Here is a 70,724-nt window from a genome sequence, read left to right as displayed (position 1 = left end):
AGGAGAGTAGGGAGGGACAGACACTAGGAATAGGTAGCTATGGGGAGGAAGTGGGAGGGGAGCTGTTGCATTGTGGTAAACTGTGGTCATTGACATGAGACAAAGTATATGTGAACTGCTGTATGGAAAGTGAATTCCTCTGTAAATCTTCACCCAAATAAAAAAAAAAAATCCTAAAATCTTAAAACCAAACAGTTATTCAACTGCTACAAAAATATCTACCTTGAGCATTATAGATTAAGAACTTTCTTTAAAAAAAAAAAAATGAATTTGAAAAGACAAGTCACAGATGAATAAAATAGTTGCAAAACATCTCTGGTAAAAGATTTGTATACAGACTGTATAAAGTACTTTACAGTTCAATGATAAGACCAATTTAGATAATTATACATTGGTTAAATCGTCTGGAAAAGACCTCTTTAAAGTATTAGAAAGCAAAGATATTGCTTTGAAGACTAAGATATAACTGACCCATGCAATGTTATTTTCTGTGAACAAGGAAGACCAAAGAAGAGCTGATGCCTTTGAATAGATGTGTTGGTGAAGAATACAGAAAATACCATGGACTGCCTGCCAGTAGAACAGACAAATCTGTCCTGAAAAAAGTACAACAAAAATACTCCTTCGAAGGGAAGATAGTGTGACTGTGTCTCACATACTGTGGACATGTTGTCAGGAGGAACTAGCTCCCTGGAGAGGGACCTCATGTTTGGTAAAGTGGAGGATCAGCAAAAAGGAGGAGGACCCTCACTGGGATGGATTGGCCATAGTGGCTACAACTGTGGACTCATAGATAGCAATAATTTTAAGAATGGTGCAGGTCTTGGCAGTGTTTTGTTCTGCTGTGCATGGGGTTGCTGTGATTCAGAACTGACTCAGTGGACCTAACAACAACAACAAAACATTCACCATCATAAGACAACTTAGTTTTTAAGAATGGACGAAAGATTTGAAAAGACATCCCCCAAATAATTATACCGCTGCCAAATTAGCATATGAAAAGATTCTCACCATCATTACTCATCAAAGAAATGCAGATTAAATATAATGAGATACAACTACATACCCTCTAGCCTATTTAAGACTTACTGTATTAAATGCTGGCAAGGGTATAGAACAACTGGAAATCTCATACATTAGTATGGTGAGCACAAATGGAACAGCAAGAACAGAGGTCATGAGAATGTTCACACATTAGGAAGATAGGAATCATTGTCAATAAATAATCTGTGTAGAAGATGTTGAATGGTAACCTAAACTGCTGTGTAAACCTTCCCCGAAAACACAGTTTAACTTAAAAAAAAAAAAAAAAAAAAAGCTACAGCCTCTTTGGAAAGCAAGTTTGACAGTTTATTAAGAAGTTAAGCATATACTTTCCATACAACAAAATAATCCTTCTGCTAAATATTTACCCAAGAGAAATGAAAAACGATCACACCAAGACTTAAATGTGGATGCTCATAGCAACATGGGCAGACAGCTTTATGGAGAACTGGAAGTGGTAGGGAAGGCTGTGAGGTGGCAGCAGGTAGCTTTTGGTGGGCTGGAGCTGGTGGGGAAGGCCAGGAAGCAGGAGTGGAGCAGTTTTGAACAGCTAAGGGAGATGAACTAGTCTGTCAGTTTTTCATCATGTGGTGGCTTGCGTGTTGCTGTGAGGCTGGAGGCTGTGCTACCAATGTTTCAAGTGCCAACAGGGTTAGCCATGGCAGACAGGTTTCACCAGAGCTTCCAGCCCAAGACAGACTTGGAAAAAAGAAGAGGCCATCCACTTCTCAAAGAATTGGCCAGTGAAAATCTTAGGAATAGTGGTGAAACACTGTCTGATATATTACTGAAAAATAGCCCTGAAACATTGTCTGATATAGTGCCAGAAGATGAGCCCTTCAGGTCAGAAGGCACTCAAAATAAGACTAGGAAAGAGCTGCCTCCTCAGAATAGAGCCAACCTTAAAGATGTGAGTGGAGTAAAGCTTTCAGGATCTCCTTTTACTGATGTGGCACAACTCAAGATAAAAAGAAACAGCTGCAAATATCCATTAATAATCTGAACATGGAATGCACGAAGTATGAATCTAGGAAAATTGGAAGTTGTCAAAAATGAAATGGAACACATAAAGATCGATATGCTAGGCATTAGTGAGCTGGGGTGGACCGGTTTTGGCCATTTTGAATCAGACAACCATAAGATCTATTATGCCGAGAATGACAGATTGAAGAGGAATGGTGTAGCATTCATCATCACAAAGAATGTTTCAAGATCTATCGTGAAGTACAATGCTGTCAGTGATAGGATAATATCCATACACCTACAAGGAAGACTAGTTAATATTACTATTATTCAAATTTACACATCAACTGCCAAAAGCAAAGATGAGGAAATGGGACATTTTTACCAACTTCTGCAGTGTGAAATCAACCGAACATGCACTCAAGATGTGTTAATTATCACTGGTGATTGGAATGCAAAAGTTGGAAACAAAGAAGAATCACCAGTAGTCAGAAAATACGGTCTTCGTGATAGAAATGTCACTGGAGATCACATGATAGAATTTTGCAAGACCAAAAATTTATTCATTGCAAATACCTTTTACCAACAACACAAACTGTGGCTGTACACGTGGACTTTGCCCGTCGGAGTACACAGGAATCAGATTTAGTACATCTGTGGCAAGAGGCAATGGAGAAGCTCGGTATCTTCAGCCAAAACAAGACCAGGAGCTGATTGTGGAACAGACCATCAACTGCTAATATGCAAGTTCAAGTTGAAACTGAAGACAAATAAAACAATTCCAGGAGAGCCAAAATAGGACCTTGATTTTTATCCCTCCTGAATTTTAGAGACCATCTAAAGAGTAGATTCGATGCATTGAACAACAGTGACCAAAAACCAGAAAAATTGTGGAATGACATCAAGAACATCATCCATGAAGAAAGCAAAAGGTCATTAAAAGACCAAAGTGGATGTCAGAAGAGACTCTCAAACTTGCCCTAGAATGGAGAATAGCTAAAGCAGATAGGAAAATTGACAGGGTGTAAAAGAGCTAAACAGAAGATTTCAAAGAGCAGCTTGAGAAGACAGAATCAGTTATTATGATGAAATGTGCAAAGAGTTGAAGTTAGAAAACCAAAAGGGAAGAACACACTTGGCATTTCTCAAGCTGAAAGAACTGAGGACAAAATTCAAGCCAGAACATTTAATTGTACTCATGAGGACCTATACGTAAACCATTTTGTCATTTGAACATAACAAGGGGATACTGCATGGTTTAAAATCAGGAAAGGAGTGCATCAGGGTTGTTTCCTTTCACCATACTTAATTCAACTTGTATGCTGAGCAAATAATCTGAGAAGCTGGACTATATGAAGAAGAATGTGGCATCAGGATAGGAGGATGCCTCATTAACAACCTGAGATACACAGATGACACAACTTTGCTTGCTGAAAGTGAGGATGACTTGGAGCACTTACTGATGAAGATTGAAGACTACACTCTGCGGTATGGATTACACTTCAATATAAAGAAAACAAAAATCCTCACAAGTAGACCAGTAAGCAGCATCACGATAAATGGAGAAAGATTGAAGTTTTCAAACACTTCATATTACTTGATTCTATAATCAACACCAATGGAAGCGGCAGTCAGTATATCAAAAGACATATTGCATTGGGAAAATCTGTTGCAGAAGACCTCTTTCAAGTGCTGAAGAGCAAAGATATCTCCTTGAAGACTAGGATGCGCCTAACCCAAGCCATGGTATTTTCAGTAGCCTCATACGCACGTGAGAGCTGGGCCATGAATAAAGAAGATCGAAGAAGAGTTGATGCTTTTGAGTTGTGGTGCTGGTGAAGAATGCTGAAAGTACCATGGACTGCTGGAAGGACTAACAAATCTGTCCTGGAAGAAGTGCAGCTGGAATGCTCCTTGGAAGCATTAATGGCCAGACTTCGTCTCACCTACTTTGGTCATGTTGTCAGAAGAGACCATTCTCTGGAGAAGGATGTCATGCTTGGTAAAGTGGAGAGTCAATAAAAGAAGGGAAGGCCTTCAGTGAGCTGGGTAGACACAGGACTGCATCGATGGGCTCAGGTATAGTAGGAATAGTGAGGCTGGCTCAGGACTGGGCAGTGTTTGTTCTGTTGTACATAAGGTTGCTATGAGTTGGAGGTGACTCGACAGCACATAACAACAACATAGCAACATTGTTCATTATAGAGATAATCTGGAAACAACCCAGAAAACCATCAACTGGTAAATGAATAAACAAATTGTGGTACATACATAGTAAAATACTGATCAGTGATTTTAAAAAAGAATGAAGTACAATGAGAATGAATTTCAAAAGTATTTTGTGCTATGTGAAAAAAGCCAGACACAAAAGGCTACATGGCATAGTTTCCATTGATATGATAATTGTAGAAAAGGCAATGCTATAGGACAGAAAACAGATCACTGATACTAGGGGTGGAGATGGGTGAGGAAGATACTGATTTCAAAGAAATAAAAGGAACTTTTTGATAATGGAAATGTTCTATATCTTAATTACCATTTTGATGGTTACATGACTATATACTTTGTCAAAACTTTTATGTAAATATACCCAAAAATTCTGATGTTTAAGAAAGTTTTAGGAAGATTCTGTAAGAAATGATTCATGAAGTCAGTTATTTAAATATTGTACAAATAACTTGGGGAGACGAAGGCCGCCCACTTCTGATGCCAGACTGTATGATGGATAACACCCCTTTGCACACCAACTGTGTCCTGTGGAAATTTCAGCATATGTTCCCTGTTCATTTCAGACTCCAGCTGTTCATGCAGCCCTTCTCTGATCCCAGTCTACCTGGGGCTAGGTCGGTGAGTAATAGCCACAAGCTCAGAACTCCCTCAACTTCAGACCAGCCAACTGCCACTACTCCTTTGAGTCCTATAATTCACTCAAATGACTCACAGAGCTCATAGGAAACACTATAACTATATTAACAGCTTTTTTTAGTATAACAAAAAAGGATACAAAGAAGTGCATAGGAAGAGATCTGGGAAGGGTCACAGTGTGAGGCTTCCGTGTCCCTCTCCTATGCATGGTCACCAACAAGGAAGCTACTTGAGCCTCCATTTTCCAGGCTTAGCATCAGCCCCCAGGTATGTATTCCCTCTTGGTATGGTCAGCCCCATTCATTAGCTTGAAGTGTTGGTATTGCTCAGAAAAAATTATAACAAAGACCAAATGGCTTCGTGCAAGGTGTATTTCCAGTGTGTGGAGCATGTTGTTGTTAGGTGCTGTAGAATCATTTCCAACTCGAGTTGTACACTCTGTGTACAACAGAATAAACACTGCCTAATCCTGTGCTATCCTCACGATCATTGCTGTTTGAGCCCATGTTGCAGCCACTTGTCAGTCCATCTTGTTGAAGGTCTTCCTCTTTTTCACCGACCCTCTACTTTACCCCAATCATAATATCCTTCTCCAGGGAGTAGTCCCTTCTGACAGCATGGCCAAAGTAGGTGAGTTGATGTCTGGCCATTCTGGCTTCTAAGGAACATTCCAGCTGCACTTCCTCCAGGACAGATTTGTTGTTCTGGTAGTGCATGGTATTTTCAGTATTCTTCGCCAACACTACAATTCAAAGGCATCAGTTCTTCTTCAGTCTTCCTTGTTCATTGTCCAGCTTTCACATTCACAGGAGATGATTGAAAATACCATGACTTGGGTCAGGTCCACCTTAGTCCTCCAAGTGACATCTTTGCTTTTTAATGCTTTAAAGAGATCTTTTGCTGCAGATTTACCCAAAGAGTATGTTGTTTGATTTTGGGAACAATAGTGGTCTTTTAAATTTAGAATGATATTAATGCTTCTAGAAATGAAAAGTTGTTAATGTACATCTTTTATTTATTCAACAAATATTTAATAAAGTACCTGTTGTACTTTAGGAACTGTCCTAAATAAATAATTATTCTGTGAGCAGCAGGAATAGAATTTTAATCAAATAGGTATGTAAGTACAATATTTTAATATTGATAAAAGCAACTGAGAACTGTGTGTGCTGATGAAAATGTTTAGCAGAGAGAAATAGCATTCTAAATGCAAAAAGACTGAGACAAGAATGAGCTTGATTTGCAAGCAGCCATTTAGATGCAATGATGGGTTTCTCCTCATCCAGAGCAAAGAATGAAGAAAACCAAAGACACATGGAAACAGTCAATCCAAGGGACTGGAAGACCATACTATCCTCAGCCTATTATATGATCATGAGATTAAAAGAACTAGTTGGTACAGGGGGAGCTCTGGTAGCGTAGTGCCTAAGGTACTTGACTGCTAATTAGAAGACTGGCGGTTCAAACCCACCAGCCACTCCTCGGAAGGAAGATGGGGTAGTCTACCTCCGTAGTGATACTGCCTCGGAAACCCAAGGAGGGGTTGCTATGAGTCAGGTGTGACTGTACAGCACATAACAACAACAACAACAGTTGGTGCAGATAGAGTAGGAGAACAATGTGGACTAAAACTCAAAATCATTTTTTAAAAAAAGAAAAAGACCAGGTTTGCTTGTCTGGTAGAGCCTGGTGAGACCCCTGAGACTATGGCCCCTAGCTACCTTTCAGGTCTGGAATTGAACCCTCACTTCTGTGGCTTCCAGCCATATAATAGACAAACATATGGGGTGAACATTTACATCAGGTAGATACACTACTTGGAGCAGTCAGTCATGGTATAACTGAAGGGCAGGGAGTACATGGGAGGGAAGGACACAGGGAAGAGATAACTATGGGGAGGAAGTGGGAAGAGAGCCATTACATTGTAGGGAATTGGAGTCAGTGTCATGAGACAAAATGTATATGAACTGCTGTATGGAAAATAAATTTGCTCTGTAAAGTTTCACTCGAATCACAATAAAAAAATTTTTTTAAAGACATCAACAAAACAGAGAGGGATTGGAATGGGTAGATTATACCAAATGATAAAGCTGGAAAGTTAGGCAGGGGCTTTGTCATGTACGGTCTTAACAGAATTGAGTTGGTTTTGTAATTGTCATTAGATTTTACTGTATAACACACCACCCCAAAACTTAGTGGCTTAAAGCAACAAACATTTATTATTTCTCATGATTCTTTGTGTCTGTTGGACAGTTTCTCTATGCTTGCTCAGCTGCAGCTTGGATGGTATATAGTTCATTCCTATGGCTTGATAGTTCACATGGTATTGTTCTTTGGTTGCAAGTTTCCCGAGAACAACAAGAGAGGACAAGTCCCAATGCACAAACACTTTACAAGTCTTTGCTTCCATCACATTTGCTATTGTTGTACTGGTAGACGTAAGTCATGTGGCCAAGCATAGAATGTGGGAGTATACTACCTACGGGCCTATGGGGGGTACTATAACATTAAAGTTGTTTAGTTGGTTGGAAGGCTGTCTGGTGGCATAGTGGCTAAGGCACTTGACTGCTAACCAGAAGGCTGGTGGTTCAAACCCACCAGCCACTCCTCAGAAGGAAGGTTGGGCAGTCTACCTCCATAGTGATACCACCTTGGAAACCCAAGGAGGGGTCGCTATGAGTCGGATCCAACTCGATGGCAGTGGGGTGTGTTAGTTGGTTGGATGTGCCATGGTTTTTCATGGAATTAATGATTACAACAGTTTCTCAGCCTTGATGGGTTCTTTTGGTCAGGAGTTAAAACCTTTGACTTCTTTTATGAAGGTTCAGCGAACTATTGCCAAACAGATTCAGATGGTTCGGCAAGTTGGTAAAGGCCGGTATGGAGAAGTGTGGATGGGTAAATGGCGTGGTGAAAAGGTGGCAGTCAAAGTGTTTTTTACCACTGAAGAAGCTAGCTGGTTTCGAGAAACTGAAATCTACCAAACTGTGCTTATGCGCCATGAGAATATCCTTGGTGAGTACACATCTGATTTTATTTGATTTCAACCAACTGTGTATTCTGACAAGGTTAAAGGGATGCTGGTGGAAACCTACCATATGGGCTTTGAAAAGTATGTTAATTCACTTACGTACATTTGAGTAAGGTATATTGCCTAAGCCATTTGACTGAGAACCAGAAGCGTCGGTTCAAACCCACCAACCACTCCTTGGAAGGAAGGTTGGGCAATCTATTTCCATAGAGATACTGCCTTGGAAACCCAAAGAGGGGTCACTATGAGTTGGGAAAACGACTCGATGGCAGTGAGTTTGGGTTTTGGTTTGTCTATTTAGTTAAAGGAAACCCAGCAGAATGCACGGTTAAAACACAACACAGTCTTAAATGCCAACCAACCAATTTATTTACCACTTAACTAAAGAAACAACAATGAGTTAAAACACTGAAAGAAATAACTACTTCATTGGAGTTTATTGTTTTTTTTAATATAGTAACAGAAATCAAGTATTTTGTAGGTACTTTATGTAAGTTTCTAAGCTAATTTTAACTAGATGTACCTTTTGCCTTTTGTAAGCTGAACACCTGTCTCCCATATAATACATTTCATTGTACTATGCGTAGCAGGTATTTCCCCCACATGTACACAGTAGCAAAATAATTTAGGTGTGATCTGACCCTAAACATGGGTACATAAACTGATCAAGCTCTCTGCCCTTTTTTTGCCACTACTATTTCCCTACCCTTTAATTTGAAGTTGTGTGTATCAGTAGTATGTGGGTCAATATGATAAGTATTCAGTAACCTTTTTTGGCAGGGAAAGAAGAGGAAGAGATAGGAAGAGAGGTAGCAGTATTGTAGACCTGCCAGTCAACAGGCCAGACTGAAAAGGCAAATATGATGGGCAAATGGGAGTTGGCTTAGTTAGAAACAATTCTTGATTGAACATTTTTGGCTTTATTATTCTAAAATGTCCATTTTCCAATTTGAAATTGAGAACGTTTCCACATTCTTTCTTTGTAAAGGTTTTACCTGCTTAGAGAATCATGTAGGTTGGTAACATTTCCAAGATAATTATTATATGATATCTGATCTTATAGTCCACTCAGCGGCACCTCAGAAGAAAGAACTGGTGATCAATGAAAAACTGAACAGCCCTATGGAGCAGAATTCTACTCTGATACACATGGGGTCACTATGAGTCAGAATTGACTCAATGGCAACTGATAGTGTGATCTTATACTTAGTCATATTATTGCCATTTGCATGATTATTGTTAAGAGTTTTTTTAATTTAATGCAGAAGTATAAAGTTCTGTGTGTTAATGGTAGACATAGAGTTTTTGGCAACAGATTTAGGAGATTTTGTCAGGCAAATTAAGTTTTCATTACCTACGTTGTTTTCAATATCTTCATCATTACTCTTCTTGGCCACCTCTGATGATAACTAACATTTTAAACTCATTAATTGGGCAGGTTTTATAGCAGCAGATATTAAAGGCACAGGTTCCTGGACTCAACTCTATTTGATTACTGATTACCATGAAAATGGATCTCTCTATGACTTCCTGAAATGTGCTACACTAGACACCAGAGCTCTACTTAAGCTGGCTTATTCAGCTGCCTGTGGCCTGTGCCATCTCCATACAGAAATATATGGCACCCAAGGAAAGCCTGCAATTGCTCATCGAGACCTAAAAAGCAAAAATATCCTCATCAAGAAAAATGGAAGTTGTTGTATTGCTGATCTGGGCCTTGCTGTTAAATTCAATAGGTGAGTAGCTCTTTGCCCCGCTGTTTTGAAATTACTTTAAGATATTTGCTTGTTTGTATTCAGGATGGTATAATTCTAAAAATTTGTGTGTTATATATTTATATAAATATATAGTTGTTATACAGTGTTTTTTTTTTTTTTAACAAAAATTGCATCCTATTCATAATGCTCAGTTTCTTGCTTTTTATTGTCTTAAGCCATCTTTCCACTTCAATTTGTATAGAACCATCACGTTCTTTTTAAGATGCAAAGTTGTCTATAATATGAATGTACTATAATTTATCCCAACTGTTACTCAATTGATAGACACTGAATTTATCTCTAGTTTATCTCTGTCATTACAAAAATGTTGTAAAGAACATTGGTGGTGTATTAAACCCTTAGATATATTACAACTTTGAGCACTTTTACAAGTGATTTAAGATGGATTCCTAGAGGTGTTAATCAGACAAAGGGTATGTACATGTTAATATATGGTATATTGTACATTATCCTTGCAGAGAGTGTGCATTAATTTATATTCTCACAAAAGGGTATGAGTATGTCATTTCTCCATTCCACTTGATATTGTCAATATTTTAAACAATTACAAAGTTTTACCAAACCATTGAAACCCTTTTATTAATGTTGTAACTATAGAAAACAACAGCCATTTAGCATGTCAGAATTTATTTCAGTCCATAAAATAAAAAGTACCTGTCTGTAAGATAAAAATAAGAGACATTTAAATCTTCTTTCCCCTGGCTGTTAACTATGTTCTAAACCTGGTCAGTTGTTTTTCATCATTGTAGTGGTTTTTTGGTGCAAATGTTCATCAAATGCTGTATAAGAAAATATAACATGTTACTAATCTCTGCTTCAGAGAATCTGCTAGAACTAGAGACCTAAACAACAAAGTATTCCTGTCTTCCAATTCTAATATATAGTCCAAAAATTAAAAAACCAGTAAATATCATTTATTACTAATTGTCGATATGATTATGTGAAAATTACTCACAACAGACCTGGTAGTCTGATTGGACCCATAGGACATGTAATCCTGTGTCATGAAGGCTGGGCTTATCACATGAAAATGGTAAAAGTAAATGATTCCTCTCATAATTTTTATTTTTCCATTTACTTTTCCTGGAGCTGCAACTGTTTCTTCTTTTCAGTGTTGTCTTTATTCTTAGATTTCTATTTCATTTTACTTCCTTACTCCTTGAAGTCATTTTTTTCCTGTGGGTGAATGACATTCTTTCTGGATTGCATTGCTTTCCCTTCTATTTGTTTCTCAACCCACTCCATTCTGGCTCCCCCCCCCCCCCCCATCATACCATGGCAGTAGCTCTTACTAAGGTCAGCAACAACCTACCTTCATGTTGATAAACCTAAATAGTATTTTTAGTTGTCAATTTATTTAACCTCAGCAGCATTCAACAATATTGATTCTCTCCTTCTTGAATAGTTGCTTCTCTTTGCTTCTGTGACATAACACTCTTGGTTTCTTTTTCCTTCTCCATATGTTCCTCCTCTGTCTCTTTGCAGGTTTATCAACCTAACAACCAATGTGGGAGTCCCTCAAAGCTCAGCCTAAGGCCCTGTTGTCTTCTCACTCAAAATTTCTCCTTAGTTGACACTACTGTGTCCATGGCTTTAATTCTTTCTCTATGTAGGCCGTTCAAAAACAAGAAGGAAAAGGTGCTAGCCAAATAAAACTATGTGTATCCATTATTCATAATTAATAGCAAAGCTCAGAATAGAATGCCATGTTTAAAAGGTTAGCTGTTACATACATGGTTGTCTTTTTTGCTAAATTATAAGTAGCATGAGGTCAAGTCTTTTTTTTGAATCCTCAATATCTAGTACAGAACTTGGCACATAGGAGAAACTCAGCAAATACTTACTGAATACTTGTTTTATATTTTTTTAAAAAAATGTTTTTTATTAAAAATTTTGAGCATACACAATTGGGGAAAGTGAATGCTTAAATTTGTTTTATTTCTAACCTTTCCTTGATACTGCAGAAGTAGACTCAGTCCTAAAACTCAGTATGGAAAATTAATAAAAATGTAACTGTGGACTGATCTTGATGAGAATTTTTGTGTGCCTAATGGGATTTTCAAATTATAAAATCTCAATTCCTACCTGCAATCTTGAAATCCCAGAAGAACTAAGAATGATAAAAGTAAATGATTACTCTCAATTTATTTTAATATTCTTTTTTTCTGGGATATACTCAGCTGTACTAGTGCTTATATTCAGTTTTGTTGTCTTTCTTAGACACCAAACTCATTTAGTGACAAAACCTGATCTGACCTGATGTGAGGGGTTTATTTGTCTTTATTTATCCAGCTTAGTATGAATATTCATACTTAGTGTTTTATTGCCAACATAGTAATGAGTTTGATTAAGAGTACTGTTCCAGACTCTCCTGGAGCTGTTACATAATGTTGTTGTTGTTGTTATGTGCCGTCGAGTCGGCCCCCCTCCTTGGGTTTCTGAGACAGTATCACTACGGAAGTAGGATTGCCCAACCTTCCTTCCGAGGAGTGGCTGGTAGATTTGAGCCGCCAGCCTTCTGGTTAGCAGTCAAGTGCCTTAGGCACTATGCTACCAGAGCTCCTATGTTACATAATATTTAACAGACCTATTTTCTAAAATCTGAAAGATTCTGAATTTCAAAACACATCTGGCCCCATGGATTTCTGATAAGGGATTATAGAGCTATAGAGAGAGACTTAACAGTTACAGAATCTTACAAAATGTAAGATTAACTATTGTATCAACATGGACCTCAGCATGTATGTTGTCTTTCTGCTATTTCAGTGATACAAATGAAGTTGATGTGCCCTTGAATACCAGGGTGGGTACGAAACGCTATATGGCTCCAGAAGTGTTAGATGAAAGCCTGAATAAAAACCATTTCCAGCCATACATAATGGCTGACATCTATAGCTTTGGCCTGATCATTTGGGAAATGGCTCGTCGTTGTATCACAGGAGGTAGGAATTTGGGGTAGTGTGATTCTGGTTATACTTAAATATCCATCATTTTTTAAAATAATGGCTCCAGTTATGTAATTTAAATGTTGTGTGATTCAGGGATCCTTGAGACCACCTCTGTGGTTGTTCATGTTAAGTGACATCAAGTTGGTTTCAACTCAGTTATCCTGTGTACAACAGAACAAAACACTGCCTGCTCCTGCACTGTCTTCACAATTGTGGCTATGTCTGAGCACATTATTGGAGCCAGCTGTGTCAGTCCATCTTGTTGAGGGTCTTTCTCTTTTTTGCTGACCTTCTACCAAGCATGATGTCCTTTTCCAGGGATTGGTCCTTCCTGATAACATGTCCAAAGTTTGTGAAACCACCTCTAATCTAAGTTCAGTGATTTTTCTAGGATTGATGGGATTCAACATATAGTTGTACTCATAGTTACGATTTATTACAGTGAAGGATACAAAACAAAGGAGCAAAGGTAAAAAGCACCTGGGGTGGAGTCCAGAGAAAACCAGGTATTCACTTCCAAAAATGAGTCTTGATGGCACAGTTGTTAAGCATTCAGATGGGAACCAAAAGGTCAGCAGTTTGAACCCACCAGCAACTCTCTGGAAAAAAACGATGTGACACTCTGCTTCTGTGAGGATCACAGCCTTGGAAACACTACGGGACAGTTCTCCTCTGCCCTGTAGGGTCACTATGAGTCAGAATTGACTCAGTGCTAAAGGATTTGTTTTCTCTTGGTGTTTTATGCTTCCAAAAGTCCTTGTTGTTGTTGTTGTTTGCCATCGAGTCGGCCCCGACTCATAGCGACCCCTCCTTGGGTTTCCGAGGCAGTATCACTACGGAAGTAGGAATGCCCAACCTTCCTTCCGAGGAGTGGCTGGTGGGTTTGAACTGCCAGCCTTCTGGTTAGCAGTCAAGTGCCTTAGCCACTATGCTACCAGAGCTCCTAACATGTGGTGTAAATATTATCATCCAAGAGAACTCATTAGAGACTCAGCACCCAAGCTATTTATCAGGAACTGGTCACATAGGCATCCTCTGCCTAGCATGTACATGGGATTTCAGAATCCCAGAAGTAAAGCTGGTGTTCTGTGTAAACCACATTGTTTATACAATTTAGACACAGAGAACTACTCTTAGCATTTTGAGAAAGTTTTACATTGCTTTGGGAAGCTGCTTACCAACCAAGTTCCTAGATAACTAGCCCATGGCCAATATTGCTAGCAGCCCTTTTTAAGGAGAGCATCTTCAGACCTGCCATATTTTTTTCTGCATATCACATGAAGTCTTTATACTGCAAAACAAAACTAGTAGAGCAGTCATGTAAGAAAATAATTAGATTAAAAATTTAGGGTAAGTGAGCAATTCATCTTGCTTTTTTCTAAGAGATATTGGTAATAAAACCTTTATGGATTGAATGTATCGCAGTTGTAATGGGAACCTTTATGGATGTAGAAGAAGTTATTGAACATAAACAACAGATGAAAGTGCAGTTACTATTGAAAGTGAATCATCCACTCTTAAAAGTCTTTATGTAGGAATATGGTTTAATTTCATAGTTCATTAAAGATGCTGAATAGATATGTTTTATTCAGTCATCATTTTTGTGCCCAGTGTATATTTTTTACTTCTAGGGATTGTAGAGGAGTACCAGTTGCCATACTATAACATGGTACCCAATGATCCTTCCTATGAAGATATGCGTGAGGTTGTGTGTGTCAAACGTTTGCGACCAATTGTGTCTAATCGCTGGAACAGTGATGAAGTAAGTGGAACTCCACTCCCTGAGAAAGTGATTAGTAAGTCTTGCCACAGATGTTTACCTGCTTACTACCTTCTCTTTTCTCTTCAGTGTCTACGAGCAGTTTTGAAGCTAATGTCAGAATGCTGGGCCCACAATCCAGCCTCTAGACTTACAGCATTGAGAATCAAGAAAACACTTGCCAAGATGGTTGAATCCCAAGATGTAAAGATTTGACACTTACACAGTCATGAGCAGAAAATCCAGACTAGAACTATTTCACCCAAGGAATGGGAGAATAAGGATGTTAACTTGGTTCTCAGACTCTTTCCTCACTACACCTTCATGGGCTGCTAATATTAAACCTTTCAGTACTCTGTAGAATATAGGCTGGGAACTTCTAAAAACTTAAATCTTTCTATATGGACAGCTTTATTTTAAATGTGGTTTTTGATGCTTTTTCTTTTTAATTGTTTTTTTATGAACTGCATCAAGACTTCAGTCCTATTAAGTCTCCAGTCAAAGTCTGGGTACTGAATTGCCTGTTCATGAAATGGTGCTTTCTGTGAAAGCCTTAAGAGATAAATGAATTTAGCAGAGATGGAGAAATAATAACTTCTGCCTCTACCTGAAAAAAATGTAATCTGTTTGTATTTACCTTTGTAAAACAGCCTATAGATTATGATCTGTTTGGGATACCACTTAGTTTATTATAGTTTGTCATTGCCTTTATAATGGAGTGTGTGTGTGTGGCCATGAACGTGCACACCAAGATTATGAATGCTGAGGAAGACATTGGTGGTTAGTAGTTTCGTGCTTGAAAAATGCAATATCTGATCAAGATTGGCCAATCACATAAAAACCTTACAAATGACATCAGTTTCCCCACCAACTGCATTTCTTACATAAAAGTTGATATAAAGGTCAAAAGAAATTAGAAATGTCTATAAATTTGGGCTTCGTTTTCCTGACCACCATTGTTTTGTTTGTTGTGTGTAATTATTTTTATGTCATGAAAACATCCTTTCCAAAATTGGAACTTAAGATGCCATGAACCTTCTAAGGAAAAAGTACTTCTTATTGAAGTGAATTACATATGATAGCAATGTAAGTGCCTATAACCATATCCTGTATTCCTTTAAATTCTCAGTAACTTTGAAAAGAAAGTTATTTATATTTTGTGTGTAATGTGCTTTATTTGTGAAACTCCTGCTCCATTACAACCATATTCATACATTCATACTGTAGAAACCAGCTTATGTACATCTCACATCCTGTCCTTAAGGGAAAAAGTAAAAGATCATCAGAAAAAAATGTTATAAAGTAGAGTGATGTCAATTTTCAGAATGAATGCATTCATTGTAATTTACCAAAACCAAGATTTTGTTTTGTTAAGATATACTCGAGGCAAAAATCTTTAATTAAGATAATATTTCGATTTTCCTTTATGAAAGGAACCACTAATTATAAATTTATATGTTGGAGCTTATATAACTTTATCAACAACTACTGTTAAATAAGTTTTAAACATCTAAATTATTTGAAATGTTGGTTTTATGATTTCTGTTCCATAACTTGTAAAGAAAATGAAAAGTCTGGCATAAAAATCAGTATCTATTCCATATCTATATCTATACTTTAGAGATGTTATTCAATAAAATGCTACATATTTTATAGATGCCTTGTTATCCCAAGAAATATTCCTTACTTACTTACAGTTATTATACATATGTCCTATTCTGAAAAAACAGCTCATGGGGGCGTCAAGTCAGTTTTCTTTGAGTGAAAAATAAATTAAATGTGATTGTATCACAACATACTCAAAAAGCTTTAAGTTAAAGGGAGAAAAAAAGAGCATTTGTCCCTTCCATTATAAAAACAAAAATTGTCTGGCATTAAGGTTGAAATTCATCTATTTGTCTACACATCAAATTTCATAAATTTAGACTTGCTTGGAAAGATTGAACAGTTTTGACTTTGTTTTACTGATAAAGTTTTCTTTAATTGAAATTTGAAGTATTCGTCATAAGTAAATTTGCTTGTTGATAATACCCAATACCTTGTACTTTAAAAATGTTTTTCCACATCTCTAAAATGAGAAATACAGATACTATAACCTATATTGTCTTGTGGTTTGAGAACGCTGAAGCGCTCTGATTTACTTGGTCTAACCAAAATCAAACTCACTGCCATCAAGTCAGGTCTGACTCATAGCAACCCCTCCTTGGGTTTCCGAGGCAGTATCACTACGGAAGTAGATTGCCCAACCTTCCTTCCAAGGAGTGGCTTAACTTTATTTTTTACTTGATTAATTATAAATCTTGAAAATCATTTATCATCTTAATAAACAAGAAAGTATATAAGGAAAGGCACACTTTCCTCTTGGAAATATTAAAATGGTAGATGTAAGTAGAAAATTATAGATAGTTTGGAGGTAACAGAGCAGTGTAAATATTTTTTTTTTTTGAAAGTTGCTTGGTGAATAAAAGTGATTAATCTTAGAAACTTGTTCAGTAGAAATAATTTTTAGCATAATATGTTCTTTAGAAAACAAATTTTGCCATATTTGTGATCCTAAAGTCTAAAAAAGTTAATTCTTGATTATTTCTTTTCTCCTTCTCTTAAGTTGTCAAGTTCATCCAGTAGGTGAAATATTTAAAGCATGTGGCAGACCAGTATTATTATGTAGCATCACAGTTAGTACTTTGTAAATACCTGGAAGCCATTTGCTCCACTTACATTTCAGCGCTTTAAAAATATCTGACTCTATCAATCATTCCTTTCAATAATTAAAACACCAAAACTACCGGAAGATAAACAGCAAAAACTAACCCTCAAAATTCTCTTGATAAATCCTCCTTTTGTTGTTGTTGTTATGTGCCGTCGAGTCGGCCCCGACTCATAGCGACCCCTCCTTGGGTTTCCGAGGCAGTATCACTACGGAAGTAGGATTGCCCAACCTTCCTTCCGAGGAGTGGCTGGTGGGTTTGAACCGCCAGCCGTCTGGTTAGCAGGCAAGTGTCTTAGCCACTATGCTATCCTCCTTATACTAGTAAATATCTCTAGAAGTAAAGATACGCTAGGATTGTCTCCTCTGGTTTGTTTATTCTAAGCTTTTATTTTATACTTTTTTTTTAATCAAGTTTCTGAAGTGTAAATTTTGACTCTGATTTACTTGGAAATTTTTTCAGAAAATATATTTTAAAATCCAACATTTTATGTTGCCTTTCCACTGTCCATAAGTTTTTCTAAACCTTGAAAGTGACCTATATTTTTTGAAAATTGTTTTCTTAGAATGTGCCAGATTTTTTATTTATTCACTCTAATAAATACTCAGTACCTTTTTTTTTTTAAGGTTTTGTTTCTGTTTATAACAAAAATACAATTCAGTCTTTCAAGACTCATGCATCTCTGAATTTGCCAGATATCAAATTTGAATTTGAATTTATTCCAGGGCAGATATTATAAATCAAATTACTTAAGTTTTTCTTTTTTTTCAAATATGGTGCTCTGAAATGTTTCTAAATATCGAAAATAATCTCAACCACAGGAATATCAGTTGATTTTTTAAAAAGATTGTTGTACCCCTTGTGTTGTTGAAAATTGGTTATATTATTAATGGGTCAGATACTAAAGTAACAGTGTAGTGGTTTATCTTCTTGTCTCATTTTATGAAAGTCACAATGGAAAGTCTGCAAAGAGTTGAAATGTTCATAAAACTAAATTAGATCTAGATCACCATAATGTGAAGCCTCATGATCATCCCAGAAGGAAAATATGGTGAATACTGCTTTTGCCAAAGATTAAATATATTGTCTCCATTTTAGCTTATGCTCTGTACTATGTTTAAATGGAATTATTTAAGCCCTTTTATCGTCTTTTGTCTTGCCCCTTTAAATAGTAAAATGTAAGTATACTATAAAATGGAAATACCATTATAATTTAATTAGAGAAACTATACATAGAAAGAAGGGTAAAACTAAGCAGTTTTTTACATGATTATAAAACATCAAAAATACAGATTCATCTTTGATATGTAACACACTAAATATATTTTGGTACAGCATCTGGCTTCAAAGGTGTCTTAATTAAGTTTACCATTAATTGCTTTGTTCTATATACAGATTATGTCTGATATATCAGTTTTAAGTAAATAACCTTATTTAGTATACCTTAGTGATGTGTTTTGTGATACTATACTGGGACAGTATTATGTATCAGAAGTCACAATATCTTGTGAAATTTTAGAACAAACACATAAGTGTGTTTCTGAGATACACACTTCAGCTACAGGAATCCAAGATAGCACGGGGACAGGTAAATGACTATGCACTCCTTTGTGTAGCTAAAGAAGTTATAAACCACCCATTATAGTGAAGATTCTTTATCATTTTAAGAAAAACTTTTCCCTGATTTTAAAAATGTGTGCTCACTGCAGAAAATTTGGAAAATGTATGAAAGAATAAAGTAGCAAATAAAAAATCACTCAGAATTCTATCACCCAGACATTACCACTATTTTCATTTGAATGTTTCTTTTCAATCTTTTTTTCTTTGTGCGTTTTGTCCAATATTCAGATTATTGTTGTTGTTATGTGCCATCGAGTCAGACCTGACTCATAATGACCCCTCCTTGGGTTTCCGAGGCAGTATCACTACGGAATTAGATTGCCCCATCTTCCTTCTGAGGAGTGGCTGGTGGGTTTGAACCACCAACCTTCTGGTTAGCAGTCAAGTGCCTTAGACACTTTGCTACCAGAGCTCCTATTCAGATTATAGTGTATCATTAAATCTTCATTGAAAGTATACGTTTTTAAAAAGTTGTTGCATGATATTTCAGCAAGTACATAGAATAATTTTTTCAACAATTCCCTATTGAATATCTGGATTATTTCCATTGTTTTGGAAAATATACCCAATATATTGAGCATTCTTACACATAAATGTGCATATTTATTACATTACTAGAAATGGAACCTATGGATTAAAAAATAAGGACTTTTAAAAGATTCTTTTTATTTGTTTAAAATAGGGCAGAAGGGATCTAAGGCTCTTGATAAATATCATCATGTTGTTGCCCAGAAAGTTTGTTCATTTACATTCCTATGAGTGTACATCTCACTACGTGATCAGCTAATTTCTTTCTGATCAAGTTTCTGCTAGTGCCTGATTTCATTGTCCAGTAACTGGCATCTGTTACATAGTGTAATATCATTCAGTTACCTGGCCTTTGCACTTGGCTGCTAACCAAAAGATTGATAGTTCTAACCCACACAACTGCTCTGCAGGAGAAAGACGTGGCAATCTGCTTCTGCAAAAGTTACAGCCAAGAAAACCGTATGTAGCAGTTCTACTCTGACTCATGGCATTGCTATGGATCAAAATCTACTTGACAGCACCCAACAATATGATGTGTCTGCAACAATCCCTTGTTCCCTCTAGTGCTTGGTCTCACCACCCATCAGAGCTGTTTTCAGTTGTGTGCAGATGAGTATGAATGTCTTGTCTCCTGATGCCTTTTCTATAAAACATGTTAAATCTACATGTGCATGTAAAGGATTAATAGCCCATATAAACCATGACCTCATCTATCCTGCGATAACAGAAGAACTAAATGGTTACCACTACTGACCATTCTGACCAGGGACACAATAGATGGTTCTGGGTAGGATGGGATAAAAATGTAGAACAAAACTCATTCTTTAAAGATGGCAGGCTTGTAGAGTCTGGAGGAATCCCCGAGACTGTCATTTGAGATATGATTTATACTTAGAATTGAAACCATTCCAGATGTCATTTTCAGCTAAATAATAGATCATAAACAATAAAACCAATGAGTACTGAGCTTTAAAAAAAAAAATCATCTATATGAGACCAAGCAGTCAACATTTACCCTAAAACAAAGATGAGAAGGTAAGGAGAGGGCAGGGAAGCTAGATTAATGGAAACAGAACAACCAGAATGGAAATAATGAAAAATGTTGACACATTGTGGGAAAATATAACCACCGTCACTGTACAATAATTGTTACTAGGTGCCATCAAGTTGGCTTCAACTCATAGTGACCCTGTGTATTACAGAACAAAACACTGCCCAGTCCTGCACCATCCTCACAATCCTTGCTATGGTTGAGCCCATCATTGCCACCACTGTGTCAGTCCATCTTGTTGAGAGTCTTTCCTTTTTTCACTCATCCTCTACCAAGCATGATATTCCTCTCTAAGGAATGGTCCCTTCTGACAATATGACTAAAGCAGTTGGGACAAAGTCTGGCCATTCTCACTTCTAAGGAGCTTTCCAGTTGCACTTCTTCCAGGATATGTTTGTTCTTTACAATATGTATAGAAATTGTTAAGTGGGAACTTAATTAGCTGTGAAAACTATGATCAAGAACAATACAATATTAAAAAAAAAAGGTTGAATTTTTATGTTTGGAGATAGCCAGTCAGGGGTTCCTTACAGGAGCTCCCATATAGAGGCAGTATGCAAGAGTTTCTGAAATAGTAGCATGTACTCTAATGCAGCTGAGAAAAAATCAGGTGTTTCCTGAACCTGCAGAATGCTGCTAGCTTTTCCTTTCTTGTAGAAAAGACTGCCCTAAAACCTGCTAGATCTATTCATTTTCTTCTTCCTTGCATAGTCTCTTAGTCTCACTGGTCGAATGGTCCGTTTCCAACATTAATCATAGAGCAGATAAGAAGAAACAAGGACTCAGCCTATATGACCATGAGACCAGAAGAACTAAATGGTGCCTGGGTACCACTGTCACCATATGGAGGGGAATAGTGCAGGAGCTCCTGGATATGGTGAATGTTTTTGTTACCAGTGCCACTCTGACAGGAATATACCACAAATAGTATGCCTTGAATAAACAGGTGTTTATTCTCTTACAGTTTGGAGGCTTTAAGTCCAAGTTCAAAGTGCCAGGCTCTTAGGAGCTGGGTTTCTAAAGCCCTTCAACCTTGGGCTTCAGCTCTGTCTCCTGCTCCGAGCCCACTGATGCTAGAAGTTTTTCTTCATTCAGACAGCTGCTGGCTTCCAAGACTGACAAACCTAAAGTTGACAAGTAAAAAGGTACAGTCCCGATGTTACCAAACCACATGGCAGGCTGCTGAACAACGGCATGGATACATGCAGGGTTCAAATGTGTCATAAGCTAGAGACCATTCCCAAAGCTGTTCCTTAAATATGGGAAGCAGACCACATCCTTCAAGCAGCTACTTAGCTGCTTGTGGTTGATTCCACCATGGAGTTGATTGTCAGTCTCATCATGGAGAGTAACTACCACCAGCTGCCCAGCCACTCAACCAAACCCAGCCAAGTTGACACATAACTTTAACTACCACAGTGGGAGAGCAATATGGAACAAAACTAAAAATCATTTTTTAAAAAAAGACCAGATTTCCTGGTCTGATAGAGCCTCGTGAGACCCCTGAGACTATAGCCCCTCGCTACCCTTCAGGTCTGGAACTGAACTCACTCTTGTGGCTTCCAGCCAAACAATAGACAGGCATATGGGGTGAGCATTTACATCAAGTAGATGGACTCCTTGGAGCGATCAATTGTGAAAGAACAGAAGGGCAGTATTTGCACAGGAAGATAGCTGGAGGAGTGAGGGGGTACACAAGGGCATGGGAAGGAAGGACACGGAACAGGTAACTACGGGGAGGATTTGGGAAGGATATGTTATATTGTGGGGAATTGAAGTCAGTGTCACGAAACAATGTATTTGAATTGCTGTATGGAAAATGAATTTGTTCTGTAAACTTTCACCCAAATCACAAAAATTAAAAAAAAAAAAAAGGTGAAACAATTGTTATTCCAGAATTGTTTAAAGGTGACTTCAACACTGACTGATTCAGTCATTAAGTCCTCATTTACTTGGAGAAATATTTGTCTACCTATTCCTTGTGCATTAACCATTTCTGGCACTTTTTTCATATTTTGAGTTAGATGCAAGTTCCTATAAAGCTTGTGTCAGCCCTTGGAGCACTGCATCCCTGACTTGGTGGAAGTGAAGGGAGAGGCCACCTCACTAATTACCCAAAATTTTGTACAGGGAACCTGAGTTGATTACATCATTCAAGTTATGCAACCATTTCTCACCCTCTGTTTCTGAATTTTTCCTTCCCAGTTAACATAAACTCACTGCACCCTGTTTCCTATCTTTCTAGTTGCTGTTATCAGTTTGATCCCTCATAGATCTTTAAAAGAGCAAAATGCTCCAGGCAGGCATTCTTTACTAATTAAGCTAAACTATTGTTTGGCTTAAAGCAGATTTGTGGGTGCATTTTTGGTTTAAGGTTTAAAGATGTTATCTCAGTGCAGTAGTTTCAGGAGTTCATCCAGCTTCAATGGCTCAAGAAAGTCAGGATTCCATGAGAACTTGAAATTCTCTTCTGTATTTTCCTCTTCCTGTTGAAGTCTAGGATCATATTTTGAGGGGTGGGGAGTGAAGGTTGTTTTTAACTTTCTATTGTGATTTGAGTAAAAGTTTACAGAGAAAAATTGGCTTTCCACTCAACAATTCATACACATTTTGTAATGGCACCCTTCCCACTTTCTCCTTGTGTTTACCATTTATTTGTCCTTCTTTCCTATCCCTTCTTGCCTTCTGAGCATCATCCCTGGGCAAATGCTGCCCTTTTGATTTTCTATGGTTGATTGTTCTAAGGTTGGGTCGTATTTTAAAGCAAATTAGAATCCAGATGATTAGTTAATGAGCACATCTGTTGCTCTTTTCTCCATTGTTCTGTTGTATGAATAAAAAGCAAGTAAGTGTTGAAAAATACTTGAAAGAATTGAAAGGCTACAGCAAAAATAACCTACAATGTTGTGAGACATTTCAATCAAGCATTTTAAAAGCAGTTTTTATTGCTTAATTCTGTCCTCATGTTTGTCTAGTAGTTTGGCTGTGGATACACCTGAACTCTGGAGATCCTACTCAGATCCCATGTTGCCAGTGATTCAGCCACTCTGACATGAGTTTGAGACAGCGCTTTGTAGTTTAACATATTTTTCATTTAAGTAAACAAGATTTTCATTTTAACCTTAATTTGAAGTTTAAATGTGATTTCTATAGACATTCTTCTGTTGCTTAGTACTAATTGGGTCCTTTTACTCTTTAATTTTTTTTTTTTTTAAAGTTGCTTAATCTTTCTTTTTAACTAGACAAGTTGTGGTATGACATCAAGGACATCATACATGAAGAATGCAAAAGGTCATTTAAAAGACAAGAAAGAAAGAAAAGACCAAAATGGTTGCCAGAAGAGACTCTGAAACTTGCTCTTGAATGTAGCTGTGAGTAGAAATGATGAAGTAAAAGAACTGAACAGAAGATTTCAAAGGGAGGCTGGAGAAGGCAAAGTGAAGTATTATAATGAAATGTACAGAGACTTGGAGTTAGAAAATCAGAAGGGAAGAATACGTTCAGGATTTCTCAAGCTGAAAAAAGCTGAAGAGAAAATTCAAGCTTCAGGTTGCAATATTGGAGGATTCTATGGGCAAAATACTGACCTATGCAGAAAGCATCAAAAGAAGATGGAAGGAATACACAGTCACTGTACGAAAAAGAATTAGTCGATGTTCTACCATTTCAGCAGATGGAATATAATCAAGAGCCGATGGTGTTGAAGAAAGAAGTCCAAGCTGCAGTGAAAGGCATTGACAAAAAAACAAGGCTCTGGAATTAATGGAATACCAATTGAGATGCTTCAACAAATGTATGCAACACTAGAAGTACTTACTTGTTTATGCCAAGAAATTTGTAAGACACTTTCCTGCCAACCAACTGGAAGAGATCCATATTTATGTCCATTCCAAAGAAAGGTGATCCAATGGAATGCAGAAATTATCGAGCAATATCATCAATATCACATGCAGGTAAAATTTTGTTGAGTATTCCAAAAAGGTCATAGCAGTACAGAGAACTGCCAGAAATTCAAACCAGATTCAGAAGAAGACATGGAATGAGCAATATCATAACTGTTACTGGATGGAGCTTGACTGAAAGCAGAGAATAGCAGAAAGACATATATTGTTGTTCTTTTTGGTGCCGTAGAGTTGACTCCGACTCATGGTGACCCTACGTACAACAGCATGAAATACTGCCTGGTCCTGCGCCAGCCTTACAATCCATGATATACCTAAGCCCATCGTTGCAGCCACTGTGTCAATTCATCTACTTGAGGGCCTTCTCTTTTTTCACTAATCCTCCACTTTACCTAGCGTGATATCCTTCATGGAATGGTCCCTTCTGAAACATGACCAAAGTAGGTGCGATGAAGTCTGGCCATTATTGCTTCCAAGGAGCATTCCGGCTGCACTTCATGAATAGGAAGAAGGACTGGCAGTCCATGGTACTTAGAGTATTCTTCGCCGACACCACAAATCAAAAGCATCAACTCTTTGGTCTTCCTTATTCATTGTCTAGCTTTCACATGCATATGAGGCAATTGAAAATACCATGGCTTGGGTGATGGTGGTGGTTGTTTGCTGTCTAGTCGAACCCAACTCTTGGCGACCCCTCCTTGGGTTTCCGAGGTGGTGTCATTACCGAAGTAGATTGCTCAACCTTCCTTCCAAGGAGTGGCTGGTGAGTTTGAACTGCCAGCCTTCTGGTTAGTAGTCAAGTGCCTTAGGCACTGTGCTACCAGAGCTCCTATGGCTTGGGTTAGGTACACCTCAGTCTTCAAAGAGATATCTTTGTTCTTCAGCACTTTAAAGAGATCTTTTGCAGCAGATTTGCCCAATGGACTATGTCATCTGATTTCTTGACTGATGTGTCCATTGGTACTTGTGGAACCAAGTAAGTGCTTCAAGTCATCTTCACTATCAGCAAGCAAAGGTGTGTCTTCTGCATATCACAGGTTGTTAATGAGTCTTCTTCCAGTCCTGATGCCACACTCTTCTTCATATCATACAGCTTCTCAGATTATTTGCTCAGCATACAGATTGAATAAGTATGGTAAAAGGCTACAACCCTGATACACTCCCTTCCTGATTTTAAACCAAGCAGTATCCCTTTGTTGAAGTAGATGATTCTATTTTGTAATTTTTGCAAGAAACCCACTCCCCTCTTCCTTTTTTAAACCAAACATCCCTGAGAAACCCACTCCCCCCTTCCTTTTCCTGAGAGCCCTGTTAACCTTCCTTTTCCGAGAGCTCTGTTAATCTTCCTTTCCCTGAAAGCCCTGTTAATAGTGATTCCCAGAGTTGGGGACCCACATCCTCCCAACAGAAATTCTCAGAATTGAGGACCCTCACTCCAGATAGTGTGTTTCCGCTCTGATAATAAGCTGACCATTAATCTTCTCTAAACAATAACCGGGCAGTTTATAGCTTCTGTAACATGCTTGCTTGCCTGCTTGCAGTCCTAAGCTGTATAAGCCTGCCTGAAATCAGGCTCGGGGCTGCATTTGGGGAGAACGCTTTAGTTCCCCACAGCCCAGTTATAGCTGAATAAAGACTCTACCAAATTCTGGACATTATAGTGGTCATCAATTTCTTCTGAACCCACAACATTGTTCTGTTTGAAAGGTAGCCTCCTTGTCTATATACAGGCTCCTCGTGAGCACAATTAAGTGTTCTTGAATTCCCATTCTTCTCAGTGTTACCCATAATTTGTTATGATCCACACAATCAAATGCTTTTGCATAGTCAATAAAGCACAAGTAAACATCTTTCTGGTATCCTTTGCTTTCAGCCAAGATCCAGCTGACATTAGCAATGATATCCCTCATTCCACATCCTCTTCTGAAACCAACTTGCATTTCTGGAAGTTCTCTGTCAATATATTGCTGCAACTGTTTTTGAATTATCTTCAGCAGAATTTTACTTGCATGTGATATTAATGATATTATTTGATAATTTCCACATTCTGTAAGATCACCTTTCTATGTAATTGGTACAAATATAGATCTCTTCCAACCAGTTGGCCAGGTAGCTGTCTTCCAAGTTTGTTGGCATAGATGAGCACCTCCAGAGCAGCATCAGTTCATTGAAACATCTCAGTGGGTGTCCTGTCAATTCCTGGAGCTTTGTTTTTCACCAATTCCTTCAGTACACCTTCAACTTCTTCTGTCAATACCATGAGTTCTTGATCATGTGCTACCTCCTGAAATGAATGAACATCGACCAATTCTTTTTGGTACAATGACTCTATTTCTTCCATATTCTGTTGATGTTTCTGCATCATTCAATATTTTACCCATAGAATCTTGCAATATTGCAGCTTGAGGTGAAGTCCAAAGCCATTTATGTTGTTGAAAAAAGATATTTGCAATGAAAAAGTCATTGGCCTTGAAAATTTCCAGCATGCGATCCCAGCGTCATTTCTATCACCAAGGCCATATTTTCCAACTGCTGGTGATTCTTCTTTGTTTCCAATTTCTGCATTTAAATCACCTGGAATATATCTTGGTTGCATCATCTTTGGTCAATTTCAGAGTGCAGAAGTTGGTATATTCTTCAATTTCTTCATCTTTGGCTTGGTGGTTGGTGCATAAATTTGAATAATAGTATTTACTTTAGGAGCTCTGGTGACGTAGTGCCTAAGACATTTGACTGCTAATCAGTAGGCTGGCAGTTCAAATCCACCAGCCACTCCTCAGAAGAAAGGTTGGGCTATCTACTTCCATAGAGATACCACCTCAGAAACCCAAGAAGGAGTCGCTATGAGTCAGATCTGACTTGATGGCAGTGAGTTTGGTTTCGTTTTTGGTCTTCCTTGTACGCGTATGGATATTATCCTATCACTGACAGCACTGTACTTCAGGATAGATCTTTTTTTTTTTTTTTTAAACTGTGAATGATACTTTATTTAGTCATTTTTGTTTACAACTGAAACTCTGGGAATTCAAAATTAGCATCCTTGTCTGTGAGCTTCTTATACACACCAGAAAAAGTTTTTACCTTTTGTTCTACATTGTTCTGTTGTGCTTTGTCCAAATGAACCTTGCAGGAGCTCTGGTAGCATAGTGCCTAACGGCACTTGACTGCTAAGCAGAAGGCTGGCAGTTCAAACCCACCAGCCACTCCTCGGAAGGAAGATGGGGCAATCTACTTCCATAGTGATACTGCCTCGAAAACCCAAGGAGGAGGGGTCACTATGAGTCGGGTCTGACTTGACAGCACATAACAACAAGAAGCCAGCTGCCATCCAGTTTCACACAGATTCTCTTGCCCACGATTTCACTTGGGAAGACCAAATCTTCAAGGATTGCATCATGTACAGTCAGAATGCGGCTCTTGGTACTCTTTTGCTTATTTTCTGTACAGCTTTTTCAAATTGGTTTAGGCAGAATTACCCTCTGAGCAACAAAGGCAACGTGCTTTCCACTGAACTTTTTCTCCAGTTCACATATTAGCTGGACTTGGATTTTCTAGAAAGACTTCAGTTGAGGAACGGGAACAAAGGTTGTAATAGCTTTCTACCCACCACCAACTTCAATTTCCTTGGCTGCAGTTACATTCAGATCCCTTATCTGTGCCTTTAGATCTGAGTTCATCTCCAGCTCTAGAGCCTAGGAAATGCCAGACTGGAATTCATCCAGCTTTTTGCCATTGGACTTCACAATCTTCACACTTGCACTGAACATGGACTTTTTCTTGCTGAGCACTTCAGGATAGGTCTTGAAACGTTCTTTGCAACAATAAATGCCACACCATTCCTCTTCAATTGTCATTCCCAGCATAGTAGATCATATGATTGATTCAAAATAGCTAAAAACCAGTCCATTTCAGTTCACTAATGCTTAGGATAGTGATCTTTATGTGTTCCACTCCATTTTTGACAACTTCCAGTTTTCCTGGATTCATACTTCATACATTCCATGTTCTGATTATTAATGAATATTTGCAGCTGCTTCTTTCCATTTTGAGTTATGCCACATCAGCAAATGGAGGTCCCAAAAGATTTACTCCACCAACGTCAGTCTTTACTTTGAGGAGGCAGCTCTTCCCCAGTCATATTTTGAGTGCCTTCTGACCTGAGGGGCTCATCTTCTGGCACTATATCAGACAAAATTTCAGGGCTATTTATAAAGTTTTCCAATAATATATCAGACAGTGTTTCACTGCTATTCATAAGGTTGTCACTGGCCAATTCTTTGAGAAGTGGATGGCCCCTTACTTCTTCCAAGTCTGTGTTAGTCTGGAAACTCTGTTGAAACCAGTCCACCATGGGTGACCCTGTTGGTAATTGAAATACTGGTGGCATAGCCTCCAGCCTGACAGCAACACTCCAGCCACCACAGTACAACAAACTGGTGGATGAGTATTGGGGATGATATTTAGAAACCTGAATCTGAGTGGCAATAAGCAAAAGTTCAAGTGTTCATTTTCCTGCATTGTTTCTAAGAAGTACCAATTCCGCAATCTTTAATTTGTTAAGTTTTGGATCTTGCTTGTGTCACTACTTTTCCACAAATATTTGACAGTTTGGGGATAGTTGCTCATCTTTACTAGTGAATTCCTCTTCACCTGCCTATTCTTTTGTCTCAGCTTCTCTTTCTCAGAGTGATGAAATAGTAGCTGTGTTTTAGAGAAAAGTAAGAGGTAATTCCATTGCCCTCCTAGGAGAGTTCTGCTATTACTAAGCCAAGTTGGGGGGTGCTTTCTGGATGGAGGAGGATTTTTTATATTTTCAAGATAGAGATACTAGAGGGGCTACAAAACATGAGAGGAAAAGAGAGTTCTAAGAAACATTTTTTTATAGACTATGTCTTCCTCACAGTGCTTCCAAGATGAAAGCAAAGTACATTTACAATGCATTTAATATTATGTTGTGGTTTGTAGAGACACATACCAGAATTGACTGCAGGCTGACTTTAATAAGGTTACCCTTGTCGTCTGGGTGCAGGAGCTTCCTGTCTCTGCAGGGGTGCAGAACTGACATGCTTTACTGTAGACCTTGATGAAGGTCACTGTAACTGTCTGCTTCCCACAGGCAAAGGAAAGGTGGGTTGTCTGCCCTGCTGCCAGACTTCCCTCCTCCATTTATCCCCCAAGGTGTTCAGGAGCCAAGTTTGAGTTTGGGGCTTCCTTGAAATCATTCCATCTCTCCAGTAGTCTCAGATATTTTGTGTTATGACTTCCTATTGCTATTGGATTTGATACTTGATCCCTTCTACTTTCTATTTCTCAAGAATTAACCATGCTCCCCATTATTGTTTTATAAGATAGATATATATACATGCTTTCTATCAGATGTGCGTGCTCAGTTACTGTCTTGTTCTGTCTTGTTCCAGACATCCAGAGGAGTTATAATATTGGTTTGGGTAACAGAGTTTACTTAGAAGGCACGAAAAAGGGTTTCCATGAAGAGTTATTCAATGTCTTAGTGGAAATAAGAAATCTATCGAATGAACTTCAGAATTCTTGCTGATCTGGGGTCCTAATTACAGAACTGTTTAAACAAAATTTGAACTTACACTTGATACTAAGTTTGTGGGAGATTCAGTCATGTATTTTGTTGCAGGTTGCTATTATTAGGTGCTGTCGAGTTGGATCCAACTCATAGTGACCTATGTACAACAGAATGAAACACCACCCAGTCATGCACCATCCTCACAATCCTTGCTATACTTGAGCCCATCATTGCAGCCATTGTGTCAGTACATCTTGCTGATGGGTTCAAACCACCAAACTTTGGGTTACCAACCATTGCACTACCTGAACTCCTTACTGAATAACTACCTCAAACAAAAACATTTATGATTACTAGATGACTGTTCTTTTAAGCCTATTTGCTATAAAACCAAAAAAAACCAAACACACTGCCGTGGAGTCAGATCTGACTCATAGAGACCCCTCCTTGTGTTTCCAAAGCAGTATCACTATGGAAGTAGATTTCCCAACCTTCCTTCCAAGGAGTGGCTGGTGGGTTTGAACCGCCAGACTTCTGGTTAGCAGTCAAGTGCCTTAGGCACTATGCTACAGGATCTTTAATGTTTTAAAAACCAAGTCTTAATAATGCTGGAATAATTACAACTCTGAGCCATCACTATCTAGTATAGTATTAATATTATTGCCTACTGAGGAGGCCTTAGAATATCTTATGTAGAATGAACTGAAACTGAAAACAAAAACAGCCTGGAATAACGAAAGACATATTTATCCCAAATAGTTTCATTTTGCCACATATTTCTACCTACTTTACGAAATACGTTGGTGCTCCAAAAGTAAACCAGGGAGTGATTTGAAGAACATCACTTTATTCCAAAATGGATCATGATTGAGGGAGATTCGTACAGTCTTCCATCACTTCTTCCCTCAACACCTGCTCTGGCTGGAAATGCTAAGAAGAATTAGGATGGTTGTAATCTACTGAAGGAAGTAAAAAGGGTGATGTTTGGCATGTCTTGGCCTAAGAGGCTTTTACCCTTTATGAGGCAAGGAGAAAAAGAAATTAAGTTAAAATTACAGGTAAATGCAAGGAATGACTGAAACTCAGGATGGATACTAATTTTATTTCCCTTGTCTCCATTTCTGACTGTTGGTGACTGACCATGAGTTGATTTTATTGTACTGCTCTGTGGTGGCTGGAGTCTGGATTCCCTCAGAATTAGAATGAACAATATTGTCCAGAATGTCTTCTCTATCTTAAACATATTTCCACTGGGAAAGAATGACTTTCTAGCATAAAATTAAGAAGAGGAAATGGGAGAAAGGTTGAGAGTGTTGTACAAATGTTTCCAACCACTAGAGCAGAACACCAAAGAAACTAGGTAGTACAACGGTGTGACAAAGAACTGGAGTCCAAGTGAGGGTTCACAGTTCCTTCATGCGAGGTCCCACCCAAAAAGAAGCATTTCAGTCCTATCATTAAGAAATACCCAAACCCAATGTGTCTACAGGGAGGCGACAGTATCCTTCAGGATGTTTTCAGGGAAGAGCTCAGAACATCCCTGGCCAGAGCCCCAGGCCAGGAGGAGCTGGGCAAGTCCATGATACCTGATCAGAGCTGTTCTGTGTTCAAGTCTTGAAGATCAGAAAGCCCCCAAATGCAGAGCCTAGTGGGCTTCTTTTTGTCACCAATCCCTGAGTTAACTCAAACCACACCCTCTCACCCTTTTGCAGCTCAGCCATAGCAAAGGTTGTTGCTGTGCTCCCACCCCTCTGCCCCCCAGTGGTATAGACTGGAGTCTGATGGCGACCTCCAAATACCAGCTGCCCAGTGCCTGGCCCTGGACCAAATTCAATGCTAACTGCAAACAGGTAGACCCCACGCTCAGGGGCTCGGAAGTAGCCGTGTTCAGGGAAGTAGTTGCCGCCAATGTTGACGTGAGTGGTGTTGAACTTCACAGTCTGTAGAGCAGCCATCTCGTCTGAAAGGCTGGCATAGAAGGCCACAGGGGAACCTGAAATGCAGAAGGAAAGTGCTCAGAGACTAGGGTCTCTCTCCCTGGGATAGAAAGCTAAACCCTGAGACCCTTCCTCACCTTGATAACATTAGAAATAGGTCACTGACCAGAAGAACTAGATGGTGCCTGGCTACCACTACTGAATATTTTAGTCAAAGATTCTATAGAAGAATCCTGATCAAAAGGGGAGAAACACAAAAGAAATTTCAAATTCTAATGGAATTCAGACTTTCTGGAGCCATGAAAGTTGGATGAACCCTCAAAACTATTGCCTTGAGATAATCTTTAAACCTTAAAAATACCCCTTAGATCTTCTTTAACCAAACAATAGTTTAGCTTTATTAGTAAAAAATGCCTGCCATGATTATTGTGCTCTTTTCATGAACTATCTATATGAGATCAAACTGACAACTGCAACCCTAAAGGTTAGATGGGAGGCTTAGATGATAGTGAGTTTATGTGGAGGGAGAAACAGTTTGGAAAAAGAGGGTGGGAATGTTTGCATAACTTGAAGACCGTAATCAATGTCACTGAATTGTACATGTAGAAATTGTTGAATTGGTGTATATTTTGCTGTGTAGTGATACTGCCTCGGAAACCCAAGGAGGGGTTGCTATGAGTCAGATACAACTCAATGGCAGTGAGTAGGGCTTTTTTTTTTTTTTTTCCAGTTTGATATTTTCAAAAATAATAAAAAAGAAAAAAACAAATAGGTCACTGACTGGTAACAGCCATTCTCAATAGCAACTCAGGGAGAGGAAACTAAATGGCCAGTTCTTAGTATTTCATTGATTAGAAGAAGGAAAGATCCAAGTCTGTTGTCTAGACTGGTGTACATTTTTTTAAGAAAGAATTTTATTGTGATTTGGGTGAAAGTTTACAGAGCAAATTCATCTTCCATACAGCAGCTCACATACACTTTGTCTCATGACATTGACTAGAATTTCCCACAGTGCAACAGCTCCCCTCCCACTTCCTCCCCATAGTTACCTCTTCCCTGTGTCCTCCCCTCCCGTGCACTCCTGCCCCCTGAGCTGTCTCCCTGTGCATACACAGCCCTTCTATTCTCCCATGATTGATCTCTCCAAGAACTGTATCTACCTAATGTAAATGTTCAACTCATATGCCTGTTAGACTGGTATACATTTTAACAAAGCATTTTCTCATTTGATCCCTTTTCCTTCCAACATCCTTGAAAGACAAGAATCCCTGCTTTAAGGACTGAGAAAATTGAGACCTATAGGACTTAAGTTGTTGCCCAAAGCTACATGGTTTGTAAATGACAGGTTGGAACAGGAACCCAGGTATCTGACACCCAGGCTACTGCTACCTGCCAGGAATCTTGAGGTACCACCACGACCAGTGAGATAAGTAAGAAGTAGTGAAAGGTGCTTCTTTTGAATGTTCAGCACAGGTACTTCAAGAAAGGATGGAGAAGGTACCAGAGAAGAAAACTCAGGGTTTTTTAACCTAGTTTTCAAAACAAGTTTCACAGAGTCCTGGGATTATAAATGGGATAAATGTGGCCCAGAGAAGGAATGCTGCTTGCTCCAGATCACACAACTAACAGCCAAGCTGGGAGCCAACCATAGGTCTGCTTGTTGCTAGTATTCTTCCTACATTTCCACACTTGAAGGATCACTTCAGACAGCCTTGGTAGGATGAGACAGAGAAAAACACTTGTGCAATATGGAGACAGAGGAGGCATGATGTCTGTGGAGAGTGAGGAATGGATTAGTCAGGTTACCTAGCCAGGAAGCCAGGAAGCCAGGCAGGGGAGGAGAGGGTCAGAATAGCAAGTTTGAAAGTCCCACTGGGGTCCCAGCTATGACATTGTCCTTTCCACCAACAAAGTCATGCTCCTCCCATACTCCCTCAGGGGGGATTATTATGACCAAGCTCCCCAGTTCTCAGGGGTTGCAACCAAGGCTTAAAAGAGGAACAATTTGCCTAGCAGTTAGTGACTTAGATACCAGAACTAGAGTCCTAGCCCTTTGTCTCCTTGTCCAGAAACAAACTTTTAAATGAAAAAAACAAACTTTTTTTTAAATGAAATAATAATAATAATAATAATACTCTTCCACTGTAGCTGTGGAAGTGTTTTGAGCATTGCAGAGTTCAATATAGTTTTCCTATTTATGTCAGATTGTCAAGATTGTCAGTGGCTGGCACTGCAGTTCTCCCAGAATCCAGGAGGTGGTGCTCTAACTCAGCATAAGGAAGGCCAGACTAGGGTGGCTTCTGCTGGTATTTGATCTCCTTTCACTTGGTTCCTGTCAGCCTGCCTGCACCTTGGAGTCCAGACCTCCTTGGGACCCTCTCCAGTGAACCCAACATGCCCTTCAGCCTGTCAGGGTTGTGCTTCACTAATTTGCTAGCAGACAAGCTGAGAACAAGCTTCCCTCCAGGCAAGGGCACACATTCAAGCCCTACAGATTTGCTGCAAGACAAATAAAGAGAAGTGGACATATTGAGGCCTTAAACTACTCTCAAGAGGAAAAAACGATGGAAGAGTTAATATAGAGAGACTGGCACACAGCCTCAGTACTGAAAATGCTGGGGAAACAGGAAACATTGACTGGATTCCTACGATATGGAAGCCTGTGTTGTTGTCAGTTGTTACTGAGTCACCTCTGACTCATACCACCTTGTGTATAACAGAACAAAACACTGCCCACTCCTGTACCATCTTCATGATCATTGTTGTGTCCATTGTTGTGGGTATTGGGTCATCTCATTGAGGGTTTCCCTCATTTTTACTGACCTACTTTACCAAACATAATGACCTTTTCTAGTGATTGCTCTGTCCTGATGACGTGTCCAAAGTAAGCAAGCCAAAGTCTTGCCATCCTTGTTTCTATGAAGCATTGTGGCTGTAAGCCTGTGTTAGTATATAGTAAATGTTATCTGTTTATCTTCATTACAACCCTTTAATAATGTAATAATTTTCCCATTTTACAGAGGAAGACACCAGGGTAAGTCAGTGACTCTAGGGCCTGTGTCCTTCCCATAGCTTCAGGCTGTTCTTGAGGAGACACAGAACTCCTGAGCCATAATGAGGACCAGTGGGAGCATATTTGTGGGGAAGGACTTTCAGCAAGGCTAAGGACTTCTATTCCAGGTGGCACCAGTGTATATATAGCCCACATGGCAGCCTTATGTCAGCCCTGTAACTGGGTGAGGAAGTGGTTCCCAGGACAAATCCTCAGCCTCTGGCAGAAGAGTCAACAAATTACAGAGCCAAGTGGTCCTGTCCTAGGGCCCACTCAGGGAGATGTCCTCAGGGACCTATGGGGACTAGCCATTATAAGGGCCTTTCAGAGGGCAGCAGGGAATGGAAGAGGCAGCGAACCTAGATTCAGGTCTCTGTGCCGCTTACATCTATGTGAACAAGACATTTCCCGCTCTGTGTCTCATTACAGATAAAATGGTGGTGATAATTCATGAGCTGCTGTGGTGATTCCATGTGGTAAAATCCAAGAAAGGCACTGCACAGGACCTAGCACAGAGCAGCGAGAAGAGTTTGTGCAGAGAACGAATACAAATAGTGACTTCTGCCATGCTATCCTCTAAGTCTACCACCCATCTATCAGTTTGTCATACTATGATGGCTTGTATGTTGCTGTCATGCTGGAGGTATGCCACCAGTATTTCAAAATCCAGCAGTGTCGCCCATAGTGGACAGGTCTCAGCCGACTTTCCAGACTAAGACAGACTAGGAAGAAAGTCCTGCTAATCTACTTCTAAAAATTAGTGAAAACCCTCTGGATCACAACAGAATTTTTGTTCAATATAGTGCTGGAAGATGAGAGAAACCCCTAGGTGGGAAGGTAACAATGAACTTATGCATGTGGACATTGATGAGGCTGGTGTGAGACTGGACAGCATTTCACTCTGTTGAACATAGAGTTGCCATGAATAGAAGTCTGGGCGATTGGAAAGCAACATATTCTAGATAGCTTAAGAGGCCCCCAGGCCTGAATGGGAGGTGGGAGCCTGAGTCATAGTAACTAAGGGCACTATCCTGTTCTCTTTCTTCCATATCCCCCAAGTCCAAGGAATTGCTCCCAGATAGCCCATTCTCCTAGATTTACCAGTCTCCCCCCGAGCTCACCTGCCTCCATCAGCTCTGCTGCCAGGACACGGCCTTTGCCTGGGGTGTCTGCCCAAGACTGTGCCTGCTTCTTGTCCCGGGTTCGGGGAGCTTCCAGGCCTCTCTGCTGCTTCTTCCCTTTCCTGCTTAGCATGGCCTGCAGCTTCCCCAGGTCTATGCTGATGTTGGCTGCCAGGAGCCCTTGGAAGTTTCCAAAGAGACTGTGGAATAGCAGCTGGTGCCTCTCCAAGCCTTGCTGGGTAATGGAGATGGTACCCTGAAGGCCTTCGAGCGAGCTGTTGAGGGCGGCTGCCCAGGAGGCCTCGCAGCACCGTGCGGCCCGCTGGACCTGGGCGTCCAAGCGCTGGAGAGCCCCCTTCAGGACAGCCAGGTCCCTGGGGCTGGGGTTAGGTCCCTCCTCGTGAGGCTTCTCGGGGCTAGGCTCCTGCCCCACCCGGTCCTGCCAGCTGCCCGCCACCCGTTCCAGGACACGCACTCGGGTGGCTAGGGCGGCCCAACCGAGTGCCTGATCGCGCAGCCCACTTGCGGCCTCCTGCAAACCCAGCCGGATCTGCTCGTAGCTCAGGGGCAGCGGGCCGAACGCCTCCTCTGACATCTCCTCCATCATCTCCTCCCCAAAGAGGGCGACCAGCACCGCCTCGTGCCGCAGCGCATCCTCCAGCAGCGCCCCAAATGAGCTGTTGAGCTGGCGGAGGTTGCGACCTATCAGCTCTTCTGCGGCTTGCACCGCGGCCACCTCGCGAAGCAGCGCTTGCAGCTGGCTGCGCAACCGGGCATTGTCGGCCCGCGCCCGCTCGCCCTCGGCCCGCTGTGCGTCCACAGCCAGCGAGAGGTCCTCCATGGCGGCCCTCAGGGCGCGCACCGCGGGGCCGTCGAGTTGGCGCCGCTCTTCCAGGCTCACCTGGGTCTCCTCCAGGGCCCGAGTGGTGTCACGCTGGCCCTCCCGTATGACGTCCAGGTCCAAGTAGAGCTTCTGGCAATTGCAGTCCTTAACATACTTGATCAGATCGGCATGGGCACTTTGCAGGTGCTGAAGGGTGAGGTTGAGCTCTAAGAGGTGCCGCTCTATCTCTTCCTTGTTCTCCTCCATGATCAGCGACTTCTCCATCAGGATCACCCGGAGCTCACGCAGTGCTGTGTGATTCACTTGCAGCTCCTCCACCTGCCGCTCCACCTTGCTGATCTGATCGAAGGTCTCGTCTGATTCTGAGTACAACTCCTTGATCTCGTCCATGTGCCGAGCCAGGGTTGTCCTGATGTCCATTAAGGCACTCTGCACCTCCTCTTCCCTGAGGCCTATGACCATATGCAGGGCGGAGAGGTTCCTCTGCAGCTGTCCTAGCCTGGCCTGCAGACTCTCTGGCTCTGGCCTTACCCCTACCCCTACTTCAGCCATTACCACCAGGCTACCGTTGGCCCTCAGGAGCTCCTGGGCCTTGTGAAGCTGTTTCAACTTGGTGTCTACATTGATCTGGACCTCCTCAAGGGAATGGTGCAGGGAGAGGTGCTGAGCATGCAGATGGCCCTCCATGTCCTGTCTCAGCTGGCCCACTTTTTGGGCATTATCCTGCACCTTGCTCTCAAATTTGGCAACAAGCTCCTGGAAGTCAGCTCCAGCTACAGCATTCTCCTGGACTTTCTGGATGGCCTGGCGATTGGCCTCCACGTCAAGAGACAGGTTTCTTATGGCTTGGGAAAGGCTGTGCAGGCTTTCATTGAAGCCCCTCCAGATGGGGCTGAAATGCACTTGCAGAAAGGCATTCACATGGGGCAGCAGCACTTGCTCCAGAGATCTGCCAGGCAACTCTGCAGGCAACAGGTACATGTTTATAAACATGCTATAGGAATGGACACCCTTTCCCAAGTGGCCTGCAGGGGTCAGAGGGACCCTCTGAGCTTTGGGGAATTCCTACCTCCCCTCCACTTATCATCTTTGATGTGACCAGGCACTCACCAAGCTCAGTTTGATTTGCTTCAGTTATGGCCACTGTGAGGTTACTTGCTAGGGCTGTCCATAGACCTGGGAGGCCACTGACCACCTGGTGAAGGTCATTCTGGAGATCTCCCAGCTGGTGTTCCTGCTCCATTGCCACCTTACTGGTCTCTGCAACTGGGTGGCCTGAATACATGTCAGAGGTCAGTGCCAATGGCTTATCAACCAGACCTGGTCAGATCACAAGGGACAGAGAAGATTTGGGGCTTGGGAGCAGGGAGGTGCACTGACACCCTGTGAGCAGGAGTCTATATTGGGCCTTTAGCCCAGGAAGGACAAATAAATGGCAATGGAATCCTGATGATGCCTCCCACACACAGAGAAGACATATCAATCATACTTAGTCCTCCTCGACCATATAGACATGGCCTCAAAACATACAGTTCTAAGCAGCCTTTGCAGCAATAGGAGTTGATCATATGGTGAACTTATATACCATCCCAACCTTGGTCCCAACCTTGAGAAACCCTACAAATGCTGTCTCTTAGTGGTTTCATCTGTGCTGACCCCAAGGCTGAGAATAGCATAACTTCCTGCTTTGGGAAGTGGGAAGTGGGAAGGCTTGTGTGGTTCAGGCGGCAAGGAAGGTGCCAGATGAAGCTGTCCTCCTAGGCAAAGGACGTATGTACTCTGCAGGCCAGAGTAGTGAGCCTGGGCTCTGGATGGTGGAAGGGGGTGGGGTTGGACAGAGCAGTGAGAGCCAGGAGTGAGCCTCTACTGATTCCAAGGGGATGGTTTTCCTGAAATGAATCTGCCCCATCAGAGGCAAAAGAGCTCAGGCATTGGGGCTCTGCCTCACCACCTCTCCTGCACAGCCAGACCAGGAACTGCAAGGGGACTGACCCACCTTCCCAGGAAAGCAACACACCATGTCCAGAGCTGACTGGCCCTTGCCAAGGTTCCTTCTGACCATCACTTGGATCTGCAGGCTCAGGGGGTGCCGCGGGATCTGCAGAGAGCAGGGCTGGGGTGGGGATGGGGTCGCTTGGAACACTGACCTGTGGAGCTGAGGCTCTACATAGCCTCTGAAGTCTGAGGTCAGAGGTTGAGGTGGGAGGGGGTAGCTCTGGAGAATAGGTGTCTGTGGCAGGGCAAGTTGGGGTGGGGTGGGGTGGAATGGGCTATGAGAACCCTACCATTGTCCAGGCAGTTGGGGCCCATGTAGCCTGGGCAGCATCTCCAGGCCACAGAGGCCAGCACCTTCTGCTTGACCTGGTAAACCGGCTTGGAGGCCATTCGGTACCTGATGGGGAGTGGGGAGAGCTGGCTCATCTACTGGTGGGGGAAGCAAGCTGAGGTGACCAGAAGAATGTCCCGCACTCCCTACTCACATGACTTTGACTTTCTGGCAGTTGGAAGCCCCCTGTGGACACGGCTGCTGTGAGTGGATGAGAAATTTCTCTGTTTTGCAAGCAGCTACAAAAGTGACCAGCCTGGACTTCTGATAAGGGCACCAGTTACTAGAAAAAAATCAGAAACTGAACAAAAGGAAAGGCTGCTGAGTGATACCCAAGCCACCCCACCCCACCCCACCCTCCTAGAGGCCCACAGTAGGGGCCAGGCAGAGCACCTCTCACCACCACCACCAGTGCTGAGGTTTCTGGAATCCATTAGCTCTGAGGAGAAGGGAGCATCTGCATTATCCCCCCAGTTCAACATCAAACACTACAAACCCTGCTTGGGAAAGCACCTGCTCCACTGACTTGCAGGAGCCACGCATGGGTCAGGACAGAGAAGCTAAAGAGTGTCCCAAAATCACACAGCAAAGTTAGTGGCAGAGCCAGAATGACTCACTGTTTCTCCTGGTGGAAGGGAGGCTGCCTGATGCAGCTGGGGCTGGAGAGTCCTGGACCTGGACCTCACTCACTGCCATCGAGTTGGATCCAACTCATATTGACCCCTCCTTGGGTTTCTGAGGCAGTATCACTACAGAAGTAGATTGCCCAACCTTCCTTCCAAGGAGTGGCTGGTGGGTTGAAGCACCAGCCTTCTGGTTAGCAGTCAAATGCCTTAGGCATGTGGCATTCAGCAAGAGTGCCACTTTCCCATCTATACCTGGAAATACAAATACCTTTCTCATGCTGAGCTAAGGAATACTCCTAATAGGCACTCAGAGAATGGGGGTTCGTGGCCCCACTCTGGCTACCCTAGCAGCCTGGCCCCATTACTACTCACATCCTTCATTGCCAGAAACCTTGCTCAGGGAGGGCACCTCCTCCAAGCCATGCTCCATAGTGCTATTATACGAATTGACTTTCAAATAATGGCATATTATTTAGGTTAAGGCAGCTAGATGAGCTGTCTCCTCCCTTGGACACAGCCTGCACTGGACTCCCTCAGGAGTGGCTTGGAGGGCACACTCTGCATTTGGAACCCTTAGTAGGGGTAGTTCCTCCATCTATGTCCATCACCAGCATGTACTGTGGTATGTCTTGGGAGAGGAGGGATGCTCCATGTTTGCTGACATGGTAGGCAGGCTTAATGGAGTCAGTGGTCCAGCAGTCAGCTCCCAGAACAAAACTCTCTCAAATTCCATGTGACAATGACCTCTATATGTAGCTCAGTGCAGCTCAGAAGCTCTTAGTGCTCTGTGCTGGGCTCAAGCTCAGCACTTAGAGTGTCAAGATGAAAACACAGGCTTTCCCTTGGGGTCCCAAAGGGGAGCTGCCAGTCTCCAGTGGTGGGATAAGTGCTAGGACCAACTAAGAGAAGTCTAGGAGCCTGAAGGACTTTCAGGAGGAGGTGATAATTGATTTGAGTCTTAAATGGAGAGAATAAGATGAAGCAGGAAGATCTGTGGCCCAGAGGTGTATGGGGCTCATGAAGGTACAGACTATGGAGTAAGGGCAGGGCTAAGAGGAAAGAAGTCAGAACATGAAGAACTTGAGTGCCAGATAAGTAGCTGTGTCCTGAGGGCATGAGAAGTTATGGAGACATGGGGGGATAAGCATAGAAATGACATAAATCAGCCACCCTAGCTCAGAAAAGAGTAGGCACAGAAAGAGTAGGTAGGAGAAGACTTAGCCAGTTGTTGCAAGGATCTAGTTGAGAAATGATGGTGGCTTGGACTGAGGTGATGATGATGAATACAGAAAGAAATAGTCATATTTGTGAGACATTAGAAGACACAATTCCTGGGCCATGGTGATGGAGTGGCTATTTGGGGGCTGGTATTTTATTCTCTGATGATGGTTTCTGTACTGGGCCATCCAGTGCAGTCGTATAAGGATGATGCCGAGGAGGGCAGAGGTAAGAGATTGAAGGGGATTGAGTGACCATATGTGTTTTGAATGCTGAGACCTCCCAGCCCCCAGCCTACCTCCAGTTGGTTTCCAGAAGTCTGTCAGGCAGCCTTTACCTCCGTGGCAACAGATTGGAAAAGACTTTCAGGAAAATGACCCAACTCAAGATGTGTTAATTATCACTGGTAATTGGAATGCAAAACTGGTAGTTGGAAAATATGATCTTGATGATAGAAATGATGCTGGAGATTGCATGATAGAATTTTGCAAGACTGATGACTTATTCATTGCAAATACCTTTATTCAACAACACAAATGGTGGCTATACACATGGATTTTGCCAGTCTGGGTACACAGGAATCAGATTGACTACATCTGTGGATGGATAAGCTCAATATGTTCAGCTAAAACAAGACCAGGAGCTGATTGTGAAATAGGCCATCAACTGGTCATATGCAAATTCAAGTTGAAACTGAACACAATTAAAACAACTCCATGAGAGCCAAAATATAACCTTGATATCATCCCTCATGAATTTAGAGATCATCCGAAGAATGGATTTGATGCCTTGAACACCAATAACCAAAAACCAGAAGAATTGTGGGGTGACATCAACAACATCATCCATGAAGAAAACAAAAGGTCATTAAAAAGACAGGAAAGGAAGAAAAGACCAAAATGAATGTCAGAGGAGACTCTGAAACCTGCCCTAGAACGGAGAGTAGCTAAAGCAAATGGGAGAATCAACAGGATAAAAGAGCTGAACAGAAGATTTCAAAGAGCAACTCTAGAAGACAAAGTCAAATATTATAATGAAATGTGCCAAGAGTTGGAGTTAGAAAACCAAAAAGGAAGAATACACTCAGCATTTCTCAAGCTGAAAGAACTGAGGAAAAAATTAAACCTTGAATTGCAATATTGAAAGATTCCATGGGCAATATGTTGAATGATGTAGGAAACATCAAAAGAAGATGGATGGCATACACAGAGTCACTATACCAAAAAGAATTGGTAGATGATCATGCATTTCAGGAGGTGGCATATGATCAAGAACCAATGGTACTGAAGGAAGAAGTCCAAGATGCACTGAAGGAATTGGTGAAAAACAAAGCTCCAGGAATTGACGGAATACCCACTGAAATGTCTCAACAAATAGATGCTGTGCTGGAGGCATTCACTTGGCTATGCCAAGAGATTTGGAAGAAAGCTACCTGGCCAATTGACTGGAAGAGATCCATATTTGTACCCATATCAAAAAAATGTAATCTCACAGAATGTGGAAATTATTGAACAATATCACTGATATCACATGCAAGTAAAATTTTGCTGAAGATAATTCAAAAACAGTTGCAGCAGTGTATTGACAGAAAACTTCCAGAAATGCAAGCTGGGTTCAGAAGAGGACTTGGAGCAAGGGATAGGTGATGTCAGATGGGTCTTGGCTCAAAGTTAAGAATACAAGATGTTTACTTGTGTTTTATTGACTATGCAAAGGCATTCGATTGTGTGGATCATAACAAATTATGGACAACTTTGAGAAGAATGGGAATTCCAGAACACTTAATTGTACTCATGAGGAACCTGTACATAGACCAGGTGGCTGTCATTCCAATGCAACAAGGGGATACTGCATGGTTTAAAATCAGAAAGGGAATGCATCAAGGTTGTATCCTTTCACCATACTTATTCAACTTGTATGATGAGCAAATATCCTGAGAAGCTGGACAATATGAAGAATGTGGCATCAGGATTGGAGGAAGGGTTATTAACAACCTGCAATATGCAGATGACACAACTTTGCTTGCTGAAAGTGAGGATGGCTTAGAGCACTTACTGATGAAAATTAAAGACTATAGTCTACAGTATGGATTATACCTCAACATAAAGAAAATAAAAATCCTCACAACTGGACCAGTAAGCAGCATCACAATAGATGGAGAAAAGATTGACGTGAAAGACTTCGTATTACTTGGTTCTATAATCAATGCCAATGGAAGAAGCAGTCAAGACATCAGAAGATGTATTGCATTGGGCAAATCAGTTGTAGAAGACCTCTTTCAAGTGCTGAAGAGCAAAGATACCTCCTTAAAGACTAGGATGTGCCTAACCCAAGCCATGGTATTTTCAATCACCTCAGATGCATGTGAGAGCTGGGCAATGATTAGGGAAGACAGAAGAAGAGTTGATGGTTTTGAGTTGTGGTGTTGGTGAATAATGTTGAAAGTACTGTGGACTGCTAAAAGGACTAACAAATCTGTCCTGGAAGAAGTGCAGCTGAAATGCTCCTTGGAAGCAAGAATGGCCAGACTTCATCTCACCTACTTTGGTCATGTTGTCAGAAGGGACCATTCTCTGGAGAAGAATGTCATCCTTCATAAAGTGGAGGGCCAACAAAAGAGGGGAAGACCCTCAATGAGATGGATAGACACAGTGGCTGCAGCAATGGGCTCAGGTATGGTAGGGATAATGAGGCTAGCACAGGACTGGGCAGTGTTTCATTCTGTTGTCCATAAGGTCGCTATGAGTCAGAGACAGCTCTATGGCACTTAACAACAAGAAGAAAGACGAAAAGATGCTGGAGTTCTCCAAAGAAGTAGTCCAACCAGAGCATCCTATAGCAAAATAGATCAGAAAACCCATCCACACTTTCATAGATTTAATCAAGATTTCAGTCTCACTACTCTTAAGTAGGAGTACCTGGGTGGCACAAATGGCTAAGTGCTTGACTACTATCCAAAAAATTGACAGTTTGAGCCCATCCAGAGGTGTCTTGGAAGACAGGCCTGGCAATCTGCTTCTGAAAGGTTACAACCTTGAAAATCTCGTGGAGCAGTTCTATTCTTCACAGATGAAGTTACCATGAGTTGGAATCGACTCCTCGATGACAACTAACAACAACAATGATGCTTAAGTGAGCAGACATCCAAGGATCACCTCTGAGGAAAATCTCTGTTATAAAAGGGAAAGGTCAAAACTAGCAAAAAGGAAAAAATCAACTTGGAGAAAACTAAGACTGTGCAAGGAGAAGAGAACTTCCATAAAAATTGTATTAATAGTCTCAGATTGGTAAGAGAAATAACTTAAAACACAAAAATAGGAAGCTATATTTAAAAAAAAAAATAAGAGGAAGAACATTCAGAGAACAAACAAAAAGAACACTTGAAAATTAAAAATATAACAAAAGTAAAAAAAAAATTAATAGAAGTGTTAAAGAATAAAGTTAAAGAAAGCCCCTAAAAGAACAAATAGAGAAATAGAAAACAGAAAAGAAAAGGAAAATAGAGAACCAATCCTACAGATACAATATCCAAATAATAGGAGTTCCAGAAAAAAAAAAAAAAGAGAGAGAGATTTAAAATAATAATAATTAAAAATATATCCCAGGAGGGAATCTCACTGCCATCAATACAGAAGAACAGGAGGTGAAGTGGAGCATGTCCTTGGACCCGAGATCCCTGTACTAGACCGCCTTGGCTGAAGAGACACCCAGCAGAGAAATTCCTGGCTGAGAGAGAACTCCAGCTGAGAGATGGTGGCAGAGGAACCAAGAGGCAGGAGACAGAGCAGTGGGCTCACAGGCCCATGGAGTGTGAAAGCTGAGTGCCCTTAGGCAGAAGGTTGCTGGTGGGGTGGGGTGCACATAGGTGTACCTATTGGCAGAGCTAAAAGAGACTTGTAACACTCGCCCAAGCAGGGCAGAGGCCAGGCCGAGAGGCCAAGGGCCAGAGAGACTAGCCAGAGGGCATAGCAGAGGGGAGACTGTCTTGATCTAAGAATTGTATTGTGAGCACATTCTTGAACCTGAATTGTAAGCTATTACTTCCATAATAAACCCCATAATCATGAATATTGTCTGTGAGTTCTATGTGACCATTGCAATGAATTATCAAACCAGCAGAGAACAGAGGACAGCTGGTGTCAGAGTTAGTAATAAAGTTGGAGGGTAACAGTATGGCAGTATGGCTAGCCTCTTAGGAATAAGCCTTGGGCTGTTGATAGTGATTCTATCTTCCTGTTGTGAAATTAGAGGAGGTCAGAAGATGCTGCCCTCAAGACCTTTTAACAGTTAGTGTCAGGAGCAGCATCCATTGAGATGGCTCCAGACTCATGGAAGCATGGGACTTTGTAAAAGAAAGAAAGAAGAGGAAAAAAAAAAGAAAGAAAGAAAGAGAGAGAGAGAAAAAATACCCCAGAAGTAAAGCATTTGCATTTCCAGATTCAAAAGGACAATCAAATACCTGCAAACCCACATCAAGGTACATCATGAAATTTCAGAACTCTGGAAACAAAGATATGATTCTATAATCTTCCAGTGAGAAAAAACAAGTCATATACACAAAAAAATGATTAGTAATTAGAATTGCTTCAAACTTCTCAACAGCAATATGAGAATTGCATCCAAAATACTGAAGGAAAATTATTTTCAACCCGGAATCCTACACCAAGCCAAACTATTAATCAATGTGATGGCAAAACAAAAACATTTTCAAACAAGCAAAATTTCAAAATATTGACCACCCTGTGTCCTTTATAGGAACTCTGGTGGCACAGTGGTTAAACCACTCAACTGCTAATCACAAGGTTGGCAGTTCAAATCTACCAGCCACTCTGCAGGAGAAAGATGAAGCAGTAAACTTCTATAAAGAGTAATAGCCTTGGAAACTCTATGGGACATTTCTGCTCCATCCCATAGGACTGCTATGAATCAGAATCCATTTGATATTATTTGATATTAGTGAGCTACTAGGCCAGTATAGAGGAGTTCTGGTAGCATAGTGCCTAAGGCACTTGACTGCTAACCAGAAGGCTAGCTGTTCAAACCCACCAGCCACTCCTCAGAAGGAAGATGGGGCAATCTACTTCCGTAGTGATACTGCCTCGGAAACCCAAGGAGGGGTCGCTATGAGTCGGGTCCAACTCGACGGCAAATAACAACAACAAAGGCCAGTATAGGAGCTCTGGTAGCATAGTGCCTAAGGCACTTGACTGCTAACCAGAAGGAAGGTTGGGCAATCTACTTCTGTAGTGATACTGCCTCAGAAACCCAAGGAGGGGTCGCTATGAGTTGGACTCAATGGCACATAACAACAACAGGCCAGTGATTGGAGCCCTGGTGGGACAGTGACTGCTAATCAGAAGGTTGGTAGTTCAAACCCACCTGTCATTCCATTGTAGAAAGATGTGGCAGTCTGCTTCCATGAGGATTATAGCCTTGGTAACCCTATGAAGCACTCTTACTCAGTCCTATAGGGTCACTATGAGTAGAACTGACTTGATGGCAACAGGTTTAAAGCAGTGGTTCTCAATCTTGCCTGCACATTAAAACTATCATGTGTCACTTTAAAAATAAGATTCTCTGGGCTCCACCCCAGGCCAGTTAAATAAGCTTCTCTTGGATTGGAGCCTGGGTATCAGCATATTTAAAGCTCCCTGGGTCATTCTAAAGGGCAGCCCAGATTAAGTACCACTGTGCCCAAGGAAAGTAGCTCTGGTGGTGTAGGTGGGTAAGTAAGGCATTTGGCTGCTAACCAGAAGAAGGTCAGTGATGCAAACCCATCAGCGGCTCCTTGGGAAGAAGATGAGGCAATCTACTTTCGTAAAGATTTACAGTCTTGGAAACCCAGTGGGGGTTGCTATGAGTTGGAATCAACTCCATGGCAAAGGGTTTTCTGGGTGTCCAAAGAAGTGTTTCACAAAACAAAAGAATAAATCAAGAAAGGAAAGCATGGGATCAGGAAACAGAGATTCCAAGTTAGATACGAGATGAAGGGAACCCCCAGGAAGATGGTGAAAGGCAATGATGTACACTGCATATAAGAAGCAACTAGTCCATGAAGCTGTGGGCTCGGGACCATAGTCACAGGGGACAAGGTCAATTGGCATAACAAACTACACAAAACCCAAAACCTCCTACTTTGGCAAGTAGCAACTGGGATCTTAAAAGCTTACAAACAGCCATCTAGGTGCAACAATGGGTCTCTCCTCGTCCAGAGCAAAGAAGAATGAAGAAACCAAAGATTCATGGAAAGAATTAGTCCTAGTGGCTGGTACACCATGCGCTCTGCAGCATATATGACTATGAGACCAGAAGAACTAGATGGTGCTCAGCTACCAATGGCAACCACTGAGAGGAGGATCTATATAGGAGATCCTGGATAGAGAGGGAGAACAATGTGGAACAAAACTCAAAATCATTTGGAAAAAAAAGGGGGGGAACCAGGTTTGCTGGCCCAATAGAGCCTGATGGAACCACTGAGACTATGGCCCCTAGCTGCCCTTCAGGTCCAGAATTAAACCCACACCTGTGTCTTTCAGCCAAGCAAAAGACAGGCATATGAGGTGAACATTTACCTGAGGTAAATATACTCCTTGAGGAGAACAATCATGGGAGAAAGAAGGGCTGCTTATGCACAGGGAAACAGCTCAGGGGGCAGGGGTGCATGGAGGGGTGGACACAGGGAAGAGGTGACTGTCGGGAGGAAGTGAGAGGGGAGCTGTTGCATTGTGGTGAATTGTGGTCAACGTCATGAGATAAAGTGTATGTGAACTGCTGTATGGAAAGTTAATTTGCTCTGTCAATTTTCACCCAAATCACAATTAAAAAAAGAAGAAGAAGAAGAAGCAACTAGTCCAGATTGGAGGCTCTGGGAGAGATTTCTCTAAGAAGATGAAATTGGTCAAACACTTTATGAATGGGAGAGTGTTAGAGATTTGCACAACTGGTTTAGCATTTAGAACTGAGTTCGTGGCTGAACTGTGTCCCTCCAAAATATGTGTAAATTGTCTAGGCCATGATTCTCAGTATTGTGTGATTGTCCTCCATTTTGTAAATTATCCTCCATTTTGTGATATATTGTCAATCCTAACCTCTATATGTTAATGAAGCAGGATCAGTGTAGGGTGTGTCTTGAGTCACAGCCTTACAAGAGGGTATGACTCAAGTCATATCTTTACTAAAGTCACACCATTGTTGGAGTCATATCTTGTATCTTACAAGAGACAAAAGGCAAGAGAAGACAGCAGAGAGGAAAAGGACCTCACTATTACCAAGAAAGAAGAGCCAAGAGTGGAGTATATCCTTTGCACCCAGGGCCATTGTGCTGTAAACCTTCTAGACCCAAGGAAAGATTGATGCCAAGACACATGAAGATCTCCAAGGAATGTCGGGCCCACAGATGTTGAAAGGAGACAAGGACCTTCCCATAGAACCAGCACTGACTTTGGCCTTCTAGCTTCTTACACCATGAGAAAATAACTTTTTGTTTGTTAAAGCCATCTAGTTGTGGTATTTTTGTTATAGCAGCATTAGATAATTAAGACAGTGACCAAGACACAGAAAACTAAGCAAAATAAAACACACACACACAAGACAATTGTTTACTTGAGGAAAAACACAAAAATGAGAGGGAAAAAAAGGATTCAAGGCTCCTAAGTAGTATATGTAGTCACATGAATGTAAATACTCAAAATGAGAATACTGGGATCATGATGGATAGGAAGAGTGGGTGCATGTGTCGTGTGTGTGCATGTGTGCATGCACATACATCAGTTTGGAATGAGGGGAGGAATGCAAGTTGAATCATCAGAAGATAATGCTACTTTCCAGGAAGTATCACTATAAGCATGTTATTTAGAGCTATAGAGGTAAATGCCAAAGAATCAACTAAAGAGTTGAAAGTCATTTCAAGACAAAAGAGAGTTGGGACTTCTGACTGTCTCAACAAACCTTGGAGAAGTAGCTGACTCTAACCCAGGGGTCAGCAAACTATTTTCTGTAAATGGCTATATAGTAAATATTTCACGTAGGACTGGCTATGTAATTTGTGGGGCTCAGTACAAAATAAAAATGTAGGGCCTCTTATTCAAAAAGCATTAAGAATTTCAACACTGTGACAATAGAGCAATAACCAAACATGAGATCCTTCTGGACGCAGACCTCTTTGCAACTACACAGTGACCATGAAGCTGGCCTCAGTTTTAGGCTTTATGTGTCATACGTATTCTGTTGTAATTACTCAGCTCTGCTGTTGTAGTGCCTGACCGGCCCCTGACTGTATATAAATGAATGAGCATGGCTATGTTCCAAACTTGATTTACAAAAACAGACAGCAGGCCAGTTTGCTGACCCTATTTAAAAAATGAAGTTTAAAAAAAATAATAATTTCCTTCTGTAAGACAAAATGCAGATAAATAGCCAATAGGCAAACAATGTGTGAGGAGTTTCTCTTCTAATGCCCATTTTTTAGAATATTATGTAACCATAAAAAGAAATGAAATCCTACATTCATGGATAAATGTTGAAAACGTTATGCTGAGTGAAATAAGTTAATCACAAAAGGACAAATATTATATGATCTCCCTTATATGAAATAGGTAAATATATAGAAACCAAAGATTATTCGTGGTTGCTAGGAACAGGAAAGAGTGGGTAAGGGGGAATCTTTGCTTAAGGGGCACTGAGTTTTTGTTAATGGTGATGTAATAATTTGGAAATAGTGGTGATGGTTGCACAACACGATGAACGTAACCAATGCCACTGAATTGTACATGTAAAAAAAATATTCAGTTGATCAATGTTTCATATATATGTTGTTGTTGTTGTTTGCCGTCGAGTCGGCCCCAACTCCTAGCGACCCCTCCTTGGGTTTCCGAGGCAGTATCACTACGGAAGTAGGATTGCTCAATCTTCCTTCTGAGGAGTGGCTGGTGGGTTTGAACCGCCAGCCTTCTGGTTAGCAGTCAAGTGCATTAGGCACTATGCTACCAGAGCTCCTGTTTCACATACACACACACACACACACACACACACATATGTATGTATGTATATACTTCCGTAGTGATAACTGCCTCGGAAACCCAAGGAGGGGTCGCTAGGAGTTGGGGCCGACTCAATGGCAAATAACAACAAAATACAGTAAAACAAAAAACAAAGACATATTGTGCAGACAAGTAATGAAAACAGTGGAGCATGGGCACAGGACTTGACAAACCAGCCAGAGGGAACAGAAACTAGAAAGTGTCCCTGAAGGGTTAATAAATAGTCAATGAGGCATATCAAAATTGGGATGGGAAGAAGGAATGTTCACTCTATGCATAAACAGTGGACTGTAAAAGTGCTGACCTGGAGCTCAGGAACCATAGATGAGATGCCTGTATACCACATTACACAAGAACCAGTAATTGTAGCCCCTACCCCACCCTGGGCTTGGAAACTTCTGGAACATAGGCTCAGCCCTAGGGAAAAGTATTACATTAAATCAGGGGGTCCCAAGGGTGAGGTGCTACTGGCATCTAGTGGGTAGAGGCTGGGGATGCTGCTAAACATCTTAGACAGCTACACAATACACAGAACAGCTCCCCAACCCTAACAACAAAGAATTATCCCATCCAATACATCAGTAATGAGAGGTTCAGAAACACTGTTCTAAACATATGTCCATTCCTTGCACAGCCTCTGACCTGTTCTTCCTAAAAGGTCAGCCCCCAGTGCTGGATGTGGAAGGTCTAGAAAGCAAGAACCCCTGTCACGTCTGATCCAGTCTACCAGGGAGTGACTGGGACTTTCCACCTCTAGCTCCCAGAACTGGAAGCTGTGCCACCCACCCTTCCTGCTGAGGAACTTTCTGTTTGGACCTGCCCAAACCTTGACCCTCAACAGCTGCTACTCCCCCTGCCCACACTCCCTGCCCTTGGCAGACCTTCCCTGTGCATTGCATAGGCTGCTGGCCCAGAATCCTTGGGAATGTTCCTGACCTTTGCTTTGGTTTCCTCCAGTTCTTGGCAGCATCTTGCTGGCCCTCTGCACTCCATGCCCCCAACTCAGCTTGCCCAAAACCACATTGTTTACATCCCCTTGCCGCCCTTCTCATCTCAGGCATACTCTATTTTTGTGTACTCCCTTCGGGGCAAAGCTAGTGCCCTCAGAGCTGGTCTACTGAGGGACATTGCCAGCCTGGAGTGAGTGCAGGGGACCCTCCAGCTTGTTTGAGCCTGCCTTTGACTTCTGACATCCCTGCCCCAACTTAATCCACCACTGACCTCTCAGGGGTTCTAAAATGAGAGGTAGGAAGCCTGGGTTCTCATCCTCTTCCCCTCCCTGGACTCCCAATGACCTTGAGCAAAGAGGGCCCTACCCCCTCCTGCCAACCTCTAGTCCTAGAAATACAAAGATTCCCTTTCCCTGGCCCTCTCTAAGGGTACAGATAAAGGGTATGGGGAAGATAGAAAATGCCTTGAAATGCAAAGGGCTGTTAGCTAAGCCTCCTGAATTATAGATGTGCCTAAATATTTCTTAACTAGCCAGTAACCCCACATCCTTGCTTTCTGAGGCCTCAATCCTCCTGCCATGAACTCACAGGGCTTTGTCCCTGAGGCAGGAAATGACCTTAGCAGAGGGGCTGAGACTCCTTGGGCATGTAGCCCAGAGCTCCAGAACTGTGTTCCTAGGAGGGCTCTTCCCCATTCATGCCCTGGGCCCTGAGCCTCTGAAAATGGGAACAGGCCCTGAAGCTGCAGCGTGGACCAGAAAGCACAGGCTGCACTCTACATCTGTTCCTTTGTGACTGCCAGTGACATGCTCAACTCCTCTGGGCCAGGGTCAGGGGGACCCTGATACTGGTGTGGGAAGCTGGACAGTTGGACTCCCGTATCTGCACATTCACACTTCTGTCCCTCCTGGCAAGTTTGTAAGAAAAATGCCTGAGTCCGTCCCCATCACAGACTCACTCCCATTCAGAAAGCAAGTCTGGGTGTGAGAAGCCCAAATTCTATCCTGCAGCTCTCCCCAACCCTCTAAAGCTGGCAGTATGGAATGAAGAATCCTTTCCTTCTGGGTCTATGGGGCAGCTGTGCACCATGCCAGGCCCCACAGGACCTCTGGGGAGGCAGCTGGCCACATGCTTCTTTCACATATAGAGTCATGGGGACTCTTTGTGATCAGGAACCAAGTCTGCTCTGTCCTTCAAAGGGCTTATCTGAGCCTGTGTTTGGAGCCTGGACTAGTGCTCAGGAAACAGGTGTGAAGAATAATACTGATGAGGGGCTGCCTAGCCCACCAGGCATGAGTGTAGAGCAGCCAGGGGCAAGGGATCCTATTTGCTCTGCTCTTGCCCCCTTCCCTGTTTCCATCTCTCCCTTCACAGGAGAACGGGAAGTCAGGAAGCCGTCAGCCAGCAGGGCTTCCTTCCTTTCTCACCAGCCCCTGGGGACCTTGGCAACTTAGCCTGACCAATGGGGACTCACACAAGTTCTGGGACTGGGGGCCACTGTGATAAAGAAACCTAGTTGGCCTGTGGGTCTCTGGGACACCCCAGGACTGGGGCCTCGGGGAGCCAAGGTGTTCCTGGGCTGGTGTGCTCTGCTCACACCCTCATTCCCATACCAGGATGTCCAGGGAGGTGCCAAGTGGCCCTAAGTAGTCCCTGATGGGCAAGCCTCCCTCCTTGGGACTATAGACATGCCACACCTCCCACAGTCAAAGGGGTGAAGAAAAGGGGAGCATCCACTATGGTCCTGGAAGGCTCCCTCCCATCAAAGAGACTAAGGCTGCCTGGAGGCAAGGCATGGAGCTAAGTGCCTTGGGAGAGAAGGCTTCATCCCTAGTCCTGAAATCAAAGCTAGGTGGCTGGATTCCCCCTCAAAGAATCACCTTGCATCTCCAGCCCTGATCAGAACTAGGAGCGGAAATGGTGTCTCAAATGTCAATCTTCTCAGGCCACTCCTCCTTGCATTGTCAGCCCCTCCCACATGAAGGGTATTATTTTCATCCTCCTTCCTCCCCCTGGTCAAACCTAAGAAACACATTCTGTCTTGAAGTGTCAGAAGCTGAATATAAGACAGATCAGGCAGAGTTCTTGGTCAAAGCAATGGTGAACACCAGGCATGCACATGGATAATCCTGGTGGATGTAACCTGATCCCTCATCCTCCATATCATAAAGGCACCCTCCCACAAGTCTGTGTGTGTGTGTGTGTGTGTGTGTGTGTGAGGGGACACAGAGGCATCTAAGGGGGACTGCCTCTGAGTGCTCCAGGGGCCAGATTCAGATCTTGGTTCAGGCTCTCCTTTGCTGTGTGACCTTGGGCATGGTGCTTAGCCTCTCTGAGCTAAAGGCTCCTCCTCTGTAAATGGGGCTGTTGGGAGGATTAACTAACACTTAGCCAAGTGCCTAGCCAAGGAAACAGTGGCTGCTCTGATTGGGCATGTTGGAAGTGAGGTCCCCAGGCTACCCTTGAACTCTGAGGAGGGTCCCAGACTCACAGGCCCAGGAAAGTCTCTAACCTAGACAAATGAGAAGTTGGAAATGCTGTCCTGGGTCCGTTCCCACTTCTTGAGGGGTGCTGAAGCCTATCAAGCCTCAGGGCCTCTGGAGAGCAGGGCACCTCTCTGTTCAGGGCTAGGCACTCAATGTCAGGCTGCCGGCCCCACTCAGTCCCCCTCAGCAGTTGGGTCAAAATCTCATCATCTGGAGCATCTGGTCCTCCCTGATGTGGGCCAGGCCAGCCCACAGGCCTTGCTGGGGCTCGGCTTTCAGAAATGGTTTTCTTTCAAGGGCAGGAGCCACTGCTAGCCCAGGGGATATATCTGGAGCCTCAGTCCCTCAGCATCCCATGCTGGGTGTCTGATGGCAAGAAGCTGCTCCTACCCTACCCATGGCCCTGGCCCAGTTTCCTGCCACAGGTCAGGCAGGAAGCTCCCTATCCTCCTTATCCTAGTTCTGGAGTTCCTGGCCCAGTGCTGGCTGGGATAGTTGCTTAAAGAGGAGCTTAGCTCCTGGCACCTCATTCAGCGCCCCCAGCTGTCCCAAAAAAACTCAAACTAAACTGACTGCCATAGAGTTGATTTGACTCATAGCAACCCCTCCTTGGGTTTCTGAGGCAGTATCTCTATGGAAGTAGATTGCCCAGTCTTCTTTCCAAGTAGTGGCTAGTGGGTTTGAACTGCCAGCCTTCTGGATAGAAGTCAAATGCCTTAGGCACTATGCCACCAGAGCTCCCCCAGCTGTCCCAGCAGATGAATAATATTAGCTCATTTCACAGATGAGCAACTGAGGCTCATTGGCAGAGCCAGGAGGAAAATCCTACACCATGACCTCCCCTGAGATCCAGGCCCTCCTTACCGTCTGTTGGGATTACTGTTGATGTCCTCAGTCTCTGCACCCCAGATGCCAGGCCACCTGGAGATGTGTGGGCCAGAGAACCTGGCATCAGGGGCCTGGGCACAGGCCCCCAGAAGCCCCCATCCTAGGGGTCCTCCGAGGCCAAGCAGCAGTGTCAGAATCATCTCTGCCACTGGGACAGGCTTAGGCTGGGCTTGGCCAAGTGACTCCAGAAACTGCCAGTGACGTAGTCCTCAAATTAAGTCTCAGAAGGAAAAGAAAACACGAGAACAACAAAGAGAGGAAGTAGCCTGGGCTGGCCCACTGGTAGGCCCCCCTTGGCCCTGCCTGGCCCATCTGAGGCAGCCAACACGCCAACAAAGCAGACTGGTTCCTATACCCCAAGAGGACTGGGGTCAGGGACACTGATGCTATGGGGAGGCACAGGAAGGTAGCCCCACCAAATATGTTCCCTGGAAGCCTGGTCCCTGGAAGCAGAAAAACATAGCCTTGTGATTAGTCTGTAGGAAGTGGTCACATCAGACTTGGGAGACCTGCTGGCCATGAAGTGAGGGGCAGTTCATACCTACTCAGCACTTTTCACCACTGGGCTGTGGTAGTCAGCACAAGAGAAAGAGAAGGAAGCTCTTGTGTGCCCCTCCCCCTTTTCCCTTGAGGTGGCTTTGCTAGAGCCCTGGGTTAGGAGCACTCAGTGTGCCAAGGGAGTAGCTGTGCAGCCCAGGCCAGTCTGGGAGGTTGGCTGATTTCATCTGATAGGCCTGTGGGGCCCTGACCCCTACCCTACCTGGGGCACTTCAAACATTGGCAAGAATTCCTTCATTTTCTGCTTCTATTTCCCCTGATGAGAACAGCCCCCTGTGGGTAGGCAGGGCAGCTGAATGAAGGGCAGTTACGGATAAGAAGAGGGCCTGCCCTTACAGCCCCTCCTCCTGCAGGGAGAAATGGAGCAGAAGTGAGGACTTGTCCTACTGCCTGAGGTGGTGGGGGAGGGGAGGGCGGGGCTGGAGCCTTTCCTCCCTTCTTCCCTCCCTCTTTCCTCCTTAGCCTCCCTTCCCTGGCTGGCTAGACACCAACTGGTCACCGCATCAATATTTCATTGGCATCTATAAGAGGCAGTGGAGACAATAAGAGGCAGCAGAGACGATAAGAGGCAGAAGAGACAGCAGCTGCTGCAGCCTGGCCAGCTCAGAGTCTGCAGCACAAAGGGCATCAGTTCTCCATCCCTGTCCTCCACCATGGATGTCTTCAAGAAGGGCTTCTCTATTGCCAAGGAGGGTGTGGTGGGCGCTGTGGAAAAGACCAAGCAGGGGGTGACTGAAGCAGCTGAGAAGACCAAAGAAGGGGTCATGTATGTGGGTAAGTAGAGGTACAGTAGGGTGGGGCAAGTGGGCAGGGCTATGGTGGTGGAGAGTGGAGGGACTGGCAGCCCAGATCCCTTTGGTCTGACCTTCCTTTCAGGCTCATGGAGGTATTGGGGTGAGAACTTGACTGTTTAGCCCATCTCTCCAGGCCCTGTAGCACACTCTACCCTTTGTACACACCAGTGTCTGTTTGCCTCTATGCCTGGGGGATCCTTAAAAGTCCCCAGGCGTCTCTGGGATGGGACAAGAGAGGACTCAGACCTCAGACATAGCCCAGCCTGGGCTGATGCCTCAGGTCACCCAACTGAGCAGCTGACCACCTATTTGTATGGATACAAATGCATGTACAAGCGCACACACACAGACACACACAGCCCACAGCCTCAGCATCACTTACAGGTCCCCGGACCCAGACAAGATATGATACTAAGCCTGGACCCCTGCTTGTCCATACCACTTATGTGAACATAACCCCACTTAGACCCCAGGCCTTACTGTGAGCAGACAGGTGCTCAGGTGGGCTCTCTTGCCTTCTTCACACAGAGCTAACTTCAGCTAGCATCCAGAGCACAGATCCCCACCCTGCCCGGAGGGGAGGGGGAGAGTTCGGGGAGACAAGACAGAGGCTCAGTATCCATCTCTCACTATCCCCCACTTGGCCCCTTGGACGAGAAGGAGACTGAGTGGATGACTCAGCTTTCAGCTGTCCTGTCTTGCTGCTGCTTCTGGGTACCAGGGCTACACCTGGGCAAGGGCCTATACTCTGAGCCCAGTCAGCTCAGGCACCAGTGCCATTACCTCAGGCCTGGTCTCTTTATTCCCCTTAATCTGTCTTCTCCCCTCCCTGTTCTGTCTACTTCCTCTAGACACTGTAGGAAGTAGTCCTTTGAAAAGGCTACAGCATCCCCAGACACCATCTCTCACACCCCTACTGACCCCACAGCATGTACAGCTGTTCTGTGATATTTGCCCTAATTCCCCAACACTTCTTGGGCTGATCATTTCCTTCCCAGGAGCCAAGACCAAAGAGGGTGTTGTGCAGAGCGTGACCTCAGGTAAGGAGCCCCCAGGACCGAGGGATAAGAGAACTGAGACCACCTAGGACTCTTGCCCCTTAGTACTGAGCACCCAAGCCCAAGGACTACCTTACCCTCTAACTGGGGCTCCAAGCCCCACACGGACCTAGATCCCTCCAGATTCTGAGGCCAAACCCTAACTGGGCTGAACCCAAGTCAGAAAGTGGGGAGCCTAGAGTGTTTGCAGAGCCAGAATTTTGAGTTCCCTGGAAAAGGAGCTGTTCCTGCTTAACTTGGTAGGACCAGGCCCAGATGGGGAAGGGTTAGGGTAGAGGCCAGAACTATTTCCCACAGTCGCTGAGAAGACCAAGGAACAGGCCAATGCAGTGAGTGAGGCCGTGGTAACCAGCGTCAACACCGTGGCCACCAAGACTGTAGAGGAGGCAGAGAACATCGCAATCACCTCTGGGGTCATGCAAAAGGTGAGCCCTGGTCCCCATTCCTTGCCTTGGCCTAACCCCTCCTTTCTCTGGGAGGCATGCTTATTCCACAGGACAGCTAGGGAAACAGACCCTCAGGGGCCTGATTTAGCTTCAGAGTCAACACTAGTTGCATACCTACTGGGTGCCAGGGTCTGTGCACATCCATTAATGCTTGAATCTTCACATCACCACCTTTGAAAAGTTTTGAGCCTACTTTATAGATGTGGAAAGTGGGTTTCAAAACCACTCCCTCTGAATGACAATCAGCATTTAGGAAATACCATATTTGACAAGTGAAAACAAGGTCCTGTGGGCCACACATATGGACAGGCAGCCTCCACACAAATGGACACCACGCCAGAGCTGCTGAATCACCACCCACACATAGGTTAGCTTCCCTTCCAATTGGGCCCAAATAATGCCTTTTCCGGGAGCTCTGGTAGCATAGTGGCTAAGACACCTGCCTGCTAACCAGACGGCTGGCGGTTCAAACCCACCAGCCACTCCCTCGGACGGAAGGTTGGGCAATCCTACTTCCGTAGTGATACTGCCTCGGAAACCCAAGGAGGGGTCGCTATGAGTCAGGTTTGACTCGAAGGCACATAACAACAACAACAACAATGCCTTTTCTTGGGAGAAGCAATGAAGTAGCGCCCTCTGGTGATGGGAAAGCGTTAAGTGCTCTGAGCCCCACCCTGCATCTCTGTGTTTGTGTATATGTGTCCTGACAGCTGACCACTCAGGTGCAGTGGTCTGTGTGTCTGTCTCCAGTTTGGTGCAAGGCTGTCTTCCAGAAAACTGGTATTGATTATATGGTATTATTAAGGGGCTCCCAGTGCACCTAGCACTGAGAATGGGAGTGGGTGTGTAGGATAGAGAACCTTCCCTGCTCCTGGTTCTGGGGTTGGGGCCTGAGTCTGCTTCCAGGGGCCTCCAACTGTCTGCACAGGGTCCCTATATCCTTGGAGCAGGTAGCTGCTCACCTCTCGACACCCAGCTCTGCCCCTATCTAGATGTCTCACCTTGAAAAGTTACTTAACCTCTCTGGGTCTCCATTTCCTCATCTATAAAATGAGGGTGAGAGTATCGGTCCCATCGTACTATATTCAGGAAAGTGGACCACATTTAGCATGTGGCTCATGGTGTGAAACCAACAAATGATGGTGATTATATCATCGTCATCATCATCAGAGGCCCATAAATGGAGAAGTCCAGTCTCATACCAGGCTCCTTCCCTCCACACCCTCTAGCAAAAGAGGACCTGGAATGGGGCCAGGGAGGAGGGCTGGTGAGACCTTGGAGCTGCCCCAGGCCCAGGATGGGGGTGGCTACCCCAAAGGAAAATAATTTCCTGGTGACACCTAAAAACTAGTCACAATTTACCCCACAGTGAACTGTGAAGGATGTAGCAATGCCTGCTTGACTGCTTATGCCACCAGCCCCATCCATCCACCTTGGGACAGCAAGGCCTATGTGGGTAGTCACCTATTTTTCTCCTGGAGAATCTGTCCCATCTCTGGGTGACAGTTCAGTGTCCTTTTATTTCCCACTCTAGCAAGAGGCAGCATGACCTTATGGTGGCACAGAAATGGCAGGTCCCTCCACCTCACCCAGTCTGGCCCTGCCTACCTCACCTGTCACATGATCACTTCCCAGGCAAGCTCCAAACTTAGCAAGTGTCTGGCTGACCTGGAGTGTAGGAGGCATCCATGTTACTGATGACAAAGGTGTGCCTGGACCAAGCCAGACCTGATCCCTCCAGCCACTGCTTTGGAGCTCTGAGGCCTTGAGCTGGATACCTAACCTCCCTGGGATCAGGCTTCCAGTATGTAAACAATAATGATACACACATCCTCCTAGGGCTGTTTGAAGGCTGAGTAAGACAAGGGTGTGAGGTCATGTGATTCAGGGTAGGGTCAGGCCTGGGAGCCTCTGCCCACCCCCACCCCACCCAGAATCCAGTGTCCTCATCAAGAAGGCAGGATGAAGGACTACCCAGGGACTTGGGGATCAGCTTATGGGTGAAGCTGGGCTCCCTGCTACTTGGTATGCCCAGAAGGCCTTTGTGTTATCTGACAGGGCCACATCTGTGGGCCCTTCAATGATGTTCTAAGCCACCCTCATGGTCAGTCTGACTCTCAAACCTCCCTTACCTCTAGTCCCTCCATGCCTGGGAGAAGGGCAACTGGGGGCCTCTGCACCCTCCGCATGGCCTCCACTCCCCTTTGCACTCAACAGGACTTGGTGCAACCTGCTCCCCCACAGGAAGATGAAGCAGCCAAAGAGGAAGAAGGAGTGTCTGAGGAGGTAGGATCTGGGTCCTCAGGGGGCACCCAACCCCACCCATTCTTACCTTGTGGGTGTCCCTGGGCAAGCCCTCCTCTAGACCAGGATTGTGGGCAGGGATCTCTACCCCCACAGACTTGCTGCTTCCTTCCTGAAACCCAGATCTTTCAGGGGAGCCCTCCCTTTTGCAGCCCTCTGGCAGGGACTGTGGGCAGGGCCAACCCTGAGCCTGAGGATGATGTCACAGATGATGCCCTTTCCCTCCCCACTCAACTTGGATCTAGGAAGGTCACCAAGGGTTGAGGCCTGGAGCTGTGTATGAGGGTCACTTTCTCTCCCAGGCTGAGAGTGGGGGAAACTAGAGGGCTGGAATCGCTGAGGAGGCCCCGAGGCACCACCCCTTTGCCTTGGACCCCATCTCTTCCTGGCAAAAGGAGTGCCAGCCCTGGAGTGTGACCCCACAGGGTTGCACCTGCTGCCAGCACCCAAGGCTTGTCCTTCCACACTGCTGCCATACCATGACTGTCTTTACCTCCCTCCCTGCTTCCTTCCCTTCCTCCTTCTTGTCCTCTGACCCCATAGATGCTGTGAATTTTTGGTTTTGTTTTTTATGATTCCAAATAAAACTGAAGTCCACATCCCTGGCCATGCAGCCCTGTGTTTCCTCTCTATTGCTTGCTCATTTGTAAAAAAAATCTTCTGGGCCCTCCTGAGACAGGAATAAGTGCAGCCTGTCATCTAAGTCAGGGAAATAGGTTTCAGGCCAGGTACCCTATGGGGACATACTGGGTGTTTCTGGAAGCTGCTGAGAGCAGGCCTTTAGCCCCACCCCACTCACATCCTGACAATCACACCGTCCGCAGTAGTGCAGGCGCCAAATACCCCTGTATTTTGAACTTTGGCTCTACCTCTTTAGGGAATGGGTATACCAAACACCCTCACTGGGCCAGATGGTAACTTTTAAAAGTGGAGAAATTTAAATCCACAGTGAGACCAAGAGCACCCTCACTGGCAGAGACACCACCTGCACCCGGGGCCCCTTCACCCAGACCCACCTAGGCTTAAGTTCCCAGCTGAGCTGGAGCTTGGTTTTCCTTCCTTTGCCAAGAAGTCCCTCCAGGTTTCATTAAAACAAACTGCAGCAAGATGCAGGTAGCCTTCTGAGGGGAGAGAGGTTCATCCTTTAGTGAAAACAAATATTTATTGAGTTCCTATGAGGTGTGGGGCACTGTTCTGAGCACTTTGCCTACGTGATCCTCAGAATAAGTCTTGGTAGTAAATGGTGCTATCTCAGTTTCACCAAGAAGGAAACTGAGGAACAGAAAGGTTAGAAAGGAGGAGTCTGGCAGCCTGGCTGAGAGCCATCCTGTTGACTCCCATGCTCAGCTCCATGTTCAACTCCAACCAGTGGACTCCACGAGCAGTGTGCTTATAGCAGATTGTCTCCCCACAACCCTGAGGTTTCAAAACAACCTGGAGTCCAGCTGATCAGGGTCCACACAAAGAGACTGTATGTAGCATGCCCTGGAGGCCTTGTCAGTTTCTCTGGGGACTCTTTGATATCTGTACAGTGGGGCTCAGAGCATCTAAGTGACTTAGCCAAGGCCTCAGTCCTGAGTGTCTGAGCTGGAGCTTGAGTCCACACCTGGCTCCAGAGACTACCTATCCTTATAGGCCCACCTTATTGGGCCTCCAGGGTGAGGAGCAGGGGTCCAGGGAAGCCCAAGGGCTGGGACCCAAAAAGCACAGCTGAGCTGGATGGTATCCTGACCTGCTGGCCCTAGGCAGCCAGTGCTGAGGAGGCAGAAAGCTTCAGGGGGTGGCAGGATCCTTCTGCCTCATAAACCCTACTTTGGGTAAGAGTAAGAGGGTCTAGAAGAGGCTTGGGGCAGTAGGGGTGTCTCTGCTCCCTGGCCCAGACATATGCAGATCAGCAGGACTGTGCATGCCCCAGAAAGAGGTTCACCTGGGCCTGGGTGTGCCTGAAAGCTCTCTCACCTAGAAGAGAAAGCAGGGAGGGGTAGAGCTGGCTAGCTCAGGCAACTGGAGGTGGGGGTGGGTAGCAGCATTTCACTATAATCCCAATGTTCTCTGCTCCACTCCAAGGAGCCTGGAAGAGTCCCTGCTGCCTGTCCCTACCACAGACACACACTCAAGGCCTGGACCTGAGTTCAAATGCAAAACATCAAGGTCTACCTGTTCCAGAATAGGTCTTTTCCCTACCCCATCGGCACCGCTAAACCTCCTATGTTGTGCTAGGGACTCTGTGAAATGGCATCTGACCTCCCTAGGCATTCTGGTTACCTAGTGCTGCTTTGACAAGAATATACCACAAATGGGATGGCTTGAAGTTTATTCTCCCACAGTTTGGAGGCTTTAAGTCTGAGTTCAAAATGCCAGGCTCTAGGGGCTGCATGAAAGCCCCTCAACCTTGGGCTTCAGCTCTGCCTCCTGCTTCTGGCCCACTGAAGCTAGAGGCTTTTCTTCACTCAGACAGCTGCTGGCTGCTGAGATTGACAAGCCCAAGGTTGACAAGTAAAAAGGCACAGTCCCAATGTTACCAAACGACATGGCAGGCCATTAATTCAAGTCCATTGAAAGTCCCAAGGTCAGCAAGCATGGCAGGCTGCTGAACAACGATATAGCTACATGCAAGATTCAAGAGTGCCATAAGCTAGAGATCATTCCCAAAGCTGTTTCTTATATATGGGAAGCAGACCATATACCCAAAGCAGCTACTCAGCTGCTCCAATAGATCCACCATGGAATTAATTACCAGTCTCACCATGCAGAATGACTACGTTCAGCTTCCCAGCCACTCAACCAGGCCCAGCCAAGCTGACACACAAACTTAACCACCACACTAGAGAAATATGCTCTTGATGCTTCCAGAGAAGCCCAGAACCCTGACGTCTCTTTCAGGCACCTCTGCTGTGACGTGGGCACCCCCAGTTCATTTAATCCTCACAGTAACACTTTGGGGAGATTCTATTATCTCCACATCATGAATGGGAACACTAAGGCTCAGAGAGGGGAGAGGACTACTAGCCTTAGGGGGTATGTGAATCCAAAAGGTCCGACTCCAGAGCCTGCTGCTTATGAGTCCCTCTGAGCCATCTCACCCATCACCTACTCCAGAACTGGCTGCCTCTCTACGCAGAGGCTGCTGCCTCCAAGTCTTGCTCCTTGTCCACTGGGCCTGGCACCACATCACATCCCCAGTGTGTACAAAGTGAACTGAAGCAAACAAAACAAAAATGTTGAAAACTTGCACTGCACACTTGCTGGTTCCCATGAGTCAGAATCAATTGGACTGCAACTAACAACAACAATGGCAAGCCCCAGGCAGGGGTTGGGCTGGGCTCCCTGAGTGCCAGGGCAGCAGTCAGGTGTCTTTCCTCCATGCCTTTGTGCCCTGGGCAGGGCCAGCTCAGGGCAGCAGCTGGGCAGGCACTGGCTGAAGCTTTGTCCAAGCCTGGTGTTTCGGTTACCTCTGGTGCTGCTCTGAGAGGAATATACCACAAATGGGACGGCCTTAACAAACAGGAGTTTATTCTCTTATAGTTTGGAGGCTTTAAGTCCAAGTTCAAAGTGCCAGGCTCTAAGGGCTGGGTGAAAGCCCCTCAGCCTTGGGTTTCAGCTCTGCCTCCTGCTTCCGGCCCACTGAAGCAGGCTTTTCTTCACTCACTTTTCTTCACAGCTGGCTGCTGACGCTGATAAGCCCAAGGTTGACAAGTGAAAAGACAGTCCCAATATTGCCAAACCCCATGGCAGGCCATTAATTCAAGTCCATTGAAAGTCCCAGGATTGGTAGAGCATGGCAGGTGGCTGAACAACGACACAGCTACATGCAGGGCTCAAGTGTGCCATAAACTAGAGATTATCCCCCAGACTTCTCCTTATGTTCAGGAAGCAGACCACATCCCTAAGGCAGCTACTCTGCTGCTCACAGTAGATACCATCATGGAGGTGATTACCAGTCTCATCATGGGGAAAACTACATCTAGCTGCCCAGCCACTCAACCAGGCCCAGCCAAGTTGACACACAAACTTAACTACCACCCCTCACTCCCACCTATCTCATTGTCTGCCCCTTCGTCTTGCTCAGGGTTGACGCTGCCTTCATTAATCTGTACCCTGTGTATGCATTGGGAGCTCTGATAGCATAGTGGCTAAGACACTTGCCTGCTAACCAAACGGCTGGCGGTTCAAACCCACCAGCCACTTCTCGGAAGGAAGGTTGGGCAATCCTACTTCCGTAGTGATACTGCCTCGGAAACCCAAGGAGGGGTCGCTATGAGTCGGGTTTGACTCGAAGGCACATAACAACAACAACAACGTGTATGCATTAGGGTCCTCCTCACACTTCAGATGCTCCACACCAAGGGTAATCCTCTGCTGCTTCTGCCTCTGTCTCTCCTCTCCCGACAGGTCCTGGGCCTGGGCCTGGGGAGTGGACCTGCGTGGGCAAGGATTACTCAGAGTTCTAGAATAGTAGAGACCCCAATAGAAGTGCAAGAGAGCCCCCAGACAGAGGGTGGAAGAGTCAGAAGGAAGAGTCAGATCCCACAGACACAGGGGTGGCCCCAGAGACTCAGAAGCGGTGAGCAGGGTTAGCCTCCTGGTTCCAAAGCCACACTCCTGAGTGGGAGAGTTTGAGTGGGGTGCAGAGCCCACATTGCCTCTTGTATGCTGAGGGGGTGTGCCTCACAGGTTGCTTAGCTGTCCCAGGATCCCTGGCCCCTCCATTCCTGTGAAGGTCCCTAACCTCCCCTTCCCAACATCCCCAGCCCACTTGCGCTCTATCTCAAGAAAGAAGACCTGAATCTATACCTGCGACTTTGCTGCACCCTTCACTGTGTGGCCTGGGGCAAGTCCCTGCTCTCTCTGATCCATGCTACCTGCCTAACTTTGGTGATGATAGTGATCACCTGGCTGGGACAGGGCACACACAGATCACCATCACCACTTCCTCTCCCTCCCACCTCAGGTTGCATACCCCAGGTGCTTAAACCATCAGCTCAGCCTCTCCCTGGAGATTTACCTGATGCACCCACCCACCCTGCACTTGGCCCTTCTCAGTGGCTGTGGAGTAGATAATCAGTCAGAGAGGTGTGTGTATGGTGGGGTTGGGGGTGCTGGCTGGTTGAGCGGTTGCCAGAGCCCCTTGGATTTACAGCTCAGAGACATGGATTCCAGTCCCAGCTATGTGAGTTTGGATGAGACCTAACTCAACCACTTTCTGCCTCAGTTTCCTATTCTATAAAAGGATTAATAACACCCATTTCAGGAGGTTGTTGTAAAGATTATACAGGAGACCAATGCATTTGGGCAGCGCCTGGCCAATGGTAAATGCTCGATAAAAGACCAGAGCTCCCCAATAAAAGACAGCTGCGTTATTAGTTTCAATGCCAGTCTTGAGCTTCTAAACTGGCGCTGACTCAGCGCTCACAGGTTGGGCGATCTGCAGCGTTGCTTAGGAGGCGTTCCACCATAGTGAAGGGCAGGAGGCTTGGGAGGTCTACGCGCCTCTCTCCTGCCCCAGCTCTTTCTCAACCACTGATCCAGCCCCTCTCTGGACCTCTGATCCAACTCCTCTGGCTCCTAGCCCCTCTCCGGGCTGTCTCTTTAGCCTCTCTTCCCACGGTCGCCCTCCTGCGGCCAGAATGTGCTCCAGGGACTGCAGAGTCTGGAGTACAGCCCCGTCACTCCCCTGTGCCCGTTTGCCGGGAACCGCCCTGAGCCTCCCTTCGCCCCTTGAGGGGCGGGTCAGACCTGGGGCGCCTTAAAAACCCGAGCTGGCGCTCACATCGCAGCGACTGTGATCAGGATTCTACATCGCCGGGCAGTCCTTGACGACCCAGCAGACACATACAGCGCCCTCCGCTCCATGGCCAGCAAGGGCTTGCAGGACTTGAAGCAGCAGGTGGAGAAGGCGACGCAGGAAGTGGGTAAGGACAGCGCGCGACCTGCGACAAAAACAGGAGGGGCCTTTTGGATGCGCGGGGGCAGCTATCTAGAGTGTGCAGCTTGCAGGTCTGGCTGGGGCTTGGAAGGGCCCTCACCTGGGATGGAGGGCCCCACCGAGATCCAGCGAGGGGAAGAATGCCCCAGGCAGGCAAGGGAACTGCAGTGCCAGAGAAGCCTAGGGCCCACGCTTTGTGCATTGCCAGAGACAATCCGAGGAGGCTGCGAGGGCGGGAATTGCTCCACCTCGGTCCTTAGCTGCGGGTGAAGGTACACGCAGAGCGCCCGCCCCCGCCCCTGCCCTCTGGGGTCTCGGTGCACGGGGCGGGCGGGACCAGAATGTGGAAGACAGCTCCAGACCCTACTGGGCTTTGTTTCGAACCCCCCCCCCCCCAAGTGATCGTTTCCTTACTTTTAAGTCCTCACCCAGAGGACCTTATCCCCACAGTGAGAGAGGAAAGGTCCTTCTTTCAGTGCCCCGGGGCGTAGTTCATCCATCTTCAGCGCACTCCTCTTCAGAATCGAGGCTATACAACTGTAGGAGCCTAGGGGTGGGGTGGGGGTGGGGGGGTGTCCTAGGGGATCTGAGAAGACCTTGGGCCCACCAGGGTTGGCTCTCCTAGCACCTAGACCAATGTCCCTGGGAATCCAGCACCCAGCCCATCCTGCCCATATTCCAGTTAAGTGAGAACACTCAAATCAACTTCTCCTTCACCAGTACCCTAGAGAAGGCCCACAGTTCTTCCACTGACACTCAAATGCTACCAAGACCCCACTGTCCACAGGACCCTTTCTTCTGGCCCCCACTTTTCCCATTCGTAAGGTGGCTGAAAGGAGCACTGGTGATGCAAATGTTTAAGCAAGTCCTTAGCTGCTGAGCGAAAGAAAGGTTGGCAGTTTGAACCCAGCTTCTCTGCAGGAGAAAGGTCTGATAATCTGCTTCCATAAAGAGTAAAACCCTATAAGGGCAGTTCTAGTCTGTCACATGGGGTTGCTATGAGTCAAAATTGAGTCCAAGGCACACAACAACAAGCTGGATGCAAAGGCTTCTCTGTGACTTCCTGTCTAGGAGACAAAGACCAAGAGCTTCAGGGACCTCTGAGCAGACCCAGGGCCTGCCTACCTTATCCCCTAGATCCCCAAGAATGGCCCTGTCCCATTCAATAGCATGGATGAGTCACATCTCTGCACCACCTACCTCACCACCTGAAAACCCTGTGGTTAATCCACAGGCAGAAACTTTGGTTGAGAGGAGATGCTTGGCCTTGGGAGTTTCATCTTTTCTCTGCTTTGACCCCTTAAGCTGCCTGTTCAATGGCATCATCAAATGATGCCCTGTGGGTGGCCCATAGGAGGGAGGATGTGGAACGTTGTTAGGTGCTGTGGAGTTGCTTCTGACTCATAGTGACCCTGTGTATAACAGAACAAAACACTGTCCAGTCCTGCCCCATCTTCATAGTTGTTGCTATGCTTGAGTGCATTTTTGCAGCCACTGTGTCAATTCATCTCATTAAAGGTCTTCCTCCTTTTCCCTGACCCTATACTGTCTTGAAAGAAAGACAGTCAGAATGTAAGGATGACGAGACTTTGTCTCTTGTACTTTGGTCATATATCAGGAGGTTGCGACAGAGCCTTGCAAAAGTTGAGGCCATAGGACCAAGTGCATGAATGGTGGGAATTCAGATATCTTGACCAGGCTGTTAGGAAGAAGTAGTTAAAGGGGCAGGGGTCTTCCTGGGCCATGCCCAGCAGCAGCTCCAGCCCAGATGTCAGCTTCAGCTCAGGCCTGCCCACTTTCCTTCTTCTCATGGACATTTTCTCAGCAATCTTGGAAATGGGATGGGAAGTCAGCCAGAGGGGAGGGGCCCAGAGTTATAAACAAACAAGAACAGCCCAGAGGCATGGAAAGAGCTATGTCCTTTACTGCTTGGGTGGCCTTGGGCAAGGGGCTTCACCTCATTGGCATGTACCCACAGGCCTGTAGGACAGACTACTCTAGAAAACATCTGTGGGGCTGGCATCTGGGTGTGGGAGTGGGGCTGTGATCAGTGGGGCCTTAACAGTGGCTAAAGGACACATCTCTCTTTGTTCCAGTGACAGCAACTGGAGCAGCAGCACAGCAAGTGGTGGATCAGGCCACAGAGATCGGGCAGAAAGGTCTGATGGGCTGGAGGGTGGGCAAAAAAGGCCAGGCTGCCTCAACCCAGTCCCCACTCCCCAGGCACCCCTCTCTCCTCTGGAGTCTCCTCTACCCACAGTACTCTGAAAGAGACTTCCTGGGGAGGGAGACCCAGACCAGGCTGCCACTGTGGGCACTGACTGGGGCTGGTTCCCCAAGGCCCTGCTTCACTTGCCCTCTCCTTTCCTTTCCCAGCCATGGACCAGGTGTCCAAGTCCACCCAGGAAACCATGGACAAAACTGCTAACCAAGCTTCGGAGGCCTTCTCAGGTTTCGGGAGAAAACTGGGGCTCCAGAAATGACAGAACCGAGATACATGGAGTGTGACCCTCCTTCAGCCCTGTCCAGCAGAATGTGGCTCTGAGCTCTCTGGTCAGCCTGCCCCCTTGGCCTACCCCTTCATTAAAGCACATGTTCCCATTTTGTATCCATTTTATTCCTCCAAGCTGGGCCTAGTCCTCCCCCCACTGAAGAGCAGAGCCCCCATATCCACAATCCCAGCCACATATCAAATCCCTGGCCTCCCAAATTCAGAAACTCAAACGAATGTACTGTTCAGGAGCCAGTTTCCTATCACTGTGATCCTGAATCTAAATTCAACCTCCTATCTAGGATGTGCCCCACCCCCCATCCATCCAGGAGTCAGCCTCCCTTTCCAAAGACACTCCCCTTGCTCCAGGAGCCTGGGTCTTTGGGGTAGGAGGTGCTCGGCCCCTAGATCACCGAGGGGCTAAGCTCTGTGAAAAGGGAGAAGGTCCGTGAGTGCCAAGCTTTCGGCCCCGCAGGGTGTAAGTGCTCTCTCCCAAGTCCACTGTGACTCACCACCCCTGAAGGGCCCGCCCAGTCCCCTTAGGAAAGGGGCCGCCAGCGCACGGGGCCTTGCACGTGAGCGTGAGGCTCACAACTTGAGCCGCGTGCGCGCAGGCGCACGGGGGGCAACAAGAGACTCCCTTCCTAAAGCGCCCTTCGTCGGGGGTGGGGCCAATAGCTTCTGGCCCAGGGCCAAGCTCAGGATTTCGGTAGGGCGGGCCCCCTAGATGGACTTGGGTTCCGCAAACATGACTTCCTCCTATCCCCCATCACATGTGCCCGCACGCGACATCTTCGCTGAGTCCGCCCTACTGTGGATGACTCCCGGTTGCTACAGGCTAATGTTCAGCCTTGGCGTGGGCGCTGGCCGCTGTGGCCCTTTCATCCGAAATCTCCTACCACACCTCAGCTAGGGACTTCTGGCCCCTTCCCCACCTCCACGCCTTTGTACATACACTGTATTCCCTCTGCCGGTAATGATTCTACCAATCATTGGGCACGCGTGTATTCAACAGTATTGACTATGCAGCACTTTGCAGTCCCGAGGAGGCTTAGAGGGAAACAGAGTCAACCTTCCCTTAGGACTCAAGACCTCCCCGGCCTGCCACCAGGGGGCAGTGGCTTCTTCCTTGGCTTCCAGCTCAAGTTGATTTAGGGGATGATCTGCTCGGAATGAAGATTGGGCAATCTACTTCCATAGAGATATCGCCTCAGGAACCTAAGGAGGGGTCGCTATGAGTGGAAATTGACTGGAGGGCAGTGAGTTTTGTTTTGGTTTAATTCTGCTCAGATCTGTGGTCTGAGATCTCTCCATTGCAGAAGAAGATGTCTCTTTGCTCATACTGCCAGTATCACCCACCCTCACACCAGGGCCAGCCTAGTTCCACACTTGGTTCCTTGTCCCAAAGAGGGCCTCCCGCAGTCTGCAAAGAGAGCCAAGTGTCTCTCCAGCCTAGAGGGACAGTCCTTAAGACACCTAGGGCAATTGGGCCGCTTCCAGCGTCTCATAGATTATATTAATAATCATAGATTATTGTTGTTAGTGTTACTTTGGGAACAGATGAAAGATGGGGAGAGGCCCCTCAGGCATGCAGAGAGGCAGGCGGCCTGTGGGAGAAGGAATAGGGTAGTCTGGTGTGCGTCCTTCCCCCACATAACACAGGGGCCCCTTCTGTTTTAGCTAACTATGGCAGTTAATGTTTTTCTCTTTGTAGGTGATCGTATTAGGGATGTAAATGTGGCCCAGTAAGGAGTCCTGGTGGCACAGTGCCTATGTGCTGGGCTGCTAACGGAAGGTCAGCATCTGTGGGAGAAAGATGTGGTGGTCTTCACATTACAACCTTGGACCCTTTTAGGGTACAATTTTACTCTGTTTTACAGGGTCACTATGAGTCAAAAGTTGATGTCAACGTTAGTTTTGTTTCATTTTTAATATGACCCATTCTGGCCTAGGAGAGGAGTGGTCAGATGGAGGGTGGCATGGGGGGAGTCTAGGAAAAGATTTTCATGCCTAATAAAAGGGACAAGGAAGAAGGAGTCCCCCATTCTCCACTGGCCATTTTTGTGGCTGGAAATGAAGCCTACAGCTGGGGAGCTATTTGCAACTACTGGAAGAAGGCGCCCAAGGAAAAACTCAGTTGCTGAGGAGGGCAAAGCAGCATTGTAGAAAGGACTTTAGTTGTCTAGTCGCTAAATCTACTGTTCCTGAGCTGCTTCACAGTTGTTTGAGCCACTGAATTAGGTTTTCTGTTGCAAATAAAAGCTGAAATCCTTGGATATTACCTGGACTTCAAGATCTTGCCCTCTGGGCATCCTCACCTCCCCAGGCTCCTCTGGAAGTATTGTCCCTCCTTCTCTATTTTGCCACATTGGCCCTTTTCATTTCCATTCATGATTGTGCTCCTGCTCCATCCTGGGTCTTTTAAGAGTGCTGCTTTTGTGCCTAGAGTGCTCTCTATCCTCCCTTATAAGCCACCCTGTCCAACAGAGGCCTATTCTTCCATCCTTCCGGCCTCAGCAATCCCCAGTCCCCCCAACATACACACACACATGCACACTCTCAGAATGCGTTAGGCCATTTCAGACATTCTCAAACCGCTCCCCACTTCTTTTGCAGATGTAAGTAATCGCTTTCCCTTGTGCTTATCTCTGATGGTTGTTCAGGACAGGGCTACAGCCAAGTCTGTTTTACTGATTAGTACATGCCTAGTCCTACCCATCTTAATAAATACCTGCCAGAAGGCTGGCGGTTCAAACCCACCAGCCACTCCTCGGAAGGAAGATGGGGCAATCTACTTCTGTAATGATACTGCCTCGGAAACCCCAGGAGGGGTCTCTATGAGTCAGGTCTGACTTGACGGCACATAACAACAACAGCAACAAATGAAGCATAGTGCCTAAGGCACTTGACTGCTAACCAGAAGGCTGG

General features: G+C 44.5%; 4 protein-coding genes and 1 pseudogene across 4 annotated transcripts in view; 3 read left to right on the top strand and 2 right to left on the bottom strand.

Annotated features, from left to right (window-relative positions):
* The window catches only part of BMPR1A (bone morphogenetic protein receptor type 1A), an 83,408-nt gene extending 68,804 nt beyond the window's left edge, over positions 1–14,604 (top strand). Inside the window, exons 6-10 of the mRNA XM_007955932.1 lie at positions 7,695–7,887; positions 9,342–9,639; positions 12,448–12,623; positions 14,261–14,391; positions 14,479–14,604. Of these exons, the coding sequence (XP_007954123.1) occupies positions 7,695–7,887; positions 9,342–9,639; positions 12,448–12,623; positions 14,261–14,391; positions 14,479–14,604 (924 nt within the window). The remainder of the gene's footprint in view (positions 1–7,694; positions 7,888–9,341; positions 9,640–12,447; positions 12,624–14,260; positions 14,392–14,478) is intronic.
* A 12,596-nt stretch (positions 14,605–27,200) lies between these two features.
* Positions 27,201–27,964, bottom strand: LOC103209997 (annotated as a pseudogene).
* A 3,376-nt stretch (positions 27,965–31,340) lies between these two features.
* MMRN2 (multimerin 2) lies at positions 31,341–54,417 on the bottom strand. The gene is made up of 7 exons (XM_007955920.2): positions 54,196–54,417; positions 39,168–39,296; positions 38,973–39,079; positions 38,705–38,785; positions 37,798–37,962; positions 35,844–37,649; positions 31,341–31,726 (listed from the first exon to the last, which is right to left on the bottom strand). Exons 1-7 carry the CDS (start codon positions 54,357–54,359, stop codon positions 31,341–31,343), a joined length of 2,838 nt encoding a protein of 945 aa, XP_007954111.1. The 5' UTR covers positions 54,360–54,417.
* A 1,013-nt stretch (positions 54,418–55,430) lies between these two features.
* SNCG (synuclein gamma) lies at positions 55,431–59,567 on the top strand. Its single transcript, XM_042782981.1, has 5 exons — positions 55,431–55,551; positions 56,570–56,611; positions 56,927–57,054; positions 59,293–59,361; positions 59,532–59,567. The coding sequence occupies exons 1-5, from the start codon at positions 55,431–55,433 to the stop codon at positions 59,565–59,567; spliced, it is 396 nt and encodes a 131-aa protein (XP_042638915.1).
* A 5,663-nt stretch (positions 59,568–65,230) lies between these two features.
* ADIRF (adipogenesis regulatory factor) lies at positions 65,231–67,788 on the top strand. The gene is made up of 3 exons (XM_007955930.1): positions 65,231–65,291; positions 67,402–67,464; positions 67,682–67,788. The coding sequence occupies exons 1-3, from the start codon at positions 65,231–65,233 to the stop codon at positions 67,786–67,788; spliced, it is 231 nt and encodes a 76-aa protein (XP_007954121.1).
* The last annotated feature ends 2,936 nt before the right edge of the window (positions 67,789–70,724 follow it).

The sequence above is a fragment of the Orycteropus afer genome, unplaced genomic scaffold (genome assembly GCF_000298275.1).
Source record: "Orycteropus afer afer isolate SDZICR_OR568_19922 unplaced genomic scaffold, OryAfe1.0 scaffold00547, whole genome shotgun sequence".
Lineage (NCBI taxonomy): Eukaryota > Metazoa > Chordata > Mammalia > Tubulidentata > Orycteropodidae > Orycteropus > Orycteropus afer.
Note: the sequence above shows the minus strand (reverse complement) of the source record. Positions and strands in the feature narration are given on the sequence as shown.

Coding starts and splice junctions, on each gene's coding strand:
- MMRN2 (XM_007955920.2), bottom strand. CDS start 54,359: ATGATTCTGACACTGCTGCTTGGCCTCGGAGGACCCCTAGGATGGGGG. Junction 37,963..38,704: donor GCCAGTCAGCTCTGGACATG/GTGTGTTGCTTT, acceptor ACATGTATTCAG/GCCACCCAGTTGCAGAGACC. Junction 31,727..35,843: donor AGCAGAGCTGATGGAGGCAG/GTGAGCTCGGGG, acceptor TCTGCATTTCAG/GTTCCCCTGTGGCCTTCTAT.
- SNCG (XM_042782981.1), top strand. CDS start 55,431: ATGGATGTCTTCAAGAAGGGCTTCTCTATTGCCAAGGAGGGTGTGGTG. Junction 56,612..56,926: donor TGTGCAGAGCGTGACCTCAG/GTAAGGAGCCCC, acceptor TATTTCCCACAG/TCGCTGAGAAGACCAAGGAA. Junction 57,055..59,292: donor CCTCTGGGGTCATGCAAAAG/GTGAGCCCTGGT, acceptor TGCACTCAACAG/GACTTGGTGCAACCTGCTCC.
- ADIRF (XM_007955930.1), top strand. CDS start 65,231: ATGGCCAGCAAGGGCTTGCAGGACTTGAAGCAGCAGGTGGAGAAGGCG. Junction 65,292..67,401: donor GAAGGCGACGCAGGAAGTGG/GTAAGGACAGCG, acceptor TCTTTGTTCCAG/TGACAGCAACTGGAGCAGCA. Junction 67,465..67,681: donor CACAGAGATCGGGCAGAAAG/GTCTGATGGGCT, acceptor TTCCTTTCCCAG/CCATGGACCAGGTGTCCAAG.